This window comes from Camellia sinensis, chromosome 15, assembly GCF_055761805.1.
Source record: "Camellia sinensis isolate YWXY chromosome 15, ASM5576180v1, whole genome shotgun sequence".
NCBI lineage: Eukaryota > Viridiplantae > Streptophyta > Magnoliopsida > Ericales > Theaceae > Camellia > Camellia sinensis.
Genome location: NC_138975.1, coordinates 66,510,470 through 66,582,558, shown reverse-complemented (window position 1 = coordinate 66,582,558; position 72,089 = coordinate 66,510,470).

Sequence of the window (72,089 nt, the reverse complement as noted above, 5' to 3'; positions counted from 1 at the left end):
TACTCGATCGATGCCTATAAATGTAGTTTGAATGATCAATATCTAAAATGAAATATGGAGTGCAAGTGCTAAAGTGTGGTTCATACCGGAGTCAGGCCACGGACCCAGACAACCTCATGACCAGTCGCTGCGGGCTCAATCAGGACGTGGTAGGCCTCCCTTGTATGTTGTCAACAAGTCAACATGGTGGGGAGCTCAGGTCAATTAGCCCTCTGCCCAACTCGAGATGCCCCTCTACCACGGGCCCTGCTCGCCCGGGTCACTATGCGCCTCTCTCTCGCGGCAGGAGCCCTCGTCTCCTTATCTCCATGAACACTCGCCAGGGGTGGCATTAGGTGTGTCTGGATGAAAGCGGCATAGTCGCCCTCTACTCGGAAGAAGTTGACATTGAGGCCGACCATGAACTGGATGACCTCCTTAGCGGTTAGGCTCTCTGTGGACCGCATGGACTTTGGTAGAGCCATCGGAATGACTGCGTCTAGCACACCCATAATCTAGCGTATGAAGCGCTTACCCAAGAACCAGGCCCTGCAGACCGGACCATCAAGAAGAATGTAGTAGCAGGAGACGGCCCAGGCACTGGCAAACTTGTCCCGCACCCCCTGGCATCAAGGTCCATGGCTGCCACGTGATCTGCAAACAAAAGTTGTACATATTATTAGTTACTGTCAGTTGCTTAGTCATCAGTTTCAAAGAAAAAATGAAATGACTGTATTTCGGATTACATCATGGGCAACTAATGTGTCGAAGTATCGCCTCAAGAATGTGAAAGGCTCGCGGGTCCTACGGTGAAGCTGACCGTTGTATATCCACGAATAGGGTACCGTCAATGAAAGCTCCACTATAGGCTCCGGGGTGAGAGTCAAAAAGTTTGCGTATACCTATAGCTGTAAGGAAAATGTAGTGGTATGTGATCAGTGCAGTAGTGAGCAGATGCAGAAAGTGCAAAACAGAAAGCACAATATATGAATAGTGTTTGAGCAGGTACAGAAATGCGAAGCAGAAAACATGTATTGAAATAAATGAGTAGAAACTGTAAAGTAAGTATAAAGTACAAAGTGGGAACTAAGATGTGTACCTCCCAAGCTCACCAGTAGCCTCCAATCAGGTCTCCCCACAGACGGGAGGTAGAGCTCATATATCCATATAGAGTGGTGAGGCTAGCTCCACCCTAGTCGTAGAAATGAACCCGAGGAAGGGTCACCAGGGCACTCAGGAAATACAGGCCAACGGTATTCCACCTGTTCAAAAATAAGGTGGTACCGAAGATGAACATTAGGAAGCCCCTGGCGTACTACTCGGTCTCCTCTTCTATCTTGGTCTTGGTCCCTCTGAATCGCTCTGCGAACTAAGTATATCTCACCATCCCCATCTGGTATATGGGTGGGTATGCCCCTAGCAGCTCGAACCAGGCTACCTCTCACTCCGCCATATCTGTATCAATAGGGATTGGATCGCCTCCTACGTCGAAGCCGGTGATCATGGCAAAGTCGTAAGGAGTCATCGTCATCTCCCCTGCGGTGGAAAAGTGGAAGGAGTTGGTGGTATCCCACCACCTCTCCACTAGAGCTCCTAGGAGGGGACAACTCACGACGACCCGAGTCAAGCCAAAGCAAAAGAGGCCAAAGCTTGCCTCGTCGATGATGTTTCAAACTCCAGTTGGGAGCTCGTCATACCAGTCTCGAGTGGTCGTGGCACCATAGCCTCTGAAGGCACAAGACTCGCCCTGTGGCAGTGCATGAAATTCATCAGATAAGGGCAGTGCATGAAATGCAATCAGATATAAGGGTAGTGCATGAAATGAAATCAGATGTAAGGTAGTGCATGGTTAAATACAAGGCAGTGTATGAAATGTAGTCAGGTGGATCTGAATACAAGGCAGTGCAGGAATTGCAAGTAACTAAAGGAAAAAAAACAGAGTTCTTACTTCGAGGGCAATGGCCGACAAGTGAGACTCTAGCTCCCTTAACAAAAGGTCCTCCAGTGCACCGCGGGCGAACTTGGTGAAGCATCTGATGCCTCCGGAAGTGGGCAGTATGTGTGTCTGTGGGTGATATCTCGCCAGATCAAAAGGTCGTACCCTTAGTGGTAGCGGCTCCTGCTCGGCCTCGGGCTCGAACTCTGCCTCTAGGTCAACCTCAAGATCAGTTATTGACTCCTCTACCTTCGGCATAGGTGGAACTACTGGGTGAACCTCCGGAGGAGCCCCGTTGTGAGGAACCTCGTCCGCCATCTGAAAATAGGTGCGAGATGGGTGAAAAGTGAAGAAAAATGAAGAAAAATAGTAAACTTGGAAAAAGTCAAAGGCAGGAAAAGTGCAAAAAACTTGAGAGAAACTCGAGGGGAATGAGCCTAGAATGGTGGAAGTGAGGAAAGAAGCACTGAAATCAAGTTTCAATCGGTTCAAACTAAAGAGAACAAAGAGGGTTTAGCGAATCAACTTCACGTAGGGCGTTGGAAAATGCGTAGAAAGTGAAAATCTAGAGAGAAAGAGGGTCTAGAGAGAGAGTGAGATGATTTTCGAGCATAAGGAAGTGAGGAAGTGAAGTATGGTGGCTCATACTTAAAGGCCCGAGCTGAATTGTCCAAATTGCCCCCGATCTGCCATCGATGGCCGACAAGGCTCATCGATGGCTGGCAAGGACCATTGTTGGCCGGTACCTAGCCGACGACCTTCCGTCATGGCCGGCAGGTGGCCGGTAGCTTTCCTTGGGTTCTTGATGATGTTTTGTGTCCTTGGTTTCCAATAAATAAAGGGGTTGTTCACTGTTAAGTTTAGAATGTCTCTACGGAAGCTCAAAACTGTGTTTTTGGTGCACGATGTTCGTCACTTGTCAACGTGAACGAAGTGTATCCTTTAAACACATTGTAATTCTTCCGAGAGGTGAACCAGAAGTTACCTCTGAGTTTGTTTTCATCAAATCATGCTTGATATCTTGCATAGAACGTGCATGTCCTATTTGTTTTTGCATGGAATGTATACTTCACTTTCTGGCATAGAATATGCATTTCATATGCTATTGTAAGATTTGCATCTCACGGGAATTGCATGCTCATCTTGCATTCGCTCTTGAATCATGCATGGAACGTGCATCCGCTTTTATGCATAGAATGTGCCCCTGTTACCAATTATGCATAGAATATGCTTATGCTCTTGTTTGTCTTGCATAGAACATGGATTCTTACTATATCGCATTTGTTAAATCTCTTTCCTACACATGCACGATATTGTATGTACGATTCATTCAGAGGAGATCAGGGTAAAATCATTTGTTTCCTTTGAATCGCATCTCACCACCTTTTCTCCTCTCATGTGAGACGCGTTAGGATTGATTGTTTCGCTTAAAAACACTCGGGTGCGTCCCGGTATTCACACCACCCTTTGGTTAAAAACACTCAGGTGTGTCCCGGTGTTCACACCACTCTTTGGTTAAAAACACTTGGGTGCGTCTCGGTGTTCACACCACCTGTTCTCCTCTCGCGTGAGTCACGTTAGGATTGATCCTTTCGGTTAAAAACATTCGGGTGCGTTCCGGTGTTCACACCACCCCCTTCCGTTAAAAATATTTGGGTGCATCCCGGTGTTCACACCACCCCTTTCGGTTAAAAGCACTCGGGTGCGTCCCGGTGTTCACACCAATCCATTCTGTTAAAAACATTCCGGTGCGTCCCAGTGTTCACACCAACCGCTTCGATTAAAAACATTTGGGTGCATCCCGATGTTCACACCACCCCCTTCAATTAAAAACATTCGAGTGCATCCCGGTGTTCACACCATCTTCTCTCTTCTCATGTGAGACGCGTGGATTGTTTGTATCGGTTACAAACATTCGGGTGCGTCCTGGTGTTCAAGCCATCCTTTTTCTCCTTCTACATGAGACGCGTTAGGATCTTAGTTGAGACCACGGGTGTACCCGACGGTTACATCGCCCTTCGCCTTTCATGTGTGATGCGTAGTTAAGCTTGCATAGTTTTCTTACATCCTTTCTACATGAAATGCAATTTGGGTTTGTGTTTCTCGTGTGTGGCACATGGTTTTCTTTTCGTGGTTAGAATTGTCGTGCCTTGTTTCAGTTCGTTTAATTGTAGCATTTTCTTTGCATATCATTTGCATTTAAATGTTTCATTGCACAACCTTATTGCATGATCATAAGTTATGTTCCGGCATCATGCATGTCATTTGCATTTTGTCCCAAAACTACGTTGGTTTGATTCCTTGCAAAGGGATACGTAGGCAGCCTGCGGGCGCAACCATTTTGTTTTCTGTTTTGATTGTTTGTCCAAGTCTTACGGCCTTGTCAAAATGGGTCGTCTCTGGGCTTTGACATTCACTTACATCATTTCTTGACTCCGAGTTCTATCAAAGAGGGGCAACTGTATACACCTCATTTTTTACGGCCCTTCAAGACTTGGATATTCTTGCAGGTACATCTGATGACTAGTCTGATTGGTCGCCTAGCGCTTGGAGTTCTCAGCGGAACGCCACAAGTTTGAGCCTTTTAAATCTTGCTTCCATTTTGTCTCCTTTTTGGACCATGTCTTGGTCTTTCCCTCCTGCAGTCTCTGGTGGCCTGCTGGCCATCTATGAAGGCTGCTGGCTAGAGCTTCTAGTTTGCCGGCCATTGATGTGCCTTGCCGACCATCACCAGTGTTTTCTGCAGATATTTTTGTGCCAGTTGTGCCAGCTGTTTGCACAGATGCTTGCATCTATCCACATGTAGAGGGCTGGATCTCTTTGTATAGATTTCATGATTTCTATATATAGGGAGTCCCTCTCTCATGTTTTGAGGTTAGAAGATTTCAAACTCAAAATTCTCTCTCTCTCTTTCTCTCTCTCTATCTCTCTCTTGCAATTCTCTGCACTTTTGCCCACTTACACTACACTCTTTCCTTGATTTCCTTAACAAAACTTGATCACCTTTGAGCTGAGGTTCTTCAAGGCCCTCTTTGAGCTCTACAAGTTGTTTTTGGCTTGAATTGTTGCCTATAATTACTCTTCTCTTCAACAAGTATAATATTTGCTTTGTTAGCTTACTTTGCATACTTGTTTTCCTATCTTTTTTTACTATTTTTGCGCTATAAAAACTCTGTCAAAATGGGATGAAATTTGTGATTTGAAGCAATTTCAAGGTAGGGGGTGGTTCACCCTTCTTTGTACCTTTATTGCAAGGCTTCTTCACTTGTGTTTCCCATCTTTAAACCTTCTTTTTTTTGGGCCTTTACACACTAATTTTCAAAGTATTTTCAGTGGAAAAAAAAATATGTTTTCAAGTCTAAAATTGGAGGGGTTAGCCTCCCTTCCTTGTGCCTTGTTTGGTAGCCTAGTTAGTTCTATATGTTAGCATGATTTTCTAGCCTTTTGTAGCTATATCCCAGCATGTTTTTGCCTTTGTTTTAAACTTCTTTAGCTCTGTTTTGGGTTGTTTGGGTTAGTTGAGCCTTGCTTTATATGGTTGTAGTGTAATAGTCCTCACAAGCTTGGTGCTCTAGGCCATTAGGCACCTCTTGTTTGAGTTGATTACATGCTTTGGTGTTGTTTTGCACTTCATTTCAGCACTAATCACCTCCTCAACCTCCCTCCTTTCTTGGTTTTTCTTTTTGCTTTGAAAGTTGTTTCAAGTCACTTGTGTGCCTAAATGTGGAATTGAAGTTTCATACTTAATGGTTTAATCCCTTTGGGGGTTCATTACCAACGGTATGAGACTTCTTTCATACCCAAAGCAACTTGTGTTTTGAGCCTTCTTTCCATTAGATTACTCTAACTCACCTTTTGGACTTAATTGGATTAAGGAATGGTTGGTAAGTAAAAATGAGTAACTAACAACTTGGGACTAAAATTGAACAAGATAATAACTTGTGTGTTGTGTGTTCAATCGGACGTTAATTGAACATAAGGAAAATTGGGACATTTCATACTCAAAGTAGTTAAATGTCTGAAGTTTCTTAGGTCCCTATTGCCCTTGATCATGCATGATAGGGTGATGGTTCTTGAATGTCTTGCTTTGTATTCGTTGAGCTTGCACACTTTGAATCACAAGCCATCATGCAATGAAGTTGCTTGGATTGGTGGTTTGTGGCTTAAGTTCACAACTCCTTGGATTTGTTCATGAAAATGAGAGGTGAATTGTGCAGACAATCATTGGAAAAACCCTCTTTTTGCTATGTTTGAACTCTGTTACAACATGGTGATCCAATGCATAAGTGGCCGACAGGCCACCAACCATGGCCGGCAGTGCACTATAGGTGGCCGGCAGATGCCCGACAGCATTCATCCATGGCCGGCTAGCCACTGATGTAAACTTCAGCAGAATGCTGGTAAGGCAGAGCAGAATGGTTCTGGAAATGTTCAACTTTGCAAACAGAGGCTTTCAAGAGGAAAACAGAGGTCTTTTCGGGCGAAAACCGAGCATGTGCATCTTCCATTTCCTGAGGCGGAGTAGTGGAAGTATAGTTAGAAATGTTAATTGCTTAGTATACTTACATTTGTGTTGTAAATTAATTAGTTAGCTTACTAGTTAATTCATTCAAGTGTTGTAATAATTAGTTAATTAGTTTAGCTTTTTTATTTGGTTTGTAATAATTAGCTTAGATTAGCTTAATTGGCTTAGTCTTAATTAGTTGCTAGTTAGTTTTGCTTTATTCATTTGGAGTCTCCTTCGCCGGAGCACAATGTAATAATGTGTATATTTTCCAACCCCACGTCTTTCTCCTTTTACTTAACCACTTTTGGTGGTTAGATTAGGGTCACGTTTCAATTAGCATACCTTATGCTTGCATACATTCATCTTGTCTTGCTTGCACCGAGGCTCGGCGCATCATTCAAACTGTATTGTCATTTCAATACATTCTTTGAATACATGTTTAAACCGCATGTTATCAAATCGATTCATATGCCATATTAGTAGCCGAGCCTATTAATTGCTTTCTTCGTATGTGTTGCATTAGACACTTAGCATAACTAGGAATCTTGCATTTTTTCTAACTTTGTCTTCTTTTGGCTTGGAGTACTAGGTGAGAGTTTAATGCTTTAGCATATTTTCATGATTGTGAATGTTGCCATGTCTAACAAGCTCACCATGAGGCTAAATGCTTATTTGATAAACTGCTTGAATGCCTGTGGATGAAGGCTTGTTGTTTGAATTGGAACGATTCAATAAATGTGCGCTTTAAGCCGACTTTGTTGAGTGGCAAATCTGCAAACTTTAAGCCCACTTGAGGTGGCAAATTCATACCCTTTTCCAAAACAAAAAAGAAATTGAATTGTTCCAACTTTGGCAAACTAGTCTATACTTGCTTGTGCGCATCACATAGTAATGCTAGTTTAAATAACCGGAACAAGAGCATATAATGTAAATAAAAATCATAACATGATTAGTAGATGCCGATCTTTGATTAGGTGAGCGGGGGTGCTCAATTCATGACCTTTCCCTCTCGTACCTAAGTTCCCGAGTCGAGGCAACTTTGGTGATGACGGACACGTGGCCTTTGGCACGACTCATGGGTTTCATAGATTTTCCCAAAATAAAATATTTAGGCGGTGACTCTGTATCTGAAAAAGTAGTCAAATTTTCGTACTTTTTGATTCAAAATCAATTTTCCAAAATGATTTGCTGGATTTGGACTCTTTGGTGTTTATCAATTTCACATTACACTTGTGAGATTAGATTCAGAACCGCAGGAGTCTGAACTATAGGGATTTTTTCGAGCTTTAGAAAGGGGGCATGAAAAAGTCGAGCTACAACTTATTAAAATAATTACATATTGCCTTTTACACCCCATTGACTTGTTTCTTAAAGTGTTCCCACACAACACTAGGTTTTGCTCCAGTTCCTCCACAAGTATTAGATTCTTCTTCTAAATCAATAACATTTTGATTAGAGAGGGGAGAAGGTGAGTTGGTAGCTGTTGATGATTATTGTGAGGCCTCGCTCTCAACTGGTACTTGAGAGTTAACTGTCATTCGATAGTTAGCATCTAACATTTTTTTACCTTTATTAGAATAACATGAAATAAATAAACAGAGGCAACAATATTGCTCAACAAAAATAAACCCAAAAAATCATTTGTTCATTCATGTTAATAGTAGCTTATCATTCATCATTTCATCTTAAAAAATAAATTTCTTGCTCATGATCATCTCTGGCTTAGCTGGTTTCAACCAAGTCCAACCAAGTGGTTTAAAACCCTTATCCAACAAACTCCCTTATCCTGTAATTGAATCTTCTTTTTCTTTTTTTCTTTTTTTTAGGGGTAGAGAAATATCTAAGAGGTGTATTTAGAAGCTTGCTACAATTCACTTCATCCATAAACAAATGTTAGTTGTCCAATTAAAAATTCCCAAATCCCCTCTCACAAATTCCAAGCATTCTCAAACGTGTCACTACCTACAAATATATTCACTTGCAATCTAATTAACCATGGGAAATTCGTAGTCCAATGCCATAAGTATTCTTCTAGTTGTTGTAGACCGCCGGGAACTCCGCTCCACGCGCGGGGGTGCGAATCGTTGTTCTTAGCTACTACAGTTCGGACTCATGTCATGGTTCTGTATCTAGTCTCGCAAAGTGCAATGTAAGACTGATAAATCACCAAAGAGTCCAAATTCGGCAAATCGTTTTGGAAAATCAATTTTAATCAAGAAGCGCCAAACATGAACTGCTTTGCCAGATTATAGAGTCGCCACATAAATTTTTTATTTTGGAAAATTTAGGAAACCCTGACTCATGCCTAAGGCCACGTGTCCGCCATCACCAAAGTTGCCTCGGCTCGGGAACTTGGGTACGAGAGGGGAAGGTCATGCAATGAGCACTCCCGCCCGCCCGATCAAAAATCGGCCTTTATTAACATGATATGTTGTTTTTGAAAACACATACGTTCTTATTCCGGTTTATTTAGCCAACATTACTATGTGATGCGCACAACATACAAGTATAGACTCAATCACGCGGATTGAAACAAAACAACTCATGTTTATTTGTTTGAAAATGGTTTGAAGTTGCTACTCGCAAATAGGCTAAGACGCAGATTTTGCCACCCTCAAGTGGGCTTAGAAAAACATGATTTTGCCACTTCAAGTGGGCTTAAAACTCACAATTATCGAGTTGTTTCAATCTAGGCAATCAAGCCTTCACCCACAAGCATTCATACAGTTCTATCACATAAGCAGTTAGCCTCATGGAAAGAATGCTAAACATGGCAACACTTACACGCATGCAAGGATGCTAAAGCATAAACACTCACAGTGTACTCCGAGCAAAAACAAAAGCTAGTTAGTAATCAATGCATGATCCTAGCTTTGTCAACAATGCCTAATGCAACACATGCAAAAACGCAACTAAGAGAGGATCGGCTATTCTAAGATGTCATGCGAATGCAACAATTGATACATGTATTCAAGTTGGAATTGAAATACAATGCAGTTTGTATGATGCGCTGAGCCCGGTGCATACAAGACAAATGAATGATACAAACATGCTAGCATAGGGATACTAATTGAAAATGCCCTAAAACTGACCACCGAAAGCAGGTAAGTAAAAGGGAGAAAGAAATGGAATTGGAAGACATGCATCACACACACGCACACTTATTTACAACATCGCCCTCTCGGAGTAGGGTCCGAATAAATTTAGCTAACTAGCTACGCTAATTAAACTAATTATTACAAATTAACTAATTAACTAACTTAGCTAATTAATTATTACAAAACTTTAACAAATTAATCAAATTAATTAGTTTACAAAACCAGCTAAGTAAGCAATTGAAATGGGCTACCACAGCTCTACCTCGAAATCATGAATGATGCATGCTCGGTCGTGTCCTCCCGGAAATCCACTACCGTGTCTCATGATGCCTCCATTTGCACGGTTTTAGACCTCTGAAAACTGTGCCAACCTCCAAAGTATTTCTGATCCACCTCATGGACATGCTGAGAGGTCATCAGCCAAGAGGAGTGGCCACCGGCCAGAGCATATGGCTATCTGCCAATTTTTATAGCTGATTGGCGGACTAAGTGGTCGATCAACCACTGCTTCCTGCAAATTCTTCCTTTTGCTACAACAAAGCACTAACAGAGGCATGGCAGTGTATTTACAAGAAAATGTGTGTGCAACTACACCCCTTATCATGTCTTAAGCTCAAAGGGGTGTAGTGCTCGACTCTCGAGCCACCAATCACGCATCTCAATGCATGATGGCCAAATAGGCCGAGTGGCACGAATCAATGTTAATGAATGCACACAAATACCACATAAGACTCGATGAACCTCCACCTTATCGTACATGATCAAAGGCGTCGGTGACCCAAGGAGTGAGGTGCGTTTCATCACTTCAAGTATGAAACGCCCCTCGTTCCCCGTGTTTGGATCAACATCCGATTCAAAACAAGCATGCAAGGCATGCACACACAATGAAATGTGAAAAGCACGCAAAAATCATGCAATGCAACAAGCATGCAACAACATGCTGTCTAACCAACATGCTAAACATCATGAACAAGCAACATGCAAACACCATGAGCATGCAACAACATACAAACAACAATGTCATGCAACAACATGCAAATGACAATGCAATGGCAAGGGCCATGTAATGCAACACTTAGTGGACTTAAACAGCATATGGGCAAACCTAAGAGCGTCCAAAACAGTGGCCAAAATACCAAGACTTAGGCACAAAAGGGGCCAAGGACACATGCTCATGTGATGTCTCCTCAACTAAGCATGAGAACACAACTCTCAAACATGATGAAGAAGTGACAAATATGAGAGTGTGGCAATGAAGTAAACTCTGAAATTACATTCCAAATGAGGCTAAATCATTCACAAATGACAAACAAAGCATGCTAGTGGGCTCAAAGCTTAAAGCTAGCTAGGGGACTTACACTATGGCCATATTAAGCAAGCCCCAAAGGGCCAAGGTGACTTAAAATAGTCCCAAGGCAGGCCAAGATAAGGCCAAAACATGCATGGAATAAAGCCAAAACAAGCTAGCATGGTAAGCACAAAACATGGCGCATATAAGGCCAAAGAGGAGGATTACACTACAGCCACCAAAATCAAGCATGAGATGACTTCACCCACTAAAATCAGAGTTATGGCATGTCAAAATAACACAAAAAATGCACTGATATGGCAGCCCAAAAGCTTAGGCAAAAAGGTATGCATATAGGCTCATACTTAAGGCATAAAGCATGACTCACCAAAAGCATTGAAATAGTGAAGCATGAGAGAGTATGGCCACACCATACATACTAAAATCATGGTAGAAATGAGACCAAAGCATGCAAACAACTCAAGTAAGCCATGATAGAGACCATGAAACTCAAAGCTAATGAGCAAGAATGCATTATGGCTATACAAAGCATGGCATGCATGACCCAAACAACATAAATCAGAGCTTAAGCATGCTAAAACATGGACAAAACTTCTTGGAGTTAAGCTAAAACATGCTAGAATGATGGTCTAAACACATAATCCATGTTAGGCTAGTGAATGGATTTGCACTACAAGTGCAAGGAGCATGCATTATATGATCAAACCAAGCCAAAATAGTGTTATATCATGGAAAAACAAGGCCTAAGACATACTGAAATGGAGCCACAAAGAGGTATAAAAGCATGCCAACTTAGTGAGCCATCAACACAAGCATTCAAGAGAAGAGGAGGGGGGACAACCCCCTCCTATTTAAGGCCTCAAAATACACTTTCCACCACTGAAATTCCTCTAGAATTCAGTGGTAGAAAGGCCAAATAAAGGTGATCACAAAGGCTCAATGTGATGGTACAAAACAAAGCCTAACAAGGCACAAAAGGGAGTGGATCACCCCCAACACCAAAGAAGCCTGAAACAAACATGTTAAGCACTTCAAAACAAGACTTTTTTTAGTTGAAATCTAAGCTAAAAGAAGCATGCAAAGATGGCCAATATGGTATACAAACAAAGGCTTAAAAGGGGAATACACTCACCCTTGAAGCACAACTTCGAAACCAGCAGCTTCTGAGGCAAAAACCAACTTTCAGAGCTCAAATAACACTCCCAAGAATCTCAGCTGAAAGATGGTGGTGTATTGCTAGGTGTTGTAGTGCAAAAGTGAAGACAAAACACACTTTAAGGCACAAACTCACACAAATATAGAGAGAGAGGAAGAAATATAGAGAGAGGGAGATATATGTCTTGCATCTCAAATCTCAAAACCCCTGGAAAGGGAGAGGGGCCTCCCTTCTTATAGAAAATGAAGTCCTAAGCTTGTTTAGCAAGCTAGAGCTTGGTTCAAATCCATTTAGGCACGTGTATGGAGGACACACCAAGTGACCAACAACTGGCACCAGCTGGAAGAAAAATATCTGGAAAAGTAGAAAAAGGGGTCTCGACCAAAAAAAAATGGCCGATCGACCAAAAAGAGTGCCGATCGGCCAACATTTATGGCCGATGGAAAAAAGGAGAGGCCGATAAGCAAGAGGCCTGGTCGATGGGTTGTGGGGCTAGCCAACAAGCCACCCTCTTCCCTTAGAAACAAAAACCACAAGCTCTTGGTCCACAACCAAGCACAAAATAGACAAGTTGAGAGGTTCTAAGGCAAGGCATGCAAACGAGACCTTCAGAAACTCAAGACGAACACGAACACGGATGATCATCCAGTGTTCAAACGATGACGTCCAAGTCTTGAGGATGGTAAAAAATGGGGTGTCTATAGTTACCCCTCTTTGACAGAACTCGAAAGTCATAAGATGACGGGAGTGAATGTCAAAACCAGAGATGACCCATTTTTGACAAGGCCGAAGACTTAGACAAACATACAAGATAACAATAAGATGCACCCGCAGGCGGGGGCAAAATGCAAATGACATGCACGATGCAGAACATAACTTATGGTCATGCCAAGAGAGCTGTAATGAAACAATTATGTCAAATAAATGCAACATTTTAAGCGAATGATGTGCGAGAAAGTAAACACGAACCAAACTACATCTCATGCAAAAAGGATGTAAGAAAATTATACAATTCTTCCTGCGTCTCACACGGAGAAGGCTAAAAGCGACTACCGAGAATACCTGGAGTCTGAAACACAACATCTCTCAGCGTATCACACGCAGGAGAGGAAAGAGCAACACTTCTCAGCGTATCACAAACAAGAGAAGAAAAGGTACACACTGCTCAGCGTATCACACGCAAGAGAAGGAAAGGTACACCTCTCAGCGTATCACACATAAGAGAGGAAATGAAGCATCTCTTAGCGTATCACACGCAAGAGAGGAAAGGAAGCATCTCTCAGCGTATCACACGCAAGAGAGGAAAAGAAGCATCTCTCAGCTTATCACACGCAAGAGAGGAAAAGAAGCATCTCTCAGCATATCACACGCAAGAGAGGAAATGAAGCATCTCTCAGTGTATCACAGGGCAGGAGAGGAAAGAGCAACACTTCTCAGCGTATCACACACAAGATAAGAAAAGGTACACACTTCTCAGCGTATCACACGCAAGAGAAGGAAAGGTACACCTCTCAGCGTATCACACGCCAGAAAGGAAAGAAAGCATCTCTCAGCGTATCACACGCAAGAGAGGAAAATAAGCATCTCTCAGCGTATCACACAAAAGAGAGGAAAAGAAGCATCTCTCAGCTTATCACACGCTAGAGAGGAAAGGATGCATCTCTCAGCGTATCACACGCAAGGAAGGAAAAGAAGCATCTCTTAGCGTATCACACGCAAGAGAGGAAAGGAAGCTTCTCTCAGTGTATCACACGCAAGTGAGGAAAGGGAGCATCTCTCAGTGTATCACACGCAAGAAAGGAAATGAAGCATCTCTCAGCGTATCACACGCAAGAGAGGAAAAGAAGCATCTCTCAGCGTATCACACGCAAGAGAGGAAATGAAGCATCTCTCAGCGTATCAGATGCAAGAGAGGAAAAGAAGCATCTCTCAGCGTATCACACGCAAGAGAGGAAATGAAGCATCTCTCAGCGTATCACATGAAAGAGAGGAAAAGAAGCATCTCTCAGCGTATCACACGCAAGAGAGGAAATGAAGCATCTCTCAGCGTATCACCTGCAAGAGAGGAAAAGAAGTATCTCTCAGCGTATCACACACAAGAGCGGAAGAGAAGCATCACTCAGTGTATCACACGCAAGAGAGGAAAAGAAACAGTGGTAGTATTGAGGGCCTACATAAACATCGGAGTGAGTGCCAATGCTTCTAACAAGGGTATAGCATAAACACCGAGCGCACCCGAGTGTTCCTAACTGAAACAAAACGAACTCAAATGACAGGAAAGGTCTTACCTGGAATTCCTTTGAATGAACCGTACACACAGTACCGTCTGGTTGCACCAGCCTCAAATGAACCATACATACAATATCGTGCCTGCATAAGAAAGAGACTCAACAGGTACAATATAGTAGCAACACTTGTTCAACGTCACATCAAGATACAATTCCAATATGAAATAGACATGTGCATACGCAATGCAAGTGAAAAGATGCGTAGCAACACAAGTGAAAAGTGCGTAGCAATGCAAGTGAAAAGTGCATAGCAATGCGAGATAGGTGTGCACGACAACGCAAGTAAGGTGGTGCATGACAATGCAACAAGTGGTGATGTATGCTCCATGCAATATTATGGATGCATATATTCAATATAAGCATAGTAAAGGCATGTTCTCCGCAATGGTGAGATACAATCCCAAAATGAGATGAGGCATGCTCAATGTAAGAGTGAAAAGGCGTGTAACAAATGCGTACCTTGCAAACATGACAAAACACTGTAATGCAACATATTCAAAAGCAATTTTTGAATCTTGCAATATACAAAAGGATACGAAAAAAGGATACACCTCGTGCGTATCGAGTGCCGCACATGGAAGACACGGTTCGAGGTCACCACGGAGGTCGCTTAAGCTTCAAAAGTGTATTTTCTTGCACTTTCTTGAGAGCTGAGGGTACCAATCAACATAACTACCCCAAACAAGTGCATTGGAGGTGCATCGGCCACAAAGGAAAGTCATCGGCCACCCATCGGCCATAAAACAAGATTATCGGCCAACAATTTAGCTGATCGGCCAACATTGGCCACAAAGGAAAGTCATCGGCCACCCATCGGCCATAAAACAAGATTATCGGCCAACAAATTAGCCAATCGGCCAACAATTTGGCCGATCGGCCAAAAGTGGCAGATTCAGGGCAATTTTGTCCATTTGCCTCGGGTCTTTAAGTATAGGGGTCCAAACCCTATTTCTTCACTTCCTCCAAGCCGAAAACTCTTGCTCACTTGTTCTAAACCATTTTCCTCTCCTGATCCATACTTCCTACGCATTTCCAAGAATCCCACAAATATTCGATTTGTGAAACCCTTGAGATTTCACAAACTTTGAACTGATTGAAAAGTGTTTTTGGCGCCTTATTCTTGATTTCCATCACTTGGGGTTTGTTTCCTCCGAGTTATCCTTGATTTTTGTGCCCCTTTCCGAGACTTGACATTTTCCTCCATTTTTCACCTCTCGGGGTTAACTTTCGGTTGACTTTTTGGCATTCTTGCCCATTTTCCGTACCTTCGACCATTTTTTCCTCTTCTTGAGATGGCAGATGACATTCTAGAGGGCGGGGCTTCTCCAGGGTTGGAGATCGATCCCGAGTTCGAGCCCTTGCCACTTAGTGTTCGACGTTTTGACCTGGCGACGTACGAGCGTGAGGTACATGTGTTGCCTCCTGACAGTATTCACCAAATTAGGAGCTTCGCGCGAGTTGCGCCAGGGGAGCTCCTACTACGCGAGCTGGAGTTACACTTGTCCTATGGCGCCACTGAGGTATACTCTTCCCCTCTACTTTCTGCAATGTAGGTTATATACTTCGAATAGCCAATGTCACTCTTCATCTGATTAATCCAGACATACTTGTACACTGCATGCTTAGTTCATCCTGAGCACATTCATACATGATATCTGTGTCCACTCGAACATATGCACACACACTACATTTTTATCAATTCTGAACACATTCAAACACTGTATTCCGGACACTGCTTCGCATCTGTTTGTCTTCGAACACAGGGAGATTCACATGTCTTCCAGGGTTATGAGAACACCGTTGCTCGAGATTGGTACATGGAGCTACCCGATGTGGTTTGTCACATCATCGACCAGGCCGGTTTTGGCATGTTCTGCATGGGACTTTCGCGCCTCACTGCAAGTCAGCCTCTCCTAGGTGCGCCAGTGGAGAGGTGGTGGGACACCACAGATTCCATCTATCTTTCCATAGCAGGGGAGATGACGATGACTCCCTTCGACTTCTCCATGCTCACCAGCATCGGATTAGGGGGTGATCTGATCCCGTTCGACACTGATATGGGCGAATGGGATGCTGCCCAGATCTTTTTGCTTGGCGTTCGCCCACCTCTCTCCCGACCAGGGTTCGTGAGATATTCGTGGTTCGAGGACCAGTTCAGGATACAGACACGGACGACCCACGAGGAGGTCGAGCAGTACGCCCGAGGGTTCCTTATGTTCACGCTGGGCACTACTCTCTTCGCCAACCGGGCGAACACAGTTGGCCTTTATCTGTTGAGCGCGCTGGTGGATGTGACCCGAATCCGGCACTATGACTGGGGCGGTGCAGGCCTAGCCACATTGTACGGGTATATGAGTTCCTCAGCTCGCCGTAGTGGACACCTGCTAGGGGGCTACTGGCGAGCCTGGGAGGTACATCTTTCCCCTTCTGTTTTACAGTTCTGCTTTACACTATTTGTACACCACACACACCGCATGACATGCAATCTGCTTTACACTGGCTGTACACACTGCACACACTGCTCACACACGATCTACTTTACACTGGCTGTTCACTGCACACACTACACATACGCGATCTGCTTTACACTACTGTACACTGCACACACTACACACACGCGATCTGCTTTACAGTGGTTGTACACTGCACACACTACACAATACACAGCACACGATTCTCTGATTTTTTGCTTTATCTGCATACTGTTTTACTAATAAACATACTCATTATTACCTTGTTACATTCTGTAGTTGTGGGTGTATGCCAACTTTCCGAGGCTTGCGTCGGAGCCGGAGGTGGAGATGCCCCTCATTGTGCCATATTCTCACAGATATGACGCGAGGTGCGAGCGGAGGCCACGAGAGTCTTTCTTATTCTTCCGCAGATATTTTGACCCCATAGCCGCAGCAGAGGTATTTCAAAGCTTATAGTTCATCTATATTCTTGATTTATATTGCACTTTCAACAGCAAATAACAAATTGTATATTCTGTCATTTACAGATCACCTGGCAGCCCTAGGTAGTTCTGCCTGACACAGTTAGAGACCAATACATGGGCGCTCGGGAGACTGCTCGATTCCGAGTTTTACTTGAGGGTCCGGTCTGCCAAGCATGGAACCCGGGTGAGCGCTTCCTGCGACAAAGCCTTGGTTTTCCTGAGCAGATAGTCCAGAGACCACCTCCCACCCATATGAGGCATACAGAGAGGTACACCCCGCAGAAGATGATCGATTTCACGATAGGTTGGGACGCCGACTTTTCAGAGATAATGGCGACTACACCGACTTCATCCAGACTTATCTCATGCGACCTCTGGCCAGTGCTTGCCGAGGTGAGAGAGAGTGGCCTGCAGCCCCAGTAGGAGGAGTGAGAGCATCGAGGGCAACTCAGGCCCATGGTAGGGGGGTTCCTGGAGGGGACAGAGAGAAGAGTGGCCAGACTTGCCCACCACTATGACATGCCGATGACAGGGTGGGGAGACTTATCAGATACCCATCGCTCCTCCTCCGGCTGATCACGAGCTCGTCGGAGTTCGGAGCTCAACCCCGGTACATGCATTGCTTTTCATTCTGTTCATTTATTTCATTTCAGTTGATATCTCGCAGATTATTAATTGCCTCAACACTTTTTGCAGACTTCTATTGAGTTCACTGGGCAGGCCCTGGAGCTGACGGCTTTGGTGATGGGGATGCTGCAGAGGAGTATGGACCTGCTAAGTATCTACCGTATCCCGGTAAGTTCTTTCAACCTCAGTCCCAAAACCTTGCATAATCTGTTCCATACTGGTCTAATGCATTACATTATCGATACGACATTCGATACACTGCGCTCACATACCACTCACGGCACTGACACACTGTATCTCATATACTGCTCACAGCATTCATGCACTACAATCATACACTGCTCACGACACTGGCACACTATATCTCATATACTGCATTTGATACCATACTCAGCTTCGCATAGCATAACTGATGCATCTGCCAAATGTTCCTTTTCAGGCCCCATTCCAGATACCAGCCACATCGGGTGCCTCAGCGGGACCTTTAGTGCCTCCCAGAGCAACAGAGGGAACCGGACGTGGGATGTCAATACACAGCCGAGGCAGACATAGACGTACTCGTACCGAGAGCAATTCGCGGGAGCCTGCCCCAGATGATGATGAGTCTGACGAGGAGGCAGTGAGCCCACAGTCAGAGTTGTCTTAGGATGGAGACGGCTCGAGCTCAGACCCTGGCAGCGGAGCTGACGGCGATGATCCTAGACCTTCGTCCAGGAAGAGGACGAGGAGGGATTCCCGCACTTGAGGCGACTGGCACCGATTCCAGATGTTTTGCTTTTTGCTTTATTTCTCTTTTTTTTTTGCTAGTAATTTTTGCACATTGTACTGCGACAAACAGATTTATGTTCTTTAAAACTTTGTACTCTTTTTGCAAAAGAAAACATGATGGAATGAAAACGGCCTTTTTTGATTGAAAAAGTGTTACATTTTACATTCTAAGCACCGCATCGCATCGCATTACATCACACAACATGTAAATGAGATTGAACTTTGTTTGAAAATTGCACACTCGAATTGCATCACCTTAATCAGGTAGTGAACCAATTGACAACTGAAAGAACAAAACAACTCGTTAAGCAAAACTTGGACTTGACAAGCTGACCAAAATGTAAATACAACTCGATAAGCAAGACAAGAACTTAACAATCAATGCAAAATACAACTCGATAATCAAATGCAACAACTCGATAAACAAATTGAAGCAACACCGACACAACTTTGCAAAATCATCACCGAAAGGCATTTGAGGTGGAACAAGTCACAAGTTCTCAACATCTCCAACACATGGACAGCTCAGAGAACAAAAGGAGAGGCCATCGGCCAAGGTGGAAGGTCATCGGCCACAAGAAATGACCAACGGCCACCAATACTAGCCGATCGGCCAAAAAGATGGTCGGTCGGCCATAAAATTGGCCGATCGGCCACTAATGATGAGAACCTCCAGAATGCTGCCACCTGTCTTCCACTCAACATCTTATCTTCTACAAAAGCCTCAAAAGCCTCAACTTCGTAGTTTTTCCATTTCAACACTGTTTTTGCACCAAATGGAGGCATTTCTTGTCCAAAATCTCGCAAATTGGATTGCTAACTTGGATGGCTCGGAAAAGCTGAATTTTAGGGGCGTCGACATAAATGCACTATTTACGTTGAGTTGTACCCCGCTGCGTTTTCCGTTCCTCCATGCCGCAGGTAGGTATTGGAATTCGATTAGGTACATTTTTACCTTTGGCGTACAAGAAATGTGTCCTACTTTCAAAGACTTTCAAGCTTTGATGGAGTCCGAGCATGATGAAAAGGTTTTGCCACAATTCCGCTTCGGCCACATCCAAGCCTTAGGACGGATGTGCAGGCTCACTTTGCATGACGCTCAATCTTTGATTCGCGACGGGAAATTGGACATCCCGAGCTTGATTCGTCGGTTTTTTTATGCCGGTGACCGCGATGATTATCATTGGCAGGGTTTTCGGCGACACGCCCTCTGTTTGTGCTTGCTGTCTCATTTCTTGCTTGCCCCAGGCTCCGGAGGGTCTAGCGTCGGTTTGATTGAGGTTGCCCAAGGCTTAAAAGGGGGCAAGAGTTGCATTGCCATGTCACTAGCTGAGACACTGATGGGTTTGGATGCTTGCCATCGCCGGGAGATGACTAGAATCGCGGGGAGTCCACTACTACTGTAGGTAATGTTTCCCACCCTATCTCACATATATTTCTGACATCACTCAGCCGTCAGGCTCAGTTTTTCTCTCAAAACCCTTTTCTCACTTTTCTCTCCACGTACACCTCTCTATTCTTTAATCTCTCATTTTTCATCCCTCCCCAGATATGGTTGATGGATAAGTTGAAGGTTGTGGACTCATGCCCAGCATATTTAGCCCGCGGCTATTTCTTCCGGCAACGTCTAGTCGATGCCCCAGATGAGGGATGGTGGTGCCAATGGATGTGCAGTCTATCTGCCGCTAGTATTGCTTGGCGTTGCCCATGGCTCAATCTGCCGGTGATGAGTTACAGCATGTCTCGCCAGCCTGGGATTCAGTTGATCGCCATGACACACTGTGTCTTTTACTTCTCATTTCGATTCTGGTGCCAGTTCGGACATGATCAGACTTGTATGGAAGAAGGGATAGAGTACCCTGCCGCATTTCCAGTCCGAGGCGCACAGCTAGCTCGGTATGCCATAGCATGGAGGACGAGAGAGCTTCTGGCCCCCGCTCCCACTTTTAGCTGCACCCTTTCTGATGAGTGTATAGCTTGGCTTGATGAAGAGGCGCCGGTTGGGCCTACTTTGGCATCAGAGGCTTCCACAAGCTCTGGGAGGGGGCGCAGAAACGCCTGACTATGCTCCGAATTTATTGCTTTATCAGAACTTTCAAGTTTTCTTTATGAATGTAATAAAAAGCAACTTCAATTTGTATTCAAGAGTAGGAGAACTCTACACTGAAATCAATGTAATTGAAAGTCGTGGGTACTGAAAATTTTCCGTTTGGCCCAAAAATGGTCTAAGTTGTAAAAAGATTAATTTGAGCAAAATCAACTTTTATTAAAACTTTTCAAAACCATTTTCGATATGGATCACAACTGGACACGCCAGATATCTATCACTGAGAAGTACAACCCCGGATCCCAGCTACTAGAAAGTTGCCCCTAGTCTAAATAGCACTGCACTGCAGATCACAACTGAGCTCTTGAATACAGAATAGACAAAGATGACCAACATGATCACATGGACAAAGTTGATATGGAAGTGTTTATGGCTGGACTTCAGAATGAAGTTGCCTACGTATCCTAAAGATAGGAATCAAGCCTTACGTAGTTCGGTTCAGGTTCACTCGTGTATTAACACTCTCCTTTTGGGCTCTAACTTTTGCCAAGGCTGCCTTTCTGGGTTTTCAACCTTGCAAGCTCAGTTTTCGGCCTAGGTCGCCCTTTCGGGTTTTCGGCCTAGCGAGCTACTCAGGGATGGTATTTCTTCAATTTGTCCATGTTGATCGGCTGGGAGAACTCTAGGCCGTCTAGGTCCATCAGAATGATAGCTCCACCCGACCAGATAGACTTGATGATGTAAGGGCCAGTCCAATTGCATCTGAACTTGCCCCTAGGGTCATGGATGGGAGCTCGGTTGTCTTTGAGCACTAGATCCCCTTCCTTCAAATTCCTAGACTTAACCTTCTTGTTGAAAGCCCTAGTAATTCTTCGTTGATAACCTTGGACGTGATACAGTGCTTTCAGCCTTCTTTCATCAAAGAGCATGAGTTCTTCGAACTTGCTTTGCTGCCAATCTGCCTCAGCTATCTGGCACTCAGCCAATACCCGTAATGACGAAACCTCAACTTCAATAGGTAGAATAGCCTCCATCCCATAAACCAAGGAATACGGAGTTGCCCCAGTAGAAGTTCAAATTGAAGTCCGGTAGCCCCAAAGAGCAAATGGCAGCTTATCTGGCCAGTCCCCGTAGGTTTCCACCTTCTTCTGCATAATATGCTTGTTGTTCTTGTTGGCAGCCTCAACTGTTCTGTTGGTTTGCGGCCGATATGTAGATGACTTGTGAAAAGCCACGTTGTACTTCTCCAACAAGTCGATCACCTCCTTCTTGAAATGGGAACCATTATCTGAAATAATCTCATTCGGGACCCCGTAGTGACAGATGATGTTGTTCCTAATGAACTTAGCAACGTGCGATGCCTTCAACACTACGTAAGATTGGTCCTCAATCCACTTCATGAAGTAGTCTATTGCTACCAAAATGTACTCATGCCCGTTAGAGCCCTTCGGAGTGACAGCCTCAATCACATCAATCCCCCAAACTGAGAACGGCCATGGCAAAGTCATGTTGTACAGCTTTGATGGCGGAATGTTCATGCGATTTGTATGGATCTGACATTTGTGGCATCACTGGACAAAGCGAATACAATCCTCCTCCATGGTTGACCAATAATAACCCTGTCTAAGAATCTTCTGAGCTAGCATCACCCCACTCATATGTGCTCCGCACTCTCCTCTACGGATGGCCTCCATCAGGCGCTTGGATTCTTCAGCATCAACACACAACTTATGCATCCCGAGATGACCCCTCTTGTACAGTTTACCCTTGCAGACGATGAACTGAGTAGCCATTCTTCGAATTGCCCTCTTGTCTTTGGTGTTTGCCCTTGGTGGATACACTTCCTTTCCCAAGAAGTTCCAGATGTCGTAATACCAAGGATTCTCATCTTGTACCTCATTTATGGCAGCAATCAGCTCGTAGGCCAGCACGAATTTCTGTTTGATGATGATCGGACGTATCCGGACTCCGAAAGGGTTGTCTATCATAGAAGATAGAGTTGCTAATGAATTAATAAACCTATTGTTCTCTCTTAACAGATGAGCGAAGTTCAACTTCTCAAAGCGAGGAATCAGAATGTCGAAGGTCTGGTGATAGATTCTCATATTTTCTTCTTTAACTTTCCAATCTCCTTTAGCTTGAGATACAACAAGGTTCGAGTCCCCGATGACATCCAACCGTTTTGCCCCTAGTTCTAGAGCTGCTTCTAGTCCAGCAATACATGCCTCATACTCTGCCTCATTGTTCGATACTTTGAACCGGAGTTTGAATGCTAAGGGTATGCAGGAATTGTCGGGCGCTATCAACAACACCCCAATCCCATACCCGTATTGGTTTGACGCTCTGTCAAAGTACATTGTCCAAGTTCGTTCTTCGACATACAGAATAGCCTCGTCTGGGAATAGATACTCAACTGCTTCATCCCCTTCAATTGAGTGATCGGCTAGGAACTCCACTACCGCTCTCTCTTTCACTGACTTGTGTATCATGTACTTCAGAACAAATTCGGAAAGCAGAAGCAACCAGTGGGCTAGCCTACCCGTAAGTGCCGTTTTTTCGAAGAGATATTTGATGGCATCTAATCTCAAAACCAGTATTACAGAGTAAGCTAACAGGTAGTGCCTCAGCTTCCTGGTAGCCCATACCAAGGCCAAACAAGCCTTCTCCAGTGGAGTGCAGCGGATCTCGTAATCCAACATTTTCTTACTCAGGTAGTACATAGCTTTCTCCACTTTGTCCTCAGACTCTTGCGCAAGCATGTAGCCCATTGTCATTTCAGTCACTGAAAGGTACAGAATCAACGGTTTCCCCGGCTTAGGCGGTGACAACATAGGTGGGTTCTGTAAATATTGCTTGGTCTGCTCGAAAGCAACTTGGCATCGATCATCCCATTGGAACTTCTTTCATTTCTTTAGGAGATCAAAGAGTGGTTCACAAGTCAAGGTTAATTTTGCAATAAACCATCTTATGAATTGCACTTTACCTAGAAAGCCTCGCATCTCTTTTTTAGTCCTTGGTGGTGGCATTTCTAAGATGGCCTTGATTTTAGAAGGATCGACATCGATACCCCTCTACGTGATCAAGAACCCCAGCATTTTCCCTGCTGTAACACCAAATGTACATTTCTGAGGATTCAGCAGCAACCGGTACTCTTCGATCCTTTGGAAGAATTTCTGCAAGGTGGTGTAGTGGCCCTCTCTTTCCTTGGACTTGACAATCATGTCGTCCACGCACACCTCAATCTCTTTATGGATCGTGTCGTGCAAAATTGTGGTCGCAGTCCGTTGATATGTAGCCCCATCGTTCTTCAGCCCAAACGGCATCACCCTATAACATAGGTTCCCCGCAGGGTGGTGAAAGCAGTCTTCTCCCGGTCTTCGGGTGCCATCAAAATCTAGTTGTAGCTTGAAAACCCATGCATGAATGAGAGCAACGCATGCCCAGCAGTGAAATCCCCTAATTCATCAATATACGGCAGAGGAAAGTCGTCCTTCGGACTGGCTTTGTTCAAATTCCTGAAGTCCACACATACCCAAATTATGTCGTCCTTCTTCGGCGCTGGAACTATATTGGCCAACCAAGTAGGGTATTTAGATACCAGCAGGAACCCTGCGTCAATTTGCTTGGTGACCATTTCTTTGATCTTCAGAGCCCAGTCCGGGCGGATTCTTCGGAGCTTCTGCTTAACAGGTCGAGCCTCCAGGCATGTCTTCGTAGGACCACGTGAAAACATCTTTGAAATCTTTCAATAAAGCGACTAAGCGCTCGCGTTCCTCCGAAGACAACGTGGACCCGATCTGGACCAGCTGCGGGTCCTTCTCAGTACCAACATTCACAGTAGTGATTTCATCCATTAAGGGTTTAACAAATCTTTCGTGCTCTTGATCAATTAATCGTTGCAAAACCGGAGGAATTTCTTCCTCGTCGTTTTTATCAAAATTTTGAAAATCCTGATTTAAGCAATAAATCAAAGGCACAGAAAAATACTCAGAAACCACATCCACATCATTCTCATTAAATATTTCCAAGCCGTCTGATTCTTCTGTTACAATAGACTCAAAAGAGAAAGAAAACGACGACCTAGACAGGACTGTGGCATCCGGGTTATCACCCCCAGGAATACCGGACTCAGACTCAGTTGAGCTGGAACCTGATTCCGACTCAGTTGAGCTGGAACCTGATTCCGACTCACTAGACTCGGTGGAATCAGATTCCGGCTCACTACCTGACCCGGTGCTGCTAGATAAATATCCTTCTTCATATTGCCAGACGAGAGAGGGTGAGATGGATGTATCCAAAATAGTTGATGGTAGGCCCGCAACCGTTTCATTCCCGATTATGCATACCGAGGAGTTATCCCCCAAGCACTTCTGTTCGATCAGAGGATCTGAAAGTAGACATGCCAGTGCTACCCCCATTTCATTTTCAGCGTCCTCAGACTACACTTCCTTACTTTGCTCAGCCTCGGCTAATGAGTCTGCCTGCTCTTCGGCGATGTCATTCTCAGGTAGCTGCAGGTCAAAGAAAATCTCAAACCCCGGTACGCGCTTCCTCTCCGCGTTCAGCCACGGCTCTGGGAAGCCACAGAACGGAAAGTCCTCCCCCTCCCGGACGAAGCGTCCGTTTAGGGTACCCTGAATGGGCCGGTGCATTAAGTCAAAGGGCTTACCCATCTGTTTCGCTCTGGCCCTTCCGGCCATCTCTTTTCCTTTCCTTATCCAGTCCTCTTTGGTGGGTAGGTAACCCAATCCGAAGGTATGAGGGTTGTGTGGCACTTCGGCCAATGCTGCGACGCCTTTCCGGCCGCTCTTTCCCAATCCCATCCCGGGGATATGCTGGAGTTTGTTCATGAGATAGACTGCTTGGGCACTGACATATACCCCTTCATTAGTTGCCATGATGTCCTGTACAACCCGAGCCTCAGCCAAAGTAAAACCTGATATGAACACATCTTCCATACCGTGCACGATTTCTAAAACAGGCGTAGACGCCTCCGGTGGCGGATGAACTGATGAGTTTCCAAAAACAATGGCTACTTCCTTCCCATAGGGGTATTTCACCACTTGATGTAGGGTAGAGAGACCGCCTTTACCTGATGTAGCCACGGCCGCCCCAAAAGCAGGTTGAATGTCGCAGGAACCTCCAAGACATGGAAATCTATCTCATGCTGTCCCGGCCCAACCTTTGTTTGAATCTTAACTGTCCCCATCACTTCCCGGCTTGTGTTGTCATACGCCCGAATCACCTGGGCCGTTGGCACAAAGTCCGCGATTTTCAAACCGATCGCGTAGGCTGTCCTTGCCGGACAGACGTTGATGGCGGACCCTGTGTCAACAAGCACCACGGGTATCCATTTATCTCTGCACTCCACGGAGATGTAGAGTGGCTTGTTATGGTTCGCACCCTCAGGTGGTAGTTCTTTGTCAGAAAAGGTCACCAGAAAAGACCATGCCCACCAGCTGTTCGGGCGTGGTGTCTACAGAAAGCTTGGCTTTGTCCATGGCCAAAAGGACAGCCTGTCTATGTACTCGAGAAGCCATAAGCAGCCCCCAGATAGAGATGTCTGCTTGTATCTTCTTCAATTGCCTCAATACGGCCTCGTCCTCGAGTTGTTTTTCCTTTTGCTTTTCTGCCTCCCTATCTTTTCCAGACGCCTCTGGTTGATCTAAGTGTGGAGGCTTGAAATACCGTCCACTCCTGGTCATGTGATCGACTTCACCGATATACCAGGTATCATCTGGTTGGTTATTCCCCCAATCTTCGTCGGTGTGGGCAAGACACAGATCATCATCCTCCCACCACATTCCATCTGCAGCCGACAGGCACCTGTCCGGTTCTGGCATGACTGTTCTCATACTCGCAGTACCTTCTCTCTCTATGCTCGTAGCATTTTCCCTTTCTGTACTTGCGGTGGTCTCAATCCCCACATGGGCTTTTGCTTTCCTGATTCTCTCAGAATCTTCGAACCTTCCCTGTTCCGACTGTGTCAATGCAGTAGATTGTTCAATAATCCCTGTACTCAAAACGCTCCATTCCCAAGCGACACTCTCGATACCGGCGCTCCCCGGCGATGTACTCTGTTCTTCGACGTTCCTGGCTGTTACTGACATTCCTGCCCCTGCCGGGCCTTGTTCTGACTGAAACTCTCCTACTACATCTGGCTGATCGTCCAACCATCCCGTGGCCTTTGCCGATTCCTCATAATCGAACCAGTTGACGGCTGAGTCTTCTGGATCTTGGTTACTGTAAAACTGGAACTTGGCCAGATCCCCTTCCACGGCTGTCAAATCATCCGTTCCCTATCCTGGACTGCCCCCTTGGATTGCACACAGCTCTCCCCCTGCTGGAAACTTCACATCTGGTCTATTCTGGCCCATCGGTGAAATGTAGTCACTCGGACTGTGAGCATCCCTAACATCACTCCCAGACTCCGCAGACTCTGGCTCGACAACCCCCTTCTCCTTTGGAGTCTTCTCTCTCCTGCTCTCGATGGTCACCACCGCTGGCTTGGGTTGGGTTATGGAGACGTCCATCATGCACAAATTGGCGCAATCAAGAAGGAAAACTTCCGGCATAGGTAGGTAGGAAGGTGTGATATAGATACTAGGATCGTAGGACACGACCCCAGTATGGATGAAATTGATTCTTTTGGGTGGTGGAGCTTGGTTATGTGTGGGGAGAGGATTTGTAGTAACATTGGGTTTCTCAGGAGGTAAAATCACCCCGTTATCAATGAGATCTTGAATCTCATGACGCAATCGAAAGCACAAGTCGGTGTCGTGACCGTGTTGCTGGTGAAATGCACAATACTTGGCTGGATTGTGGGCAGCGGGGAGTCTTTCCAGTAAGGGCCGCGGCTCTAGGGGCTTCAGATGCCCTTTTCTGATCAAAACCCCCAAAGCTTTGGACAGGGGCATATAAAGCGGAGTGAAGGTTCTGGTATTTTTGGAAAGGTATTTGGCTGTTTGTGGGTTGCTTCCGGACGCACCGGAGAATGGTGTGGCTGCCATAGTTCTCGGGGAAGGGTTGGTGGTGACCATACTCACTTCGGAGGTCCTGGTAGTTGTACCGCCACTCGGGCCTGCATTATTACGATTGAAAGTTCTGCGGGGTTGCTCCTGGTCACTATCAATTAAGCCTTGTTTTAAGGCATCCTCGATCTGCACCCCTATTTCATGCAGATCAGAAAAGGTAGGGAAGGGGAGTACAATCATCTTTTGTATTAGCTTCGGCTGAAGATTGCGCACAATCATCCGAATCTGGTCTTTGTCTGTGGGTCTTAAGGTCATCATTGAAGCCTTAGCCCGCCATCTGGTTACGAATTCTGATAAGCTCTCCTTGGGTTCTTGTCTCTTTGTCGCGAGATCCCGGGTCGTGATCTCGATTTGTGTATTGTATGAGTACTGCAGGATGAAGGCCTCAGCCATCTTGTCCCAACTTCTCTTGACGTCATCCTCCAATTTGGCATACCATGTGGCCGCTACACCTGACAGGGTCCGGCCGAATAAAGATAGCTTCTACAGTCTAGTGAGGCCCATTGGCCTTAGGATGTCTGAAAATAGTCGCAGGTGCACCATGGGGTCCCCGAATCCGTCAAAACGATCCATTTGTGGCATCTTAAACCGATCTGGCAGCGTCACGGCTGCGTCGGTGTATCCGTCTCCAATGTCTGGAATGGACTTCACACCTTGAGATTTCTGGAACAGCTTTTCGAGCTTGCGCATTTTTAATGCCACGGGGTCCTCCTCAGACTCGAAGGAGAATCCGATTGATTGATAGGAGTGGGTGCTTTGGATAGTTGAGGCCGGATCGGGGGCGGAGTTGGCCCCGTTGGAAGGTCGGTATCCTCTTGGACATTCCGGGCATTCGGTGTTTCTTCGGGTATCAGAACCCTCGGTGGGGGAGGAACTTGTTGCGAAGCAGATGCTCCGTTTTGCTGTTGTAACCTCACGATCAACTCTGATTGTTCGCTCACAACCGTGGCCTGCTGTTTGGCGAACTCTGTCTGCCGAACAGCATCCTGCTGCATCATTTTCATGCTCTCTTGGAGTTGGCGCACCATCTCCTCTAGGCTAGCCATACTATTCTGCTCTGGTTGAATTACTGGTATATGTTCCCTCTCTGTAGGTGAAACAGGACCCTGATCCCTACTGAACTCAGGTGGGGTAGATAAGGCCCTCTGAACTGACTGTTGAACTAATGCCCTCTGCCTAGCTGTCCTCCGTCTAGTAACCGGGGGTAGGGAGCGGTACACTGGTTGTTCGTCTACCAGATCCTCAGATCGATGGAGCCGACGACCTCTAATCCAGAGTGCTTGGGGAATATCTACCGGGTTAGAAGCAATGGTGCTAAACTACCTATCAGAAAGATAAATAAAGCAGTAAATAAACAAACAATAGGACAGCACAACGGCGTAAAATAAACACATACAACGCACAGTTGGGCATTCACAATACACAGTTGGTAAGCCGAACACACTGTTCCCCGATACTGATCACTGTTCCCTAGAACCACTGTTCCCAAAACTGAACCTGGTATCCGCGGGTAACTGATTCTTATAAACTGATATTGATCCCCCCAGATCTAATGCTTAATTTTGCAGACTGCCATGTACGTTCCCCTGTAGAGATACACTTAAAGCACATAGCAGGTAAAGAGAGCCAAAACACCCCTATGTTGGGGTAGGGTTTCCCTATCCTATTTTGTCAGGAGCTAGGGTTCCACTATGCACACAGCAGTTTCAAACAACCTAACATCAGGTGAGCAACCTGTCCTAGCTTGGAATGGTCACTATGGATCCGAATATGCACTAGGTCGAATGGTCGAAAAGGGTGCCCCGGTAAAACTGGGGTTTGTGTTCCCATGCTGTCAGAGCCCATAACCGGTCAGTCTTATGGTCATGCCTTGACAAGACAAGCCTCCGGCAAACCGTTCAGGAATGGCAGATGGCAAACACGGTGTCCTAGGCGCACCAATGCAGATGCAATGCAAAGAGACACATAAATGAAATCAAAACAGGATATCACGAGTTCGAGTCAAGCTCTGAAAAATTCCCCAGCGGAATCGCCAGAAACTGTAGCACGCGACCAGGAGGGACCCCGCTACAGTTCGGACTCGATTTGTTGTCACGATTCTTAATCTGAACCAAAGAGTCCAAATCTGGCAAATCGTTTTTGGGAAAACAGATTTTTAGAAAAAAAGTGCCAAACATGGACTGCTTTGCCAGATACAGAGTCGCCACCTAAATATTTTAAAATGGAGGGAATTTAGGAAACCCTGACTCGGTGCCAAAGGCCACGTGTTCGTCATTGCCAAAGTTGTCTCGGCTCGGGAGCTTGGGTACGATTGGGAAGGTCAGCTATGAGCACCCCCTCTCGTTCGGTCTGAAGACCGGCCTCTACTAACCGTGATATCCAGTTTTGAAAACGTTATGTGTTCTTATTCCGATTATTAGCCTAGAATTACTATGTGATGCGCACAGCAAACAAGTATAGACTAGATTGCTTAACTTGGAAATAAGCATTGTATATCCGTTTGTTTTGAAAAATACTTTGGAATTTGCTACTCGCAAGTAGGCTAAAATACGGATTTCAACGAGTTTTTTCAACTCAGGCAGTCCAACCTTCACCCACAGGCATTCAAACAATTTATCGCATAAGCATTTAGCCGCATGGCAAGCATACTGTCATGGAAACACTCACACGCATGCGGGATACTAAAGCATAAATACTTACATCGTACTCCGTGCCAAAACAATAAACTAGTTAGCAAACATGCGCGATCCTAGTTCATGTCAGATTGCCTAATGTAACACATACAGGATGCAATCAAAGTAGGCTCGGCTAACCTAAGCATGGCATGTGAAATGCGATCAATTGATGCACGTATTCAATTTGGAATTGAAGTACAAATGCAGTTAGCGTGATGTACCGAGCCTGATGCATGCAATACGAATGCATGAATGCACGCATGCGTAGCATAAGGTATGCTAATTTTAAAAATGCCCTAGTCTACCATCATAAGCAGGTAAATAAAAGGGAAGAAAGACGTGAAGTTGGAAGACATACACACACCCACGCACACTTATTACATCATTGCCCTCACTCGGAGGATCCGAATAAATATTACAGTCCGAATGATAAGCAAATAAATTATTACAGAATTTCTAATTTACTTAACAGAATGAGTGCCAATAAAAAAAGAAAGGTGGCCGCAGCCCCCGCCTCGGGACGCGCGAATGATGCATGCTCGAACCCGGCTCGCCTGGAAAGCCCGTACCATACCACTGCCGCCTCTGTTTATACTGCCCTGTCTCTCTGAAAATTGCCAAAGCCCTAGGACAAGTTCCTTGCATGCTGCAGAATACCACCGGCTGGAGGAAATTCCCACCGGCAGTGTATAACTCCCATCGGCTGCTAATTGGGTCATCGACCATTCAACAATGGCCGGTCGGCACTGAATTATGCCGGTCGGCAAAAATTTCCTGCAGGAGACAGTTTTGACAGCAACAGAGGACAGACAGCATATGACATGGAATTTCAGGCACATGTGAGCTTGGTCATGTTTCCTATCACGTGTTGAACTCAGGGAATCATGGCCCTCGATCCTCGAGCCATCAATTGTGCATGATAGCCTAAGAGATCAAGCTTGCCATTTGATGTAAAAATGCATGCAATCACACAAATGTGGACCAAGACCCTATCATGCCGAAGTCAAGGGTCCCGGTGACCGAGAGTCAAGGCGCATTACATCACTTATAGTATGAACGCTCCTTGACCCTTACACTTGGTTTGACACCCCAAACCAAGTAATGCAATGCATGTTATGCAAACAATGCCTCAAAGATACAACATGGGATTAAAATGCAAAGCATGCCAAGTGCCATGCAACTAATATGACAAGTATGCAATGCTAGGCATACAAAATGCAAATGCGATGCAAACATGGTCAACCTAAGCAATAGGATCAACATAATACAACACTTGATGAGGCAATCATGCAATGGACATGAGACAAGCATGCAAGGGGGCCTTAAACCATAAAGGGGCAGACCTTGATCCACCCCAAAACAGTGGCCAAAAGTGCCTAAAAAGGTGGACAAAAACTTATGCCAACAAGCAAGCTAATGGTCCTAAGGTTAAGGCACAAAAGGGGGCACTTCACTTCCACCAACAAGACCACTCATGGCATGAGTTGGACAAGCCAAAACAGGAACTTAGCATGCAAAATGGACTCCAAACCTACTGATATGGCAGCTAAAGTGGCTCCAAAGAGACGTATGCACCGAAACTCATTCCTAGGCATAAGAGGGCACACCCTCAAGGCATGAAAGAGGTCACACATGCACACATATAAACATGATTTATGGACTGAAATATGGTCCTAAATGATGCCAAATCATGAGGATGGTCATAGCTACGCATGCTAGAGGTCAATATGCTCAAGGCTTACAAGCCAAAATACAAAGAGATGACACCAAACAATGCAAGCATGACTGAAATAGATGGCCAACAGACCTTAAACACAGTAGAATAATGCCAAAATCTTCATGGAACTAAGCCAACACATGCAAGAATCATGACCTAAGCACAAGGTGCATTTCTAGGCCAAATAGGGAGATGTAAAGCAAGTATATTAAGCATGCAAAAGGCCACAAATCCGACTAAAAAAAGAGATTACAAATGCCCTAAAAACACCCAAAAACCTCTGAAAAAGGGCTAAAACCAATCAAGCATGCATGTTTCCCTTTTAGCCAAAATGCAAGGAAATAAGACAATGAAGGGAGAGGGGTGTCCCTCCCCTATGCAAGACTTCAAACCACCTTCCTCACCACTGAAAATCCACTGGTTTTCAGTGGTGAAAAGACCAAAATACTTAAGCAAACAAGGCCTCGCAAGGGAAGCACCAAAAGGGGCCAAATAAGGCCTAAGAGGGTGAGTTTGAACTCAAACCACAAAAGACCCTTAATGAAAGTTCTTAAGCATGAAAATAAAAGCTTTTTTTATGTTATGCACAAAACTTAAAACAGCAAGAAAGATAGGTAAAAAACTAGTGCACGTTTGGGGAAACTAAAGCAAAGTGCTCACCCTTGAAGCACACCTCAAGAACAGCCAATGCAGCCCTCTTCTTCTGATCAAAAACAGCCCAAAAACTCAAGAATCAACCCTCAAAGTCCCTCAATCTCGGAGCAAGGTGTAATAGTGTGTGTATTAGTGCAAAAGTAAGGTAAAATCACACTTTTAGGCCAAGAAACACACACAAAGGAGGAGAGAGAGAGAAGTATAGAGAGAGGGTGTATCTATATGTATAAGCTCTGGTTTTTGCCTTCAAAATTTCTAACCTAGAACAAGGAGGAGGCCCCTCCTCTTATAGAAGTCCCTCTTGCAAAGCTTATTCAACAAGCTTGCTTAGAGGGAGATCCCTCCATACACGTGTATGGAGGGAAGCAGAGTTGGTGCCAGCTATCACAGCTGGCACAAAATATCTACATAAAGTAGATGAACAGTAGTCGGCTGCCCAAAAATGAGTGCCGATCGGCAACAAATAGTGCCGACCGGTAATATATATTGCCGACGGAGACAAAAACCAGCCGGTGGCCTCTGGCCATGGCCGGTGGTGTGTGGGGATGCCTCACAAGGCATTCCCTACCCCTCCAAGGCAAAGTGCAAGTGTTTGGTGCAAAACTAGACACTAAACGGTCGAGTCCGGAGATCCTGAGGCAAGGCGCATAGTCGAGACCTCCGGGAACTCCAAACGAACACAAACATGGATGATCACCGGGTCTTCAAACGGTGACGTCCAAGTCTTGAGGACGGTCAAAAATGGGGTGTCTACAGTTTGTTGTATCCCCGAGTATCGGAACTTTAGGTGGGGAGAGGAGGTGGGTGCGAAGCAGATGCTCCAGCTTGCTGTGGTTGTTGCTGCTGCTGAAGTCTGGCAATCAGCTCTGCCTGTTGGGTCACTACTTTCGCTTGACATGTGGCAACCTCTGCCTGGCGGGCAGCATCCTGCTGCATGGTTTGCATAGTCTCTTGGAGCTGACGCATCATCTCTTGCATGCCTGCCATAAGATGTTGGTCTATCTGAACAATCGGTATATCCCTCTTTGCGGTAGAAACTGAAACCTCAGCCTGACTACCCACTGGCAGGGTGGGTCAGGACCACTGATCTGGCAACCGCTATACTGATAAACTGCGCCTAACCGACCTCCGTCTAGTAACCCGGGGTAATGAATGGAATACTGGTTGTCCGTCTATCAGATCCTCGGATCGATGAAGTCTTCGACCTCTAACCCAGAGTGCTTGGTGAATATCTGCCTGGTCAGAAGCAATCGTGCTAAACTACCTTGCAAAAAGATAAATAAAGCATAATAAGGAAACAAACAACTAGAAAAACGGACAACATAACGGCTTAAATAAAGAGAACACACAGTTGGCATGACAACACATAGTTGGCATTGGTAAGCTGAATACACTCTTCTCAACTCTGATTATTGTTCCCAAATCACTGCCCCAGGTCTGATACCCTCATGTAACACTGATTCTTTCAAATACTGATGCCCGCAAGCCTGAAACCTACACTTGAAAACTGATACATGCATTCCCATAGAGACACACTCTAAAAGCACATAACAAGCAAGTGAGAGCCAAAACACCCCTATGGAGGGGTAGGATTTCTCTGTCCTATTGTCAGGAGCTAAGGTTTCACTATGCACACAGTGGTTTCAGACAACCTATAATCGGGTAAGCAACATGTCCTAGTTTGGAATGGTCACTACGGATTCCGATATACACTAGGTCGAATGGTCAAAAAAGGTGCCTCGACAAAAACCAAGGTTTGTGTTCCCATCGTGGCAGAGCCCGTAACCGATCTGCCTTATGGCACACAGCCTCCGGCAAACCGTTCAGGAACAGCAGATGGCAAACACGGTGTCCCAGACGCACCAATGCAAATGCAATGCAAAGAAACACATAAGTGTAGACAAAACAACATATCATGATTTCGAGTCAAGTTCTCTAAATCTCTAGCGGAGTCGCCAGAAACTGTAGACCGCCCCGAAACTCCGCTCCGCGGGCGGAGGCGCGAATCGTTGTTCTTAGCTACTACAGTTCGGACTCGTGTCATGGTTCTGTATCTAGTTTCGCAAAGTGCAATGTAAGACTGATAAATCACCAAAGAGTCCAAATCCAGCATATCGTTTTGGAAAATCGATTTTAATCAATAAGTGCCAAAATGGACTGCTTTTCCAGATTACATAGTCGCCACCAAAATGTTTTATTTTGGGGAAATTTAGGAAACCCTGACTCGTGCCTAAGGCCACGTGTCCGTCATCACCAAAGTTGTCTCGGCTCAAGAACTTGGGTACGAGAGGGGAAGGTCATGCAATGAGCACCCCCGCTCGCCCGATCAAAGAACGGCCTTTACTAACTTGATATGTTGTTTTTGAAAACACATGCATTCTTATTTCGGTTTATTTAGCCAACATTACTATGTGATGCGCACAACATACAAGTATAGACTCAATCACGCGGATTGGAACAAAACAATTCATGTTTGTTTGTTTGAAAATTGTTTGAAGTTGCTACTTGCAAGTAGGCTAAGACGCAGATTTTGCCACCCTCAAGTGGGCTTAGAAAAACATTATTTTGCCACTTCAAGTGGGCTTAAACTCACAATCATTGAGTTGTTCCAATCCAGGCAATTAAGCCTTCACCCATAGGCATTCATACAGTTATATCACATAAGCAGTTAGCCTCATGGCAAGCATGCTAAACATGGCAACACTTACGCGCATGCAAGGATGCTAAAGCATAAGCACTCACAGTGTACTTCGAGCTAAAACAAAAGCTAGTTAGTAATCAATGCATGATCCTAGTTATGTCCACAATGCCTAATGCAACACATGCAAAAATGCAACTAAGATAGGCCCGGCTATTCTAAGATGTCATGCGAATGCAACAATTGATACATGTATTCAAGTTGGAATTGAAATACAATGCAGTTTGTATGATGCGCCGAGCCCGGTGCATGCAAGACAAATGAATGATGCAAACATGCTAGGAAAAGGATGCTAATTTAAAATACCCTAAAACTAACCATCGAAAGTAGGTAAGTAAAAGGGAGAAAGAAATGGGGTTAGAAGACATGCATCACACACACTCACACTTATTTACAACATCGCCCTCTCGGAGGAGGGTCCGAATAAATTTAGCTAACTAGCTACGCAGATTAAACTAATTAATACAAATCAACTAATTAACTCACTTAGCTAATTAATTATTACAAAACTTTAACTAATTAATCAAATTAATTAATTTACAGAACTAGCTAAGTAAGCAATTGAAATGGGCTGCCATAGCTTTGCCTCAGAATGATGAAGGATGCATGCTCGGTCGCGTCCTCCCGGAAATCCACCACCGTGCCTCATGATGTCTCTGTTTGCACTGTTTTAGACCTTTGAAAACTGTTCCAACCTCCAAAGTACTTATGATCCACCTCATGGACATGCTGAGAGGTCATCGGCCAAGAGGAGTGGCCATCGGCCAGAGCTTATGGCTATCTGCCAATTTTTATAGCCGATCGGCAGACTAAGTGGTCGATCGGCCACTACTTCCTGCAAATTCTTCCATTTGCTGCAACAAAGCACTAACAGAGGCATGGCAGTGTATTTACAAGAAAATGTGTGTGCAACTACACCCTTTATCATGTCTTAAGCTCAAAGAGGTGTAGTGCTCAACTCTCGAGCCACCAATCTCGTATCTCAATGCATGATGGCCAAAGAGGCCGAGTTGCATGAATCAATGTTAATGAATGCACACAAATACCACATAAGACTTAATGAAACTCCACGTTATCATACATGATCAAAGGCGTCGGCCACTCAAGGAGTGAGGCGCGTTTCATCACTTCAAGTATGAAACGCCCCTCGTTCCCCATGTTTGGATCAACATCCGATTCCAAACACAATGCAATGCAAGGCATGCACACACAATGCAATGTGAGAAGCACACAAAAATCCTGCAATGCAACAACATGCAACGACATGCTATCTAATCAACATGCTAAACATCATGAACAAGCAACATGAAAACACCATCAGGATGCAACAACATACAAACAACAATGTCATGCAACACCATGCAAATGACAATGCAATGGCAAAGGCCATGTAATGCAACACTTAGTGGACTTAAAACGCATATGGACAGACCTAAGAGGGTTCAAAACAGTGGCCAAAATACCAAGACTTAGGCACAAAAGGGGCCAAGGACACATGCTCATGTAAAGGCTCCTTAAATAAGCATGGGAACACAACTCTCAAACATGATGAAGAAGTGACAAATATGAGAGTGTGGAAATGAAGTAAACTTTGAAATTACATTCCAAATAAGGCTAAATCATCCACAAATGACAAACAAAGCATGCTAGTGGGCTCAAAGCTTAAAGCTAGCCAAGGGACTTACACCATGGCCATATCAAGCAAGCCCCAAAGGGCCAAGGTGACTTTAAACAGTCCTGAGGTAGGCCAAGATAAGGCCAAAACATGCATGGAATAAAGCCAAAACAAGCTTGCATGGTTAGCACAAAACATGATGCATACAAGGCCAAAGAGAACGATTACAGTACACCCACCAAAACCAAGCATGAGATGACTTCACCGACTAAAATCAGAGTTATGGCCTGTCAAAATAACACCAAAAATGCACTGATATGGCAGCCCAAAAGCTTAGGCAAAAAGGTATGCATATAGGCTCATACTTAAGGCATAAAGCATGACTCACCAAAAGCATTGAAATAGTGAAGCATGAGAGAGTATGGCCACACCATGCATACTAAAATCATGGTAGAAATGAGACCAAAGCATGCAAACAACTCAAGTAAGCCATGCTAGAGACCATGAAACTCAAAGCTAATGAGCAAGAATGCATTATGGCTATACAATGCATGGCATGCATGACCAAAACAACATAAATCAGAGCTTAAGCATCCTAAAACATAGACAAAAACTTCTTAGAGTTAAGCCAAAACATGCTAGAATGACGGTCTAAACATATGATGCATGTTAGGCTAGTGAATGGATTTGCACTACAACTGCAAGGAGCATGCATGCTATGTTCAAACCAAGCCAAAATAGTGTTATATCATGGAAAAACAAGGCCTAAGGCATACTGAAATGGAGCCACAAAGAGGTATAAAAACATGCCAACTTGGTGAGCCATCAACACAAGCGTTCAAGAGAAGAGGATGGAGGGACAACCCCCTCCTATTTAAGGCCTCAAAACACACTTTCCACCACTGAAATTCCTCTGGAGTTCAGTGGTAGAAAGGCCAAATAAAGGTGATCACAAAGGCTCAAAGTGATGGTACAAAACAAAGCCTAACAAGGCAAAAAAGGGAGTGGGTCACCCCCAACACCAAAGAAGCCTCAAACAAAATGTTAAGCACTTCAAAACAAGACTTCTTTCAGTTGAAAGCTAAGCTAAAAGAATCATGCAAAGATGGCCAATATGGTATACAAACAAAAGCTTAAAAGGGGAATACACTCACCCTTGAAGCACAACTTCGAAACCAGCAGCTTCTGAGGCAAAAACCAACTTTCAAAGCTGAAATAACACTCCCAAGAATCTCAGCTCAAAGATGGTGGTGTATTGCTAGGTGTTGTAGTGCAAAAGTGAAGACAAAACACACTTTAAGGAACAAACTCACACAAATATAGAGAGAGAGATATATATCTTGTATCTCAAATCTCAGAACCCCTGGAAAGGGAGAGGGGCCTCCCTTCTTATAGAAAATGAAGTCCCAAGCTTGTTTAGCAAGCTAGAGCTTGGTTCAAATCCATTTATATACGTGTATGAAGGATACACCAAGTGACCAACAGCTAGCACCAGCTGGAAGAAAAATATTTGCAAAAGTAGAAAAAGGGGTCTCAGCCAAAAAAAATGGTCGATCGACCAAAAAGAGTGTCGACCGGCCAAAAAGAGTGCCGATTGGCCAACATTTATGGCTGATGGAAAGAAGGAGAGGCTGATAAGCAAGAGGCCTGGTCGATGGGTTGTGGGGCTGGCCAACAAGCCACCCTCTTCCCTCAGAAACAAAAAACCGCAAGCTCTTGGTCCACAACCAAGCACAAAACAGACAAGTTGAGAGGTTCTAAGCCAAGACGTGCCACCGAGACCTTCAGAAACTCAAAATGAACACGAGCATGGATGATTATCGAGTGTTCAAACGATAACGTCTAAGTCTTGAGGACGGTCAAAAATGGGGTGTCCATAGTTGCATAAGTGATCAAAAACAAAAGTTGTAGATTCTAGTCATATAACCATACTCAATGCTATCAAATTACCAATGGTTATAAATCTTTATCTTTGCATTGTTCGCACACCAAATAAATAAATAAATGTTGTAGTATTGCTCAGGAAAAGTGCTCTTGGGAAACAACTACGATCAAAGCTCTTTGACATCATGAGCAGTATAAACAGTCCTCATTAAGCTAAAATACCAACTCAACATTACAAAACAAAACAAACGAAAGTTTACAAAGCACTTCCTAAAGATGTAACATCAAGAGTCTCCAAAGCATAACTAGACAAACAATAAGGTGATGGCATTTTACAAAGCCTAAAGTGCACCCCCTAAAAGCTACATACACTAGAGAGTCTCTATTACACTATTCCCTACAACAACAATTTTATTTAAATATAAACTCATATTGTATAAGTCCCTGTAGTTGCTAATTATTTTTTCAATATAAAAATGCAAGTAGAAGCAATTACAATGAAATCAAGATGTTATTTTCAGTCATTATAGGGTTTTTTCAATAATTACACTTTACCCGCCTGTAGACGTCCCCGAACGTCCCGGGAGGAAAATCTCGTTTTGTTCATTGGGCTCACTACAGTTTGGACTCAAAAGTCACAGTCCTGTATCTAATCTCGGCGAGTGCAATGCAAGACCGATGAATCATCAAAGAGTCCAAATCTGGCAAATCGTTTTGGAAAACAGATTTTTAGAAAGAAGTGCCAAACATGGATTGCTTTGCCAGATACAGAGCTGCCACCTAAATATTTTATTTTAGGGGAATTTAGGAAACCCTAACTTGTGCCGAAGGCGACGTGTCTGCTAGCACCAAAGTTACCTCGGCTCGGGAACTTAGGTACGATTGGGGAAGGTCACTTCGTGAGCACCTCCGCTCGCCCGATCAAAGATCGGCCTCTACAAACCATGATAGCGAGTTTTGAAAATATTATGCATTCTTATTCTGGTTATTAGCCTAGATTTACTACGTGATGCGTACAGCATACAAGTATAGACTGGATCACCTGAATTAGAACAACACATCTCATGTTTGTTTATTTTGAAAATGGTTTGATGGTGCTAACCGCAAGTAGGCCAAGACGTGGATTTGCCACCCTCGGGTGGACTTAGAAAATGTGATGGTTTGCCACTCTCAAGTGGGCTTAAAACTCACAGTTAATGCATTATTCCAATTCAGATAATCCAACCTTCACCCACAGGCATTCAGGCAGGTATATCACATAAGCACATAGCCTCATGGTAAGCATGCTATCATGGCAGTCACTCGCACACATGCAAGGATGCTAAACCATAAACACTTACCGAGTACTCCAAGCCAAAACAGAAGCTATGTTAGAAATCCATGCATGATCATAACTATGTTGAAATGCCTAATGCAACACATGCAGAAATGCAACTACAATAGGCTCGACTATTCTAAAGATGGCATGTGAAATGCTACAACTAACAAGTATTCAACTCGGAATTGAAATACAATGCAGTTAGTATGATGCGCTGAGCCCGGTGCATGCAATACAGATGAATGATGCAAACATGCAAGCATAAGTATGCTAATTGAAACATGCCCTAATCTAACCATCATAAGCTAGTAAATAAAAGGGAGAAAGACGTGGGGTTGGAAGACATACATCACACACACGCACACTTATTACAACAATTGGCCTTCCCTCAGAAGGTTTGAAAGAATATTACACAACCAAAAAAAATAATGAATTATTACACAATACTAATTATTTAACAAATGAATTAGGTAAGCAAAAGTAAACTAGCATGCTATGCTACGTGCAATGAACTGCCTCAGCTCTGTTCCGAATGATGAAGGATGCATGCATACTCGAGTCGCCTTGTCGGGAAATTCCATCGCGACACCTCGCCTGGCCTTTGCTTGCAATTGATCTCAGAAACTTGCACAAAACTCCAGAAGGCTGAAACTCCACCTTGGGAAGGCCACCGACCAGTTATTAGCATGGGAGACCACCTGCCGACCACCCTTTGCAGTGGAGACCAAAGAGGGTGGTTGGCCTGCCAGAAAATCTAGTCGGCCGACCAGTTTCCACCTCTGGTTTCTGGTTTTTTTGCAACAAGGGCAAGAGAGAGAAAAGGCAATGTATTTTCAACAAATGTATGCATGACCACTCTCCCCGTCCTTGCACAAGCTGAAGGGAGTGTAGTCCTCGATCCTCATGCCATCAATCACGCATCTCGATGCGTGATGGCCGAGAAGTTGAATTGCACGACTCGATGTGAAATGAATGCACGTGTAAGCAAGTAAAGCCAACAACTCCATCATGGACAATCAAGAGTGTCGGCGACTGAGAATCAAGGCACGTTTCGTCACTTGGAGTACGAAACGTCCCTCGTTTCCCGTGTTCGCACTAAACCCTACTCCAAACACAAAGCAATGAGATGGCATACACAATGCGACTAATATGCAACCTAGCATACGCAATGCAATGGGCTAAAATGGCATACACAATGCACGTGACATAACATGGCATACACAATGCACTTACGAAGACTATCATGCGCACATGAACTAAATGGCATATACAAATGCAAGATGATTCTATATGGCATACTCAATGCATATGAAGACTAACAAATACAATGAAACGAACAAGGCATGCACAATGCAGTGATCAAATCATGCAACAACGTGAGCTAAATGGCATACACAATGCAAGATGGACTTAAACCAACATGAGTGGACCTCAGCCACACCCAAATTAGTGGCCATATGATGAAAATGAGACAACTGAAATACATGCAAACATGCACGGATGCAAAGGATCGATCCTAAGGCACAACATGCAACTCTAATAAAGCATGGCAAAGGATGAAATATGGAATAGAATGGCACATGATCCAACTCTGAAATATGATACACAATGGTCCCGAATCATGTAAACACTTCACACGATGCATGCTAAATGGCCCGAATACCGAAACTAATGAAGTACGGTACACTAGAGGTACACAAAGCAATGCACAAATGGAAAAACCACCCCCAAAAAGACCCTAGGAAGGTCCAAGACAGTAGGAAAATGTCCTAAAATGATGGCTCAAAGTGCATGGAAATGAAGCTCATTCAATGGTCCGAAAACCAGGCATTTATGCACAACTCTCAAACGTATTTAAAGAGTGGAAAACATGAAAATATGGCATGCATGTAAGCTCTGAAATATGATGTGCAATGGCCTCAAAACATGAAAACACCTCAGCATATGCATGTAATAGACCTCGAAACTCAAAGCTAAGCATGGATATTGAACTACAAGCATGCAAAATAAGCATCATTCGACCATGAGACCCAAAAATAGAGCTGAGGCAGTCCAAAATAAGCACAAAATCAGTTTAAGGCATGGCCAAAAAGTTTTAACATGAAGGTTCAAAACAACATGCAACATAGGCTAGTAAGCATGGTTTACACTACATGTATATGAAGCACATGCGGGGCCACCAAACCAGCAAAAAATAGAAATATGGCATGCCAAATTATGACCAAAAATAGAAACATGGCATGCCAAAATATGACCAAAAATCCACTGAAACTCAGTCAACACATGATAGAATGAAGTGTTCATTTGAAAGGCCAATGAGAGGGTTGTTCTACACATGTATGATGGACACACAAAATGGAAAAACTACCTTTGGAAAGAGATTATGAGGGCCCTAAAACTCACTGAAAAGGGCCTGAAATGAGTCCAGGAAGCATGCAAGTAAAGGCCCCTTTGGAACGCCATGAAGAGGATTACTCTACACATGCATAATAGACATTCAACATGGCAAAAAGGGCTTTGGACAGAGCCTATGAAGGTTACAAAACTCACAAAAAGTGGCCTGAAACATGGCTTTGAAACATGCAAATAGGGGCTCTTTTGTAAAGCCAACAAAGCTAATAAACAAAACAAGGGGTGAGAGGGTCACCCCTCTCTGATTTTGATGCTCAAAAATGCATGTTAGCCACTGAAAATCTACTGGATTTCAGTGGCTAAAAGGGAAAACCAAGGCCAACACAAATGCTCTAATGCATAGCACAAAACAAGAGGAAATGAAGCATGCAAGGGGGTAGATGACCCCTAATAGAAAAATGGCCTTAAAAAAACATGTTTAGAAGCTTAAAACAAGACTTTTTTCAGTTTATGACAAAGCCTAAATATGCTTTCAAATAGAGCTAAACTATGAAGCAAAATAAGGCTAGAAAGAGGGAAATAGAGAGTTACCCTTGTAGAGAAGACCTCCATCAACTTCTGGACCAAGATAGCAAACCTTCAACCTTTGAAAACCAGCTCCAAGGTACTTAGGTTGATAGTGGAGGTGTTGTGCTTAGAGCTGTAGTGCAAATGGCCAAGAACCATGGAGTTTTGAAGCTTTAAATAGAGATATATGGAGGGAAATGTATGTATGCCTTCACCAAAATTCTGAACCCTTGCAATGGGAGAGGGGCTCTTTCTTTATAGAGGAGAAGGTCTAAAGCTTCTCAAAGAAGCTTCAAAGCTAGGCCAAACATCCTCCATACACGTGTATGGAGGATGCACCAAATGCCTCCCAGCTGGCACAGCTGGAACACATTCAGAGAGACAAAAAAGCAGATGGCTGGCCGACTAGTTCAGGTGGTCGGCCGACCACTCCCCCTGGTCAGCTGACCAGGTTCAAAAGTGTCAAGCTCAAAAGGTGGTCGGCCAGCCCATATTGGTAGTCTCCCAGGTGAATGCAACTCAGTGGTGGTATGGGAGACCAGAAAATGTGGCTCAAAAGTAAGGGAGACCACCTACCTGTCAAGAAAACAGGCCGACCGGGGAAAGTTGGTCTCCAAGAAGAAAAGGTGGTCTCCCACCCTACTACCACCTTCCTAACAAGGAAACTAGGGTCTATGCCAAAAATGAACCCACACCGATGCGACACGAAGGTTCGGGGGGCCAAAACGCGCAGCCAGGGGCCCCGAAAACTGACTATTAAGCATCGAAAGTGGCGTGCGACCACGAAGGTGGTCTCCTGGACCACAGTGTCCCTCTATGGAGAGGAAACAAGGTGTGTGCCAAAAACCTCAAAATGAGCACAATATGCAACATCACCGAACGCTCAGTTGGTGATTTCTGAGTCTTAAGGTCGGTCAAAAATTGGGTGTCTACACCACCTTGAATTCAAAATGCTACACTTTACCAACTTAGTCAGCTCTAATATTTTCCCTAAAAATGAAACAAATCCCCTTTCCTTGTCTCTGTTTCTGTACAAAAATGATTTCTATGCCTTTATTGAAATTTTTAATAAATAAATAAATAAAAAAAATTGAAGTTTCGGATGATAATAATAAACCCAACCTAAAAAAGTGGAATAAAACCAATGATTCGATTATGGTTCATTATTGGGTAAAGTTTTTCAACAAACAGTTGTTGGGCATGTATTGCAATCATTGAAAATTTGAAGCAACATATAATTAGAAGAAGTTGTGTACAACATAGGGTTGCTCTCAGCGAGGCATTTCATCGAACAACAAAAAAACATATTACAAATATGGACAATTCATGCTTTTGTGAAGCAAAAATGTGATCGATCAGAATGAAAACAAGGCAATCGAAGAGTTGATTGTGGAGAGAGGCAAATCATACGAGAGAGAGAGAGAGAGTCGATGTCACGACCCAAAACCGCCCCTAAAAGTTTTGGACATGACCACTTCAGAAATAGACAAAAACCAATATACGTAACGCATGGGGCCTGAACGGAAGCACTTGATAACCAAAAATTCTATTCCATTGTGCTATTACTATTATGCCAGGATCACAACATCATATCAAATAAATAATATACAGGAAACATACACACGCATACATCGACTCAGCCCGTAATTGGGCGTATGACAAAACATATTAACGAAAGATAATCAAAGCATAAACCCCAAAAACCTAACAACACTTTACGAAATGCACGGGCTTCAGTTAGTGCCTGGACACACCGAGGTTGACAACGGGGAGACGAATCTTAAGGGTTAGGACTGGCCTCTCGGTTGATTACCTACAGAAACAGACAAAATACAGAGTGAGTGAAACTCAGTGAATAATAGTACATAAATAATGTAAGGTTTAACTTGAATAATAAAGCATAAAACTGCAGAGGCATATGATTGATTTCATTTTGTAATTATTCCAAAATAGCCATGGATCCAGTTTTGTTAACAGAGTGGTTTTAAGCCCGGTATGTACAGAACAGCCATAGGTCTTCAGATACAAAATGGCCATAAGCCCAGAAATAACGGAACAGCCTTTCAGCCCAGAAATATATACAGAACAGCCTTTTGGCTCAGAAATATACAGAACAACCTTTCGGCCCAGAAATATACAGAACAGCCTTTCGGCCCAGAAATATACAAAATAGATTAACTTCAGTCTTTATTCACATGAATTAACATAGATAATATTAGTTTAACAGAACGTTGCTGATAATTATTCACAAAAAGGTAAATATATTTTACAGAGTGAACGCTTCCAGCAATATGTAGATACCACAGTTCCATAGTGCATATACATTCCATGTGCTTATCATGTTTCAATACTACTAACTAGAAAATAACATAATGCTAATATTCATTATCCATAGCAAACAAAACGCTTAGTGCAATGATGCACTTAGATTTCCTCATGGTTCTTTGGAAGTCGACATACTTGTCTCGTAATTAGCAGAACCTTAACATTAACAATAATCTGAAGGTAAAGGTACTAGTACATCAATAGGTCAGAACAATTCATATCACAACATGAGTCACATAACAATGTCGTTGATACTCAATTCCTTTCTATTAACTGACTTCACCATTTTAATACTTTGTATGAAATTTTGATACGGAATCATAGGTAATCCTTAGGATGGTACATTACCAAAAACCATTAGTCATAACCAAAATACAGAGGAGGTTCAGAGTCATACCAATGCACACCAAAATCTTTCAATGTTTCCACTGATTCCCAACATACGATTAACATAACTACTTGTGAAGAACAGAACGTTAAACAAAAGAATTATTAATGGTAATCAAATGTGCGATTCTTGCACTATTACTCACAGTGCTATAACGGAGTGCTTGTCCCTCCTGAAGTGTGCCCTGTACACATATATAACTTAGTCATTAGTTTTTTTTTCTTTCCTTCATTATTCTTCACAAGCCCACCATTAACCATCCATTTATACCACAATTTTCTCCATCTCAATATATGTATAAATAGAAGATTACCATTCTTGCAACACAGTATGGAATTTATAATCAATCACTTCGATTTCAAGATAGGAAAGAATTGTATGGACATCTTCTACATTTTTCCAAAAATCCCTGAATGTCTAGGGTTTTTGGGTTTTCACCAAAAACCAAACATTTCCTATCTCCATAAAGAAACTCCATTAAATCATTCTCTTGTTTTTAATAACTAGGCAAGCCCACAAGTATTTAGCAAAATAATTTGGGATTAAACCCATTTTGGAAAACTCTACATTTTAGGTCACAAAAATCAAAATCAACATAGTCAATACCATCTCACATAATCACCACAATTCAACATAAACAACATGATTCAACTCAACATCATTAAATATAATTCAACATAATTCAAGAGGAATTCTTAAATCCCATTTCAACATTCCATAACCGTGTATATGTCATTTATATCATTAATAAATCATTTCCCCCAATTTCCTTCTCATTATAACATGATTTACGTTGCTCATAACAAAGTTCATTCGCAAATCTTAAACATAATTTTCAAACATAACCAAATTCAAATTAAACTTGTACATATATAATTCAACCTACCAATTTCATGATTCAACTCTCAATTTGGGTTAAATCATTGATTATCATCAAAAATCAACCTAGGGTTTCAAGAAAAATCTAGAAATTTCAAGAACAATCCAAATTTCTTAAGCCATTACTTTTTGTTCCAATCTTCCCATTTATTATACACCCTAGGTCCATCATCCATAAACCATAATCTAAACCCAATAATAAAACCCCTACCTCAAGAATCAAACAAGGGAGCAAGCTTGATGAGATTCCTCCAAAATTTCAAAATCCAATCGGTAGAAAATGTTGATCTTCTCTTGTTCTCCATCCTTGATGCAAGAACTATGGTGGATTGTTGATAAAAGTGGAGGAAATCAAGGTTTTGGGGGCTAGGGTTTCGGACATGGAGGAGGGGAGAAGAAGAGAGGAAAAGAAAATGTAAGAAATGGTCCAAAAATCACGTTTTTGAGCTGCTATCCTGCACAGTCCTGCACGTGCGCCGCTATCCCCGCATGTGCGGACCTGCTTCCAGCACAGATGTGAAAACTTCAAATGGGTATAACTCTCTCATCCGGACTCCGTTTTAAGTCGTTCTTGCGTCCAAATTGAAGCCCCAGAAATAAGCTTTCCAATGGTTCTAGCCTCACATCTAAACTCAAAGTGTGGAAAAAAAAAGGCAAAAGAGTAACGGTTGATCGTAGGCGAAGTGTTCGAATTAAAGTTTTTGGTCCAATCTTACTTTACCATCATGTTAGCACCTCAATCGATGCCCCAAAATAAAACTAAGGAGGCTCCAAACATACTAATAAAATGCCACAAACGAACCCACGTGCCTCAAAAATTCAAACTCAACCAAGTGACCCGCTCGAGCGCCCAAACCAACAAATCTGTCCGCTTGAGCGACCACCTCTACGCTCGAGCAGAAATTTACAACTCTCAGAATCTCGGGCAACCTGCAAAAATACTGGGAGCCTCACAAGTCTGCTCGAGCATCAAATCCCCCGCTCGAACGGAAGAAAAATTTCTAGATTGCCACAAAGCATTTAACTGTGCAGAATAAGGGACTGAAAATTTATCAGAAAACATGTATGAGGGTCCGGTTATTACAGTCGATTAGGAGGTGAAAACTAATTCAAACTTTGGTTGGTCTTCGTACAGCTATTTACGAAGGCGACGATTTGAACTTTGTAGTCTTTGTATAGCGATTTGAAAGCGGGACAACCGGTGAGGGAGAAGTAAGATGCCGCTAAGGGAGAAGGGAGACACTGGTGAGGGAGGAGCGACGTTAGCAGTGAGGGAGGAGCGACGTCAGCAGTGAGGGAGGGGCGAGCGGCGGCAGTAGCTGTGTGAGTAGAGTAGAGAGAATGCGATTTCTTTGTGTGAGTGTGAACCTAACCCTAAAATGAGTAAAAAAAATAGAGAAACACACACACACACACACAACTATAAATAAATAGAGGGGTATAGTAATAATTTTAGCATAGGAGAAAATGGGAACGGGGAAGGGTCGGAGCTAGGGCTGGGGGATGTATCACCGTTCCTAGACTAAAATTGTCAGGGATTCATTTTCGAATACCATCCTCGGCTTGCTAGCGTATTTTTTGGGAAAAAATCGTTCTAATCGGGCTTGGGGGGTTGGGTCCCCGTCAGGTCAGGTTCAAATTGCCATCCCTAATCTTGCCTCCAAAACTTGGGATACGAATGTACTAAATAGCTTGGTTTTGCACGAGGAGGTGGAAAAGATTTGTGCTATTCCCATTGCGGTGGAGGACCAAGACAATCGGCTTCTTTGGCACCACGATTCGAAGGATACCTTTTCAGTCACGTCAGGATACATATTGGTAGTAGAACATCAACAGAACCAGGCTGGGGATAGACTGTAATCCTCTTTTTAGGTCCCAAGACATGTATGAAAATTCAATTGGGCTCTTTGGTCCCTCCTAAAGTTCGTCAGTTTTGGTGGCGTTCATGTAACAATCTATTGGTCTGCAAAGTTAATCTTTTTTGGCGTAGGTGTGCCAAGGATGAGATGTGTCCTATTTGATATTAAGAATCAAAATCTGTGGAGCATTTGGTATGTGCATGCGATTAGATGAGATTGATGTGTGAAAAACCTAAGTGATTCTTGATTCGTTATTTATGATTCAAAATAGATTTAATTGCAACAATTCCCAAACAAACAAAATTAACAATCTAAATCATCTAGCACGTACAAAAGTGATTTAGTTTGTTGTTTCACAATTAATAAATTAAAACAAATGATTTTTACGTGGAAAAAACTACAGTTGGAGCACCTCCAATTGTGATAAAAAAAACCATGGGCTAAACGTCATTAAGCAATCCACTATAAAGAATGAAAGTACACAAGGTTACCAAACAATTTACCCTACACTCTGTAAAATTGTCTTCAACAACTAGTGCCTGTTTCACCAACATCTTTGTCTTCAAACTGAATCCACAACACCCACGTTGAATCCACGACAACGAGCCGCTTCAAAATCCTTTAAAGCCTTAACACTCCAATCTTTGGAATCCACTAAACAAGAACTCTTGTATTTGAATGATCAACCAACCCTTTGATGTAAAAGATTTGGTTAATGAGATAACTTAACAAGACATCAAAGGAAACATGCCAAAAATCTCCAGAGAGAAACCCTAGCCTTCAAGAATATGCTTTGGAAAACTACCCTAAATTCTACACTTCGAGCAGCTTTATAGAAAATAAGGGCCGCGAAGACTACTCGAACCATGGAATGGTTGCTCGAGCGATGTACCCTATACTTGTGAAGTCCACTAGTCACTTTGCTCGAGCCACTAGTAAGTTCGCTCGAGCAAACATTGAAACATCTCAAAACTTTCGCAGACTGATTGAACCACTGAGAGATAGGATTCTTCGCTCTCGAGCGACCATTTTGTCGCTCGAGCAGTCCAAGACAAAACTAAACACTGATTACAAATTGAGAAACGTTTATTCTTGGAATTGACAACATAAGGGACATAAAAATCTCCTCCTTTGTCAATTTCCAAACAAAACACATCTAACATTGAATCCTAACAAAGACACAAAAGCAAACAACAAACTAACCAATCTAAACATTGTGCGATGAGAACCATTCCTGCAAAGAAAGAAAATAACTGACAAGCACTAGAAAAGAAAGGTAGATGATTAGCGGCAAAGATATTCTAAACTTTTTGTTCGGGAGAAACAAAGGGATCAAGATAAAAAGAGAAAAACCAAATTGAACAATCCCAACATTAAGCTGACTTGTCCATCAGATGATAATAAAAGAAAAGAGAATAAGAAAGAAAATATGTCCAAGAGATAAATAAAAGAAGAAACAAAACCACATATGTCCAAGAAGGATAAGATAAACATCACTGATCCGGTAGTGGTGGAGGAGGTTGTTCCATCTGAAGAGGAGATAACATCTGAGCAAGCTGCAATGAGGACTGGTCAACGGAATGCTCAATACAGCTAGAAAATGTCTCCAAGGCAGTAAGCCATGCATCAATGGATGTCTCCAAGTCTGTGATATGGGCATCATAAATGTCTATCCTAGCCTTTAAACAGTCAAAGCAGGAAAATAGGGCATGCTCGATCTGGCATAGTTATCTCTGGATAGAATGAGCTGGAGTAGGTTGCTCCCCCTCACCTACAGCAGCGTTATCAAACTCAGCTTTCTCTTCCATAGGATCATCACCTGCACCTGAACCACCCACCCCTAACGTAGCCCCTTTAACATGGGCTTGACTTTGAGATACCGCCTTTTTGGTGACGGGTTTGATAGGGCACGCATACTCATCATTCGAAGAGGATAGGACACTAAGAGGGGTGAGGAAATGGTTAAGTAGACAACCATAAGGAAGACCAAAGATTTCTTACCCTCAAAGAATGATATCATTTTGGCTATAATAATTTAGGGCAAATTGATGGGAAGATGGAGGTCAATGCAATACAGAATAAATCCCTGATCTTGGGAAATGTTAGAACTGTGGGTGGCGACATGGATGTTTGCACAAACAATTATACTAAGGAGGAGGAAACAAGAGATGAGTTCATTTTGCCTAATGAGTGCCCCGACAATCTATATCCGGGGAGTGCCGGGGAGTGCCACACAGTTCAGTGACTACCATGTCAAAGTCCGCATTAGGGGTGGCAAAGAAAGGGAAATGACAATTGTGGACTTCAAGAAGGTCAAGAAGAGCCTGAATGGCCTCCTAATCAATGAAAATTTCTTTAGACCGAACCCAGGTTTTGAAGGAAGGAGCAATAAAATTAGTAGAGTGAATGTTACAGTAGCATTCCCTGATCCAACTAAGATTTTGTTGGCCAGAGAAGGACAGGACAAGTTCACCACCTAATAGATCAAACACATGTCGAATTGGGATGGATTCAAAGGTGGAAGGTTGGACGTTCCGTTTGAGATGAACGGTTCCCAACACATAGAAATCACGGTACATGATGGTTTTTTGTCAAGATGGAAAGAGGTCAGTAGTATAGGCGGGACGGGTGCCAGTGGACTTGGGCCATATAAAAGATGATGAGGCCATGACAGGTAGAATTGAAAGACCGAGAAACGAACCCAATAGACACAAGAATAGCCATCTGTAGACGCGCCCGAACGCCCCGGGAGGGTGAGTCCCGTTCTGTTCATCTGTGGGCTTACTACAGTTCGGACTCTCGAATTGTCACAGTTCCTAATCTGAACCAAAGAGTCCAAATCGGGCAAATCGTTTTGAGAAAAATAGATTTTTCAAAGAAATGCCAAACATGGACTACTTTGCCAGATACAGAGTCGCCACCTAAATATTTTTGAATGGGGAAATTTAGGAAACCCTGACTCGGTGCCGAAGGCCACGTGTCCGTCATTGCCAAAGTTGCCTCGGCTCGGGAGCTTGGGTACGATTAGGGAAGGTCAGCTATGAGCACCCCCTCTCACCCGATCCGAAGATTGGCCTCTACTAACCGTGATATCTAGTTTTGGAAACCTTATGTGTTCTTATTCCCAATTATTAGCCTAAAATTACTATGTTATGCGCACAGCACACAAGTATAGACTAGATTGCCTAATTTGGAAATAAGCATTGCATATCCGTTTGTCTTAAAAAAAACACTTTGGCATTTTCTACTCGCAAGTAGGCTAAAATACGGATTTCAACGAGTTTTTCCAACACAGACAATCCAACCTTCACCCACAGGCATTCAAACAGTTTATCACATAAGCATCTAGCCGCATGGTAATCATACCGTCATGATAGCACTCACACGCATGCGATATGCTAAAGCAGGAAAATACTTACATAGTACTCCGTGCCAAAACAGTAAACTAGTTAGCCAACATGCATGGTCCTAGCTCATGTCAAATTGTCTAATGCAGCACATACCGGATGCACTTAGAATAGGCTCGGCTAACCTAAGCATGGCATGTGAAACGCAGTCAATTGATGCACGTATTCAATTTGCAATTGAAGTACAAATGCAGTTAGCATGATGTACCGAGCCTGGTGCATGCGAGACAAATGTATGGATGCACGCATGCATAGCATAAGGTATGCTAAATTAAACATGTCCTATTACTAACCATCAAAGCGGGTAAGTAAAAGGGAAGAAAGAAGTGCGGATTGGAAGACATACACACACACGCACCCACACTTATTATAGATTTGCCCTCGCTCGGAGGGACCGAAAGAATAATACAAATAATTAACCTACAAGTGTAGACACCCCATTTTTGACCATCCTCAAGACTTGGACGTCACCGTTTGAACACTTGGTGATCATCCATGTTTGTGTTCGTTTGGAGTTCCCGGAGGTCTCGGCTACGCGCCTTGCCTCAGGATCTCCGAACTCGACTGTTTAGTGTCTGGTTTTGCACCAAACACTTGCATTTTGCCTTCAAAGGGCAGGGAATGCCTTGTGAGGCATCCCCACACACCACCGGCAGTGGCTAGAGGCCACCGGCTGGTTTTTGCTGCCACCGGCAATGTATATTGCCGGTTGGCACTATTTAGTGCCGGTCGGCACTCAATTTTGCCAAAATGGCATCTTTGGCCGGCCGACTACTGTGCATCTGCTTTTGCAAATATTTTAAGACAGCTGTCTTGCTTTTTGCTGCCCTCCATACACGTGTATGGAGGGATCTCCCTCTTTAGAAGCTTGTCTTGTAAGCTTTACAAGACAAATAAGCTCTATAAAGAGAGGGGCTCTCTCTTGTTGCAAGGGTTAGACACTTGAGACACTTGAGAGAGCTTAGACAGCCATTTTTAGGGTCTTGAGTTCTAGGGTTAGAAACCATACACTTTCTATCTCTATATCTCCCTCTTGTGTGTGTTTTAGTGTGTTTGTGTCTTACTATTGCACACAAACACATAGTGTTTCACCTTCCTTTGGCTCCTGAGGTTCTAAGGGACTGATTTTAGTGTTTTGGTGTTGGATTCAAGCCAAGGAGGGCCATTGGAGCATCATTGTTGAAGAGGTCTTCAAGGGTAAGAACCTTACCCCTTTTTACCCCATTTTTGCATTGTACTTCTACCTATCTTAAAATCGTTTTTGAGCTTGGTGTATAATACAAAAAAGTTCTGTTTTTAGGCCCTCTAAATTGTTTGTTTAGAGTGTTTTGTGGTTTGGAGGTGTTTGGCCCCTCCTAGGCCTTGAAAGGCCTCATTTTGTGCTATTTTATGCTAGTTTCGAGACTTTGGTGTTTGGGCCTCTTCACCACTGAAATCTTGAGGGATTTCAGTGGTGAAGATGGTGCCTTGAAGTCTCCAAAAGGGGAGGGCCATCCCCTCCCCTTGTTGTCCTTGAAATGGACCATTTTTGGCCTATTGAGGGAGCACCATGTTAGAGTGTGTATTGATCATGCCTTGGCTGTTTTTTGTGCCTATTATATCATGATATGCCTCTGTTTATTGTTGGTTTTGGTACACCATGCATGCTTAGCATACCTACCATGTAATGCCTTGTTATTGCCTTCATATGCCTTAGGTTGTTAGCCTTTGTTCAAGCATGTTTTAGGCTTAGTCTTGTGAAGATTTTGTGCATATTTTTCCATGTTTTAGGTCTGTCCATAGTTGTTTGGGTCAGATTTGGTATGCTTGGTATAGCCCCTTTACATTCGAGCTTGCATGCTTCAAGTATGTGGATGTGTAGTATGCGTTGCTTGCATCATTTCGGTGGTTTGGAACCACCCTACATGTTATTTCAGTCCGCTTAGCATGCTTATATGCTTGTATTCCATGACCCTTTTGATGTTTCAAGAGTTGATGTTTCATGCTTCATGTTTATGCCATGGTGTATGCCTCTAGGATTAGGTTACTTGGATGCCATCTAAGTGATTCTTGAGGCTTGTTTTTGCATGATTTGGGACTGTTTTGACTCAATTTGGTCATTTGCTTCATGAGTCATATGATCATGCTTTAGGTCCTTGGGCCTCGTTGTATGTATAGCTTGCATTGCTAGGTTAATTTGGCATCATTTCGTACATGTTTTCAAGGCTTATAATGCATGCTAATTAGCCCATTATGCCTCTTTCAATTGTGTTTGAGAGTTGCCTCATTTGTGCTTAAGTGTTGGTCCTTGTGTGCATGCATGTTTGTATGCCATTTAGCCCTCATTTTATAGCGCTTTGGCCACTGTTTTGGGCCTATTTAGAGCTGCCCAAATCATGTTTAAAACCACCTTTTCATTGGTTAGCATTGCCTCATGTTTGCTTGCATGCTTGCATAAGTGTCTTGCCGTGCCATGTTGTATCCTTAGCTTGTATGCCTAGGTTGCATTGCATCTTGCATGCATGCCTTGTTCCTTGACCTGATGATAGGAATTGGGCCTTGATTTGCTTGGTTGGTTTGCATTTCATTTGACATGAAAATTGCATACTTGATTCTTCGGGCCATCATGCGTGGAAATGCGTGGTTGGTGGTCCGAGAATCGAGGCACATGCCCTTTTGAGTCACAAACATGATGAGGGACATGAGTGGTGCATACATGCCTTGAATTGTGCTGCCATGCTTTGCCTTGCCCTCTGTTGCTGTCAATTACAGATTCTGCAGGAACACTCTGCCGACCGGCAGTGTCAAGTGCCGACCGGCAGTGTCAAGTGCCGACCGACAATCCTTTCTCTGCCGATAGCTTCATAAATGGCCGGTGGACACATGCCACTGCCGGTGGAACTCCCCAATACCCAAGGATGCAGTCCTGAGGTTTTGGCAACCTCTAGAGGAGTAAAGGAAGGAAAACAAAGGCAGCCTATGCATGGCGGTGCATTTCCGAACAGGACCGAGCGTGCATTGCACCAGGCTCTCCTCCTGAGGCGGATTACTGCTTTTTCCTAGCTTAAGTTAATTTGCTTAGCTGATTAGGAAATTTGTAATATTTAATTAGCTTGCGTAGTTAATTAATTTGTATTATTTATTTGGTCCCTCCGAGCGAGGGCAAATCTGTAATAAGTGTGTGCGAGTGGTGTGTATGTCTTCCAATCCCCACTTCTTTCTTCCCTTTTACTTACCTGCTTTGTTGGTTAGTGTTAGGGCACGTTTAATTTAGCATACCTTATGCTATGCATGCGTGCATTCATGCATTTGTATTACATGCATTAGGCTCGGTACATCACGCTAACTGCATTTGTATTTCAATTCCAAATTGAATACGTGCATCAATTGATCGCATTTCATGTGCCATGCTTAGGTTAGCCGAGCCTACTTCGATTGCATCCTATATGTGTTGCATTAGTCAAATTGACATGAACTAGGACATGCATGTTTGCTAACCAGTTTATCGTTTTGGCACGGAGTACGATGTAAGTATTTATACTTTAGCATCCCGCATGCGTGTGAGTGTTGCCATGATAGTATGCTTGCCATGCGGCTAAATGTTTATGTGATAAACTGTTTGGATGCCTGTGGGTGAAGGTTGGATTGTTTGAGTTAGAAAAACTCGTTGAAATCCGTATTTTAGCCTACTTACGAGTAGCAAATTCCAAAGTGTTTTCAAAACAAACGGATATGCAATGTTTATTCCCAAATTAGGAAATCTAGTCTATACTTGTTTGCTACGCGTATAACAAAGTAATTCTAGGCTAATAATTGGTATAAGAACACATAACGTTTTCGAAATAGGATATCATGGTTAGTAGAGGCCGGTCTCTGGACCGGGCGAAAGGGGGTGCTCATAGCTGACCTTCCCCAATCGTACCCAAGCTCCCGAGCCGAGACAACTCCGGTGATGACGGACATGTGGCCTTCGGCACCGAGTCAGGGTTTCCTAAATTCTCCCATTTTAAAATATTTAGGTGGCGACTCTGTATCTGGCAAAGCAGTCCATGTTTGGCACTACTTTTCAAAAATCTGTTTCACACAAGGATTTGCCGGATTTGGACTCTTTGGTTCAAGATTAAGAACTGCGACAAAAATCGAGAGTCCGAACTGTAGTAGCGAGGGCCCCCCCTTCGCGGGCGCGTGCTACAGTTTCTGGCGACTCTGCTAGGGAGTTTAGAGAGCTTGACTCGAACTCGTGATATCCTATTTTGATTACACTTATGTGCTTCTTTGCATTGCATGTGCATTGGTGCGCCTAGGAACACAATGTTTGCCATCTGCCATTCCTGAACGGTTTGCCGGAGGCTTGTCTTGTCAAGGCATGACCATAAGGCTGACCGGCTATGGGCTCTGACAGTATGGGAACACAAACCCTGATTTTACCGGGGCACCCTTTTCAACCACTCGACCTAGTACATATTCGGATCCATAGTGACCATTCCAGGTTAGGACAGGTTGCTTACCCGATGTTAGGTTGTTTGAAAACTGCTGCGTGCATAGTGAAACCCTAGCTCCCGACAAAATAGGACAGGGAAACCCTACCCCAACATAGGGGTGTTTTGGCTCTCTTTACTTGCTATGTGCTTTTAGAGTGTGTCTCTACAGGAACGTACATATCAGTTTACAAGTTTGAGTATCAGGCCCGAGGGCACCAGTGTCAGTGTTGTTAAGAATCAGTTATCTGCGGGTATCCGGATTCAGTTTTGGGGACAGTAATTCTGGGGAACAGTGATCAGTAGCTAAGTACAGTTATTCGGCTACACCTGTGTTTGATCCGTTTGGGGCTGAAATGTTGTTTGTTTCTCCTTTCAGTTCAGAGAGTCGGAGAGTTGATACAGAATAGCCAGTGTTCCCTCTTGCTGAGGCAGGACTTATGACGACGCAGAACTCAAAAGAGTTCATGGTTTTGACGACTGCATTGGATCAAGGGATCGCTCTGCAAAGTGAGACCAACATGGATATGCCACATCCACCCAGGTCGCCTGTTGTGCACCCGGTCTGGGCCCCCCAGTTGTATCAGGCTCGTAAGCCCACTACATTTGAACTAATGGGGATGATAGGTGATCTCCAGAGGTCTGTGGCGGATCTCGCCTATGGAATTGTCAGCTTCACCTCCAGCCGCACCATATGCCGGGAGTTTTGTACCCCAGGAGCCCCCGCTGTTAGGGCGAATTGTGATTGAACTTAGCCAACCGGAGATGGCCTCCAACTATGGCAATGACATGCCAACATCAACCCAAACCCTCAATCAGGCTGAGGCCGGAGGAAAAGGCAAAGCGAAGGTAGACGCCGATCCCATTGAACAACTGCTGTGGGCAGTCGAGGCTTTGAAAGCCGGGGGGATGAACAAGCAACAGATAACCGCAGTTGTGGCAAAAACTGTGGAGGATGCTTTCCCCACTCCACCTGAGGGTAGTTCAAGTCAGTCGGAAAATCGGGTTGGGCCCCGTCATGCCAGAACAGTTCCTCCTATTCCCGCCCCTGCACCCGGGAAAGATCAGAAAGCTAAGGTGGCACCTGCCGACCCTTTTGCTCGTGCGGCTAGTAAGACCGCTCAGGCTCCAAAGTACCTGCCCTGAGGGCGCAGGGCCTTTCATGCTCTCTACATGCCTCTGTCCAAGGCACTCCAGATCCTTGCCGAGAAGGGGCACCTTAAACCCTTGGAGCCTCGGCCACTCCCAAAGAATCTCCCTGCCACGCATGATGCTGCTCAGTACTGCGCGTACCACCAGCAGACAGGCCATCCTACTGACAATTGCTCCCGCCTCCGTCACGAGGTACAAGATTTGATTGATAACGAGGTTATCCTCCTGCCAACCTCAGCCAAGTCCGTTACCACCCAGTTGTTGGATTTTGAGGGCTCAGATACTGCGAGTATGTAGTCAGAAAGTGAACCACCTGCGGGCGGCATTCGGTATGTTTTGGATGTGGCGTCTGGCACGCATTTTTGAGCATCGGTGAAACCGAGTTTTGTAAATCCTGGCTTGGGTGTCGAGTCAGTTTTTTGTTTTGAGTCTGTCTCTTTGTTTTGAGTCAGTCTTTTTGCTTAAGGGTCTGTCTTGTTGTATCGAGTCAGTCCCCTTTGTATAGAATAACAGGTGATTCTGGGGTTATTGTCCCGAACACCGTTTTGTCTTGTAATTATCTGTTTTTATTTTTAGTCTGTTTCTGCCGAGGGGCCAGTTATACCAGCAAATCTGAATGAAATAGCTGTTGCTATCTCACTTTCGTGCTTACTTTCAGTACAAGTGCCAGAGAATTCGAATGGGCTGACAGTACATCTCGCCTGCTCTCCTGTGCGCCGAACTCATTCATTAGCCTAAGTTTTTCAAAAACCCCTTTTAACACTGCGGTGATAAAAACGAAGAGGAAGGAATTCCTCGGGTTTTGCAAAATTTTGATCATTTTGAGAGAAAGAGAAGCATGCTAAGCCCTTAATGGATGAAACCATACTTGTCAGCGTGAGTACTGGGAAGGATCCTGGCTTGATCCAGATTGGTTCCACACTATCTTCGGCGCGAGCGATTCGTCGCTTTCTTAAAAACTTTCAAAAACAAATGTTTTACACGGCCCTGTGAAGACCTGGTGGAACTGCTCTTGAGATTGTGCAGCCTAGGATCAGTCTCAGCCTCAAGATTCGACCTGTTTGTTTTGAACCTCGAACTCATCCGGAACATTCAACGGTCAGCTGTTGGAGGAGGCCCGCGTGGCCAGTTCTGAAGTAGCCCTCGAGCAAGAGGCACCCACGCCGAATCAGAGGGAGCAGATCTCGCCGGAAGAAGCTCGTGGAGCAACGGGGATGGAATCTTCTACAAATCATTGCAACAGCCATTCTCCTAGACACAGAGAGGCTTCAATTTCAAAAACCATCTGACATGGACTTGCTGCACTTTTACCCCTTCAGAGGCTCGTTGGGCCGAAAACCCGGAAGGGCGACCCAGGCAAAAGTTAGAGCAAGAGAAAAATACAAAAAAAGAGAGCAAAAAAATACAAAAAAGAAAAGAAAAGAAAAGAAACAAAATATACAAAAAGAGAAGAGAAAAGAAAAAAATGCGAAAAAGAAAAGAAAAAGAAATGAACAAAAGAAAATGGAAAGAAGCTCGCAAGGTCGAAAACCCGCATCGGGCACCTTGGCAAAAGTGAGAGCCTAAAAAAAAGTGAAGGTTAAAATACCCGAGTGTACCTTAACCGGAACTACGTAAGGCTTGATTCCCATGTTTGGGATACGTAGGCAACTTCATCCTGAAGTCCAGCCCCCAACGCTTTCATAGCGTCTCAGTCCATGCAATGGTTCCGATTCCATCCCAAAGTCTGGTCGCCAACGCCTTCTAAGGTGATTGTGTCCATATATTTGTTCTGACCGTCTTTGTCATCTCTGTGTCCAAAAGTTCGGCCACCGCCAATAAAGATTGTTTGCGGACTGCTGCGGCATCATCTAAACAAGGGGCAACTTTCCGTTGCGACGAGTCGTCGCGAACTGCCATTCAAACTAGGGGCAACTTTCCGTTGCCGTGCGGCATTCTTCAAACCAGGGGCAATTTTTCATTGCCTCCGATCCGAGGTTGCGCATCTCAAAGAGTAAGTTCCATGCTCGTTGAGCATCAGCCGTTTGCAAAAATAGTTTTGAAAATTTTTACTGAGGTTGACTATTTTCTCGAAAACTATTCCATTTTCCAAAACTGGACCATTTTCTTGGACCCAAAAAGGAAAATTTTCAGTGCTTACAGCCTGACTTGCATGGCTTTCAAATCAAAAATCGAATAAGTACGTTAATCCGACTCTCATCTTGATCAAAACTGTTTTAGTGGAAAGCAAAAACAAAAAATGGTCAAAATGATGAACTAGGGGCACAGTTGAGTCAGGTGTTCTGTCTTTCCCCCGTTATCGACGTACTTGCCAGGAGGGCGCTCCACCCACCAGAAGAAATAGCGGTGAGCTAACGGCATCGGGCGTGAACCCGTAACTTTCTATTCATCCATTAATCACCTCGGGGAGGGACGAAAATTGAGAGAATAAAGATTAGAGAGGTGTAAGTTGAGAGGAAAAGTGAGCCAGAGGGTTTTGAGAGAAAAACCGAGCTTGAGTGCCAGAGTGATGCGAGAATCGCAAATGAGAAAAGGGTGGAAAACAGTACCCAGAGAAACCGGCTCCTCGTGATCTGAGGTCCCCCATCGTCGTTAACGCGCCTGTGTGTCGTGTCTCTCGTTTTATTTACTTCAACCTTTGTTTTAGGTTTCTTCCGAGCGTGTCTCATTGTGTTTTAAGTCGTGTACCCTTTTGTTTGAGTCCTCCCCGCTGTGTTCAGTTGTAGGCTCGATACCCCAGTTGAAAACCCTTATTTAATTTCAAAAATCGTTTATGCTCAGAATGTTGTGCCATTCTCTACATTCGATTGTATTTCAAACTCCAGCTGGTTTCACCTCTGTAGTCCGTCTTGTCAGATTGGGCTGTTTCGTTCGGGATTTGCTGTGTGCAGAATGAACCGAATGCTGTGTTATGGGCTGTGTGAAGATTAATCCCCAATAGAGTGAAGGATGTGTGTCTAGAATCAGGCAGTGGGTTGCTTGGGTTTATTTTGCTGTTGGCTGTTTAGTTATCTGATTATTACAGTGCAAGTGTTCAATTTTCAGACAACCAATCAATTTCATTTACATTGCGGTTTAATATGGTGTGATGCGATGCAAAGTTTGAAAGGTAAAGATATACGGATGTAAACACTTTTTAAGAACAAAAAGCCTGTTTCATTTCATAATCTTTTCAAATATACAAGTTTTGGAAACAAAAATCTGCCTGCGGCAGTACAAGGTAATCTAACTACCAACGAAAGAGAAAAGTACAAGAAAGAGAAAAATAACAAAATTCGCATCCGTGTCAAGCACTTCAGGGGGCCATCAGTCTGTCCTAGTCCTCTTCTTGGACGAGGGTCCAGGAGCATCATCAGCATCGTCGTCAGAGCCCGAGCTAGTGCCGCCTCCGGTCTCCTCCTCTGATAACTCTGACTCCGCCTCCGCCTCCGCCCCTGACTCCTCGTCATCATCATCTTCTGGGACTGGAGCTCGCGAGCTACTCCCGACATGAGTGCGCCCCGCCTTCGTGCGGGGGAATGCTCTACCCTCCTCATCTCTCCCTCGAGCCGGGACGGAAGGTCCAACTGGAGCGCCTCCTACAGCAGGAATCTGGAAAGGAGGCTGAAAAAGGTACATAAAAGGGAAATGCATCAGTATACTGTGAACAGTTTATCAGTGCAGAATACAGTGCATGAGTACAGTGTGTGAATGCCGTGAGCAGTCTATCAATGTAGAGTAGAGTGCAGAATGCAGTGTATGCAGTGTATCGGATGCTGTGAGATGTTGTGCCGTGCATCAGAATATGTGAAGCAGTATATGAGTGGTTTGAGGCCAGTGTCAGAAGAACATACCGGAATGCTGTAGAGGGCTAGGAGGTCAAAAGTCCGCTGAAGCATCCCCATCATAGAGGCATTCATCGCCAATGACTGACGGGTGTACTCAGAAGAAGCCTGCAAAAGTATCAGATGCATCAATATTCTGTGGAATATCAAATAAATTAAAATGAAATGACTGTACAAAAATGCAGTAATACGTACCGGAGGTAAGTCGGGGACACCGATGAACTCATGATCAGCTGGCGGAGGGGCGAAGGGGATCTGATAGGTCGCCCCACCCTGCCCCCGGAAAGTCAGTGCAGCAGGTAGGACGGGCCAGCCAGCTCCCCGTCCTCCCTGAACTCCGCCCCTGCCCCGGACTCGGGCCCTTCTCGCAGCTCCTACTCCAACTCCCGCTCCGGCCCCAGCCGCCGAGGCCACAGGCCTGGCCCCCTCCGCTCGACGGCCGCCGTTCAGAGGTCACATCAGGAATGTCTGCACATACTCCCGGTAGTCGCCAATACCTCTGAAGCGGGTCTCCTCCCATCCAATAGTGAAATCGTCCATCTGCTCAGTGGTGAGCCTCTCAGTCTCCCTCATGTCCGAAGGAGGGTAAACCGGGACTATCTGCTCAGGTAACCCTAGGGTCTGGCGTAGGAAACACTCACCCAGGTACCAAGCTCGACAGACCGGGCCCTCAAGCAAGATCTGGAAACGCGAGGTCTCCTCCGCACCAGCAAACCGATCCCGCATCGCCGCCGGCAATGGAGCCCAAGGCTGCCACGTGATCTGAAAGCGACAAACAGTTTGTTATCTACTATTTTTGAAATATACAGTGGAAAAGCGAAGCTTAAATGAACTGCAAGTAAAACATACCTCGGCGGGGGTAATGGTGTCGAAATATCGGCGGAAAAAGCCGAATGTCTCTCGTGGCCGCCGGGTGCATCTCCCGTCAAAGCGGCGTGAAAAGGGGACGACCAGAGGAGTCTCTGTGATAGGTACGGGAGCGAGCCTAGGAAAGTAGGCGTCAACCCACAACTGCAAGATAAATACCAGTGCATTTATCAGATAAAGTAGAATACAGAATAAAGCAAAAATGGCAGAGCCGTGTATTGTGCAGTGTATTGTGTACAGTGTGCAGTGTGAGCAGTGTACAGTCAGTGTAAAGAAGAATGTATGTCTGTGCCGTGTGTACAGTATACAGCAAGTATGAAGCAGACTATAGCGTGTGATGCGTCAGCGTGTTAGGGTGGTTCAGAACAGATATAGCATGCGTGCAAGTTTAACAGATTTAAGAAAATACCGGGTGCCGGTGTGCTTACAGTGAACTACAGCGTGTGATGCGTCAGCGTGTTAGGGTGGTTCAGAACAGATATAGCATGTGTGCAAGTTTAACAGATTAAAGTAAATACTGGATGCCGGTGTGCTTACAGTAAACTACAGCGTGTGATGCGTCAGCATGTTAGGGTGGTTCAGAACAGATATAGCATGCGTGCAAGTTTAACAGATTTAAGTAAATACCAGATGCCGGTGTGCTTACAGTGAACTACAGCGTGTGATGCGTCAGCGTGTTAGGGTGGTTCAGAACAGATATAGCATGCGTGCAAGTTTAACAGATTTAAGTAAATACCGGATGCCGGTGTGCTTACAGTAAACTACAGCATGTGATGTGTCAGTGTGTTTGGGTAGTTCAGAGCAGTATAGCATGTGTGCATAGTTTGACAGATTCAAGCAAATGCTGGGTACCAGTGTGTATGCAGTGAAACACAGTGAGTGCAGTGTGTTTGGGTGATTCGGGGCTAGTGCAGTGTGTGTGCATGTGTCAGTCTCGGGCAAATATGAGTTGTATGTATGTTTACAGTCAACTACGGTGTTTAGCACATTAGATTCAAGCAGTTAAAGAGTACAACTAACTACGACAGTTTTGTATCCTACATTGCGAAAAGTAAAGAAGAAGAAAGAGAATTACCTCGGAAACGCCGAAGGACAGGTGGGAGGTAGGCTCGCGCAGCAATAACTCGGGTGGCACGTGCCTCTCGAAGCTCCGGAACTGGCGGAGTCCGTCGGGGGGCAGAACATGGATCGTCGGTCGGTAGGTCGCCGGGTCGAACAGGCGCTCGCTCAAAGGTAGGAGCTCGACCCCGGGATCTATCTCGTGGTCCGGGGGAGTCCCGCCACGTGGAAGGTCGTCTGCCATATCAAGAATAATGTGAAGATAGCCGGAGGAAGGAAAATCGGACCGGAATACGAAGAGTCAACCGGAAAGTCAACTCCCGGGAAGGTCGAAAATGGCCGGGAAGTCCGGAATGTGAAAAGGCACAGAAATCAAGAAGAAAGCAAGGGGAACAAACCCCGAAAAGGTGGGAACGCCAAACGAGGCACCGAAACAAAGTTTTGTTCGGTTGAAAAATGTCCGAAACGCGAAGAAAATCGCGAATCCGACGATGAAACGGGCGTAGAACGCGAAGAAACGGAGAAACGGGGAGAGAAAAACGCTCTAGAGAGAGAGTGTGGGATTTCAGCGGAGGGGAAGTGAGAAATTAGGGTTTGAAACCCTATTTTAAAACACCTAAGGTGAAAAGTCGAATCTGCCCCGACTCAGCAACTTTTTGCCGGTCGGCAATATTTTGTGCCGACTGGTAGTATTTTGTGCCGATGGAGTTATTTTTCAGCCGGTGGACAGCCGGTGGCCTCCCATTCCGGCCGGTGGTGTTCCCACAAACTTGTTTGGGCCATATGAGAAGTTTTTGGTCTTCATAGCTCAAGAAAGTACAAGAAAGTGTATCTCCGATGCTCAACCGGCCTCCGTTTTGACCTCGGACCGCGTCTTCTGTGCGTAGCACTCCAACTCGTGCAAGGTTGTATCCTTTGGTATCCTTTTTGCCTCTTACGAGATCCAAAAGTTGCCCTATGTGCGTTGCATGGGTTCATCGTACTTTTTCGGTACATTACATCGCGCTATCATGCGCCTCACAGTTGCATTGTTATGCACATACTACATGCGTTGTAACACGCACCCCTTGCATTGTCATGCACATTTCTCATGCATTGTCATTGCATTTTTATTACAAGCATTGTCATGCATTTCAAATACATGCGTCGCCTCGAGCATCGTTCGCATTGTCGTGTATTCCCTTCCCATGCATCATCATGCATTCCGAAGCACGTGCGTTGTTACGCATTTAAGTCCGTTAGCATCATTCTACATTTCGTGTGGCATGCGTGTCACACTTAGCGTCATTTTACATTCCGTATGGCATGCGTGTCACACTTCGCATCATTTTGCGTCTTATAAGGCATGCGTGTCTCATTTGTATCGTTTGCATTGGCACGTGTGCCTCATTTGTCATTAGCACGTGTGCCTCATTTGCATCGGCATGCGTGCCTCATTGTCATCGGCATGCGTGCCTCATTGTCATCGGCATACGTGCCTCATTGTCATCGGCATACGTGCCTCATTGTCATTGGCATGCGTGCCTCATTGCATCAGCATGCGTGCCCCATTTGCATCGGCATGCGTGCCTCATTTGCATTGGCATGCGTGCCTCATTTTCATCAGCACGTGTGCCTCATTCTCATTGGCACGTGTGCCTCATTTGCATTGGCATGCGTACTTCATTTGCATTGTCTTACATTCCTTGCGACCTGCATTTACTTGCATCCATTCTGCATTGTTATGCATGTTAATTACATTACCTGCGTAGACCGCATGTTTGTAATCCATTCTATTACTTGTGTAGACCGCATGTTCGTAATTAATTTCATTACTTGCGTAGACCGCATGTTAATTACATTACCTGCGTAGACCGCATGTTTGTAATCCGTTTTATTACTTGCGTAGACCGCATGTTAATTACATTACCTTCGTAGACCGCATGTTTGTAATTAATTTTATTACTTGCGTGGACCGCATTGTTGTTCAATTTCATTACCTGCGTAGACCGCATGTATTGCTTGCGTAGACCGCATAATTGTTCAATTTTATTACTTGCGTAGACCGCATGTTTTGCTTGCGTAGACCGCATTATTGTTCAATTTCATTACTTGTGTAGACCGCATGTATTGCTTGCTTAGACCGCATAATTGTTCAATTTTATTACCTGCGTAGACCGCATGTTAATTACATTACTTGCGTAGACCGCATGTTTGTAATCATTTCATTACTTGCGTAGACCGCATGTTAATTACATTACTTGCGTAGACCGCATGCTAATTACATTACCTGCGTAGACCGCATGTTTGTAATCATTTCATTACTTGCGTAGACCACATTATTATTAATTCATTACCTGCGTAGACCGCATGTTTTGATTGCGTAGACCGCATTATTATTAACTCATTACCTGCGTAGACCGCATGTTTTGATTGCGTAGACCGCATTATTATTATTTCATTACCTGCGTAGACCGCATGTTTTGATTGCGTAGACCGCATTATTGTTCAATTTCATTACCTGCGTAGACCGCATTATTGTTCAATTTCATTACTTGCGTAGACCGCATATATTGCTCGCGTAGACCGCATAATTGTTCAATTTCATTACTTGCGTAGACCGCATGTTTTGTTTGCGTAGATCGCATGTTTGTTCAAATTCATTACCTGCGTAGACCGCATATTTGTTAATTTCATTACCTGCGTAGACTGCATTATTGTTCAATTTCATTACTTGCGTAGACCGCATATATTGCTCGCGTAGACCGCATAATTGTTCAATTTCATTACTTGCGTAGACCGCATGTTTTGTTTGCGTAGATCGCATGTTTGTTCAAATTCATTACCTGCGTAGACCGCATATTTGTTAATTTCATTACCTGCGTAGACCGCATGTTTATGATCAATTTCGTTGCCTGTGTAGACCGCATGCTCCACTTACATGTCTGTATTTTCACAGCATTGCTATGCTCCCCACTTGCTTTGCGCTGTCACGCATTTCGAGTACACTTGTTGCTAACAATATTGTACCTGTTAAGCTTATTTTCTTTTCAGGCACGATATTGTATGTACGGTTCATTTAAGGCTGGTGCAACCAGACGAACCACGCAGGTATCAGACGGTCTAGGAGACCTTAAATCCTTGGAAGGTGTGAGACCTTTGGCACGTTGATGTGCACGGTTCGCTTGCATTGTCATGTGTATCAAAAGCCGCCCGTTGTCGCGCACTTCAAACCTTTGCTTTTCATAACAAAAAATATATAGTTGCATTGTCATGCATCATTATGATGTAATGTAAATATTACATTGTAGATTGCATGCATTCATTGCATCGCCTTCCACCTATGGCTTGCGCCTTTCCATGATTGAGCTTGGTCTGGTATGTGCCTTTACTTTTCATGTTAAAACACAGTTCTGCATGTGTACGCGCCTATTCCACGCTGGTATGTTGGTTTGAGGGTTGCAGCACCTTTTCTGTGTTACACATGGCTCGTATGCGTACATGCCTTTCTTAGGCAAGATTTGGTTTGGCCCGCGTGCCATTTCCATTGCATTGTTAGATTGCATGCATTCATTGCATCACCTTCCATTTATGGCTTGCGCCTTTCCATGTTGAGCTTGGTTTGGTATGTGCCCATACTTCTCGTGTCGAAGCATAGTTCAGTGGACCGTTCTATGTTAAACATGGCCTGTATGCGTACATGCCTTTCCTAGGCAAGATTTGGTTTGGCCCGCGTGCCATATCCATTGTCATCTTCCTAGCACATCCATATATATTACATTGTAGTGTAATTTTTGCATCCAGCATTAGGATTGTAGTCCTTTCCCCAGCGGGTCGTTTCCCCACTTGTGTCATTCCACCCAATACTTGTTCTTGTGTCTGTCTACAATGCTCATAGTTCAGTTGACCGTTCTATGGTAGACAGACTTGTTACCTCCATCAATCTATTTGACATAGGTGTGGTTTCGAACCACTCGTGATTGGATCATGATTCAATTGCTTTGCATATAGTTTGCATTGTTTCAATTGCATTGCATCTTCATTTGCATTGTTTATACATTGTTTTGTATATATTGCAGATCGTTTTGCATCCATTTTGCATTGTCATGCATATTGCTAACAATATTGTACCTGTTAAGTTTGTTTTCTTTGCAGGCACGATATTGTATGTACGGTTCATTTAAGGCTGGTGCAACCAGACGAACCGCACAGGTATTATATCCTCCGAGTGAGACGTATCGAGAATTGCATAATTCTCTTACATCCTTTCTGCATTGTAGTGTAGTTTGGTGTATGCTAGCTTAAAATTGTCGCATGTATGCTTCATTACAGCTTTCTTTGCATGATCATAAGTTATGCTCGGCTTCGTGCATTGTCTTGCATTTTTGCCCCTGCCTTCGGGCGCATACCTTGTTTGTCTTGCATGTTTGTCTAAGTCTTCGGCCTTGTCAAAAATGGGTCGTCTCTGGGCTTTGACATTCACTCCCGTCATTGTTATGACTTTCGAGTTCTGTCAAAGAGGGGCAACTGTAGACACCACATTTTTGACCGTTCTCAAGACTTGGACGTCACCGTTTGAACACTTGGTGATCATCCATGTTTGTGTTCGTTTGGAGTTCCCGGAGGTCTCGGCCACGCGCCTTGCCTCAGGATCTCTGAACTCGACTGTTTAGTGTCTGGTTTTGCACCAAACACTTGCATTTTGCCTTGGAAGGGCAGGGAATGCCTTGTGAGGCATCCCCACACACCACCGGCAGTGGCTAGAGGCCACCGGCTGGTTTTTGCTGCCACCGGTCGGCACTATTTAGTGCCGGTCGGCACTCAATTTTGCCAAAATGGCATCTTTGGCCGGCCGACTACTGTGCATCTGCTTTTGCAAATATTTTAAGACAGCAGTCTTGCTTTTTGCTCCCCTCCATACACGTGTATGGAGGGATCTCCCTCTTTAGAAGCTTGTCTTGTAAGCTTTACAAGACAAATAAGCTCTATAAAGAGAGGGGCTCTCTCTTGTTGCGAGGGTTAGACACTTGAGACACTTGAGAGAGCTTAGACGGCCATTTTTAGGGTTTTGAGTTCTAGAGTTAGAAACCATACACTTTCTATCTCTATATCTCCCTCTTGTGTGTGTTTTAGTGTGTTTGTGTCTTACTATTGCACACAAACACATAGTGTTTCACCTTCCTTTGGCTCCTGAGGTTCAAAGGGACTGATTTTGGTGTTTTGGTGTTGGATTCAAGCCAAGGAGGGCCATTGGAGCATCATTGTTGAAGAGGTCTTCAAGGGTAAGAACCTTACCCCTTTTTACCCTATTTTTGCATTGTATTTCTACCTATCTTAAAATCGTTTTTCAGCTTGGTGCATAATACAAAAAAGTTCTGTTTTTAGGCCCTCTAAATTGTTTGTTTAGAGTGTTTTGTGGTTTGGAGGTGTTTGACCCCTCCTAGGCCTTGAAAGGCCTCATTTTGTGCTATTTTGTGCTAGTTTAGAGACTTTGGTGTTTGGGCCTCTTCACCACTGAAATCTTGAGGGATTTTAGTGGTGAAGATGGTGCCTTGAAGTCTCCAAAAGGGGAGGGCCATCCCCTCCCCTTGTTGTCCTTGAAATGGACTATTTTTGGCCTCTTGAGGGAGCACCATGTTAGAGTGTGTATTGATCATGCCTTGGCTGTTTTTTGTGCCTATTATATCATGATATGCCTCTGTTTATTGTTGGTTTTGGTACACCATGCATGCTTAGCATACCTACCATGTAATGCCTTGTTATTGCCTTAATATGCCTTAGGTTGTTAGCATTTGTTCAAGCATGTTTTAGGCTTAGTCTTGTGAAGATTTTGTGCATATTTTGCCATGTTTTAGGTCTGTCCATAGTTGTTTGGGTCGGATTTCGCATGCTTGGTATAGCCCCTTTACATTCGAGCTTGCATGCTTCAAGTATGTGGATGTGTAGTATGCGTTGCTTGCATCATTTCGGTGGTTTGGAACCACCCTACATGTTATTTCAGTCCACTTAGCATGCTTATATGCTTGTATTCCATGACCCTTTTGATGTTTCAAGAGTTGATGTTTCATGCTTCATGTTTATGCCATGGTGTATGCCTCTAGGATTAGGTTACTTGGATGCCATCTAAGTGATTCTTGAGGCTTGTTTTTGGATGATTTGGGACTGTTTTGACTCAATTTGGTCATTTGCTTCATGAGTCATATGATCATGCTTTAGGTCCTTGGGCCTCGTTGTATGTATAGCTTGCATTGGTAGGTCAATTTGGCATCATTTCGTACATGTTTTCAAGGCTTATAATGCATGCTAATTAGCCCATTATGCCTCTTTCAATTGTGTTTGAGAGTTGCCTCATTTGTGCTTAAGTGTTGGTCCTTGTGTGCATGCATGTTTGTATGCCATTTAGCCCTCATTTTATAGCGCTTTGGCCACTATTTTGGGCCTATTTAGAGCTGCCCAAATCATGTTTAAAACCACCTTTTCATTGGTTAGCATTGCCTCATGTTTTCTTGCATGCTTACATAAGTGTCTCGCCGTGCCATGTTGCATCCTTAGCTTGTATGCCTAGGTTGCATTGCATCTTGCATGCATGCCTTGTTCCTTGACCTGATGATAGGAATTGGGCGTTGATTTGCTTGGTTGGTTTGCATTTCATTTGACATGAAAATTGCATACTTGATTCTTCGGGCCATCATGCATGGAAATACGTGATTGGTGGTCCGAGAATCGAGGCACATGCCCTTTTGAGTCGCAAACATGATGAGGGACATGAGTGGTGCATACATGCCTTGAATTGTGCTGCCATGCTTTGCCTTGCCCTCTGTTGCTATCAATTACAGATTCTGCAGGAACACTCTGCCGACCGGCAGTGTCAAGTGCCGACCGGCAATCCTTCTCTGCCGATAGCTTCATAAATGGCCAGTGGACACATGCCACTGCCGGTGGCAATTCCATTCAGCCGGTGGCACTCCCCAATATCCAAGGATGCAGTCCTGAGGTTTTGGCAACCTCCAGAGGAGTAAAGGAAGGATAACAGAGGCAGCCTATGCATGGCGGTGCATTTCCGAACAGGACCGAGCGTGCATTGCACCAGGCTCTCCTCCCGAGGCGGATTACTGCTTTTTCCTAGCTTAAGTTAATTTGCTTAGCTGATTAGGAAATTTGTAATATTTAATTAGCTTGCGTAGTTAATTAATTTGTATTATTTATTTGGTCCCTCCGAGCGAGGGCAAATCTGTAATAAGTGTGTGTGAGTGGTGTATATGTCTTCCAATCCCCACTTCTTTCTTCCCTTTTACTTACCCGCTTTGTTGGTTAGTGTTATGGCACGTTTAATTTAGCATACCTTATGCTATGCATGCGTACATTCATGCATTTGTATTACATGCATTAGGCTTGGTATATCACGCTAACTACATTTGTATTTCAATTCCAAATTGAATACGTGCATCAATTGATCGCATTTCATGTGCCATGCTTAGGTTAGCCGAGCCTACTTCGATTGCATCCTGTATGTGTTGTATTAGTCAAATTGACATGAACTAGGACATGCATGTTTGCTAACCAATTTATCGTTTTGGCACGGAGTACGATGTAAGTATTTATGCTTTAGCATCCCGCATGCGTGTGAGTGTTGCCATGACAGTATGCTTGCCATGCGGTTAAATGTTTATGTGATAAACTGTTTGGATGCCTGTGGGTGAAGGTTGGATTGTTTGAGTTGGAAAAACTCGTTGAAATCCGTATTTTAGCCTACTTACGAGTAGCAAATTCCAAAGTGTTTTCAAAACAAATGGATATGCAATGTTTATTCCCAAATTAGGCAATCTAGTTTATACTTGTTTGCTGCGCACATAACATAGTAATTCTAGGCTAATAATTGGTATAAAAACACATAACGTTTTCAAAATCGGATATCATGGTTAGTAGAGGCCGGTCTCCGGACCGGGCGAAAGGGGGTGCTCATAGCTGACCTTCCCCGATCGTACCCAAGCTCCCGAGCCGAGACAACTCCGGTGATGACGGACATGTGGCCTTCGGCACCGAGTCAGGGTTTCCTAAATTCTCCCATTTTAAAATTTTTAGGTGGCGACTCTGTATCTAGCAAAGCAGTCCATGTTTGGCACTACTTTTCAAAAATCTGTTTCTCAAAACGATTTGCCGGATTTGGACTCTTTGATTCAAGATTAAGAACCGCGACAAAAATCGAGAGTCCAAACTGTAGTAGCGAGGGCCCCCCCCCCCTTCACGGGCGCGTGCTACAACAAGCTAATTAAATATTACAGACAATCTAATTAGCTAAGCAAATTAACTAATATAAGGAAAACAGATAAATCACCTCGGGAGGAGAGCTTGATGCAATGCATGCTCGGTCCTGCTTGGAAGTGCACCGCCACCGCCATGCTAGATGGCATCTAAATGGCTCAAAATCAAAAGCATGCACAATGACCAAAACATGGAGCATGCAAGACAAGCTTCCAAAGCTTCAAAGATGTGTCCAAAGCAAGCATACAAGCATGTCAAAGGGACTGAAATTATGCTATAAATGATGCCAAATCATTAGAATAAAGCAAGTAGTGCATGCTACATACTCACACACTTGAGGCCAACAAGCCAAAATGCAAAGGGGGCATATAATGCATGCCATGGCCGATCCAAACAACTATGGACAGACCTCTAGCATGGCAAAATAAGCACACAAGCTTCACAAAACTAGACCTAAAACACGC